This window comes from Triticum aestivum, chromosome 1B (assembly GCF_018294505.1).
Source record: "Triticum aestivum cultivar Chinese Spring chromosome 1B, IWGSC CS RefSeq v2.1, whole genome shotgun sequence".
NCBI classification, from domain to species: Eukaryota; Viridiplantae; Streptophyta; class Magnoliopsida; order Poales; family Poaceae; genus Triticum; species Triticum aestivum.
In genome coordinates, this window is record NC_057795.1 from 138,333,932 (window position 1) to 138,406,020 (window position 72,089).

Here is a 72,089-nt window from a genome sequence, read left to right on the forward strand (position 1 = left end):
TGAAGGTTTCGACTTGGAAAGGAAGGCGGAAACATGGGAAATGTGGCTTTTGGTAAGGGGGAGGGGCGGGGAGGTAGATATTTCCGCGGAAGCGAAAAATTTGGAATCGGTTCAGCAAAAAAAACTGGCTCGCAAAGTGTCATCAGACATGGTCCCTTATTTAGAACTGTGTATGATATGTGAACATCACAAATGATTCAGATAGCTTAACCCGTGTGTGATGAGTTTGAACGTCAAAAATTTTGGTTCGAATTTTCTTGGTTATAGTGGTCATCCACGTCATTGCATAATTTGGGTACACAAAGGAGACTACAGCAGGCCCACACTTCTTAATCGAGCAAGTTCAGCAATTAAACAGAGCTAGCTGACCTAAACATTACTCTAACAAATTAAAGACCGGCGCTCTTAATTAAACAAAACAAACAGTACTAATACTGTTGGTGCTTGTCGATCTCTGTCACCGCCTCCATGTCGAGCTCGCGCCCGACGATCTCCTGGGGAAGGGGCTCCATGGCATCCATTGCACCATACTCGGCAAGAATCTCGCCATCCGCATCCGCCATATCTTTGGAATAGGCTGCCACGAGCTGGGCGTGGGCGTCCGTGATCTAGGCTTTGGCGGGCTCCGTCGTGGCAAGGTATGCCGCACAGGAACGGATGACTGCTTGAACGCTCTCGGCGATTGCCAGCTCTTCGGCTGTGGGTTGCCGACCGTTGTCGGAGAAGCTTCTTTCGATTTGTGCGGTTACCACCATGAGCTGGGCGTGGGCGGCCTCGACATGGTCGTGGGCGGCCTCCATCACGGCTAAGGCCGCCGCTGCGGAACGGACAACTGTTGTGCCGCTCTTGCCAGTTGCTATCCCCGAGGCAGATATTTTGTCGCCGCCTGAGAAGCAACAATGGCCATTTGGGCTTCCTTGGCCGCTCGGTCGCAGATTGCGGTCGCCCTCACGAAGCTTGTTAGCACGCGCCTGGCGGCTGCGGCCGCGCTCTTGCCGGAGTGGGCCGCCGAAGTTTCCCTCATGACGCGAGTCCACTTCCCCATCTTTCACTGGCAATGACTGAACAGTGAAATGATGTTTGGGGAGTGAGCTAGTGTACTTGACATGCTGGCTATGGACTGTAGCCGTCGCACCTTCTCGCATAAGCCGTATGCGTACTATACTCTGACGGTGCTCCAAGATATTTTGTGCTGCATCTCACTTGGTTGGTGATAATAAATTGTGTTTGATCTACTTGATTTTTCATCTTGATTTGAATTACATAATGGGGTCACAGCTGCAATGGACGGTGTTTGAATTGCTAGAACTTTTATCTGCAGTGAACATGCAACTATAGGTGTGGCGTCAACAAAATTGGAATTATTCAGGGTTCGTTTGGATGTTTTTATACATTAACTTGGTTTTGTAGGCATTTCAGGTGCAAAATTCAAATTTAAACTACATGCACATGCTCCGGTGCATCAACATGGGTTGTAAAATTATATATATGTCCATGGATTTATGCTAATGTCCCATGCAAGAAATAGGGATGAATTTCGAACACCACGACACCGTGGCTCTTCGACAAACATTGAGGTACCTGCTTTTGTAATTCTAGTAAATTCAAAACTCGTCTGAGATTCATGAAACTTGGCATGCTATCATGGAGCGGCATCAACATGCGATGGTAAAATTTTTGTCCCATTTGGGGCAGGTCTGGGTATAGGCTTCTCACAAACCAGAGATTCTCACAACAAGCCTGATGGTTTCGGTATGGAACGTGCCACCTTTGGGGATGAAATGATATCCGTTGCCTCTTATTGCTTTCAAAAAATTTCTAGTGTCAATGTAGAACAACGGGAGTGTTGTGTTAAATTTTGGAATTTTTCGGGGTTCGTTTGGACATTTTTATACATTAACTGGGTTTTCTAGGCATTTTATGTGCATAATTCAAGTTTGAACTACATGCACATGCTCCAGTGCATATAAATTGGTTGAAAAATCAAATATGTGTCCTTGGATGCATGCTTAGGTCCGATGCAAGAAATGGGAATGAATTTCAAACACTAGGGCACTGTTGATTGCTAGCAAAATGTTGAGATACTTTGTTTTTAAATTCTAGTAAATTAAAACTCGTCTAAAATTCACGTGTTGGTTATCCTTGACGAAAGCAATTCTATGACGCGCGATTTATCATCATGAAAGTGGACACTTCCGTGATGATAATTTTGGCAATGTCATGGAACACTTCTGCGACATCACAGGTATGACTATCTTGATTCTGTCATAAAATCGTCATGGATGTACATGCATGACAGTAAACACGAGCTACTGTGACAAACACATATCATCACGGAAGTGTATTTTTTTGTAGTGTTGGCTACTCCCTCAAGAACCATTCGAGCAGCTCCGAGGTACGAGTCTACCAAGCTAAGAGCATTAAACTCCTAATCGGAGAACGCAGAGTGCCACAATGATGCTTTTCATCGTTGATGATTCATCATGCTTTCCACCTTGGAATTGGTAACCGAGATGTCCTCTGAATCCCCTAGATGTTGGTCCTCGGCAGGGACCTCTATAGTACCGCTGACCATAACCGGAGACCCCAGTCTGGGGTCACTCCTCGGATGCTCTCTGATGTCCTCGGGCGCTGGTATTTCTACACACCGCCTGTAGGCTGCAATAGAGAAGATTATTGACATCCGAAGTTGTTGTCGAAGATAAGGATACCAAGGGTACGATGAATACATCACCTATTTAGAGGAGGTGCGGTGGACGCAATTTTCGCTGCTGTCGCGCGTTTTGACGCCCGGCGGCCACTCGGCATTGGAGCCGTTGTTGATGCTCTTGCTGATGTCCGACGAGTTGTGCGATGACCCTTGGGAGTAGGAGTCAGCGTGCTCGGAGCAACATGAGTTGAGCGTCTTTTTCGAGAAGAAGCCTTTTGTCACTTACAGCGGAAGAGGGAAGTGTCCCGAGGTGATCAGCCAAAAGGGCCACCCTGGAGCCACCGGGACTCTTCTGATAGAAAACTCCCTCCTCGAAGTCAAGACGTTTCAGGATCGTCGTGGAACCCGGGGTCGTCGGCCAGGAATAACTCTTCGATTGAGGAGTAGGGTAACACACCGTCTTGATCCAGCGCCTCCAGCTCTGTCCAGATAAATCAAATAACTGATTAGGATAAACTGGCGCACTGTCCGATCTATAAAGTATGGTCGGATTCACCGTTTTGATGGGTTTATAGCTCGAGAAACCATCCTTGAAATCTAATTGAGAAAAATCTTGCTCTTCCCCCTTGTCGGGATCGGCCAGCACGGCTGCCATTGCCGCCTTGTCGGCAGGTCCTTTCTGGGTGTACCGGGTCAAGTCATTCGCCTCATTATAACATCATAGGGGGTGTACCCTTTGTTGCAGGGGTTGAACGCACCGAGCAATGGCTGTGGCCATCATGCCAATAATGGTCAACCCATTATGGGTTAAACACCTCACTTGAGCGGCTAAGCGCGCTACTTCGGCACTCTTCTTTTGGGAAGGGCTTTTCGACCGCCAGTTGATCCGTTTCTTTGGAGTAGTGAGTGAGAACTCGGGCAGACCCCTCTGAGTTGGATCGAACAGGGGGCGTCTTTGATATAGAACCACTCCGAGGTCCACTCCTCGGCATCCTTCTTGGGAGTCCCCACCGGATACACTGTTCCGGCAATGCGCCTGATGACCCACAAGTGTAGGGGATCTATCGTAATCCTTCCGATAAGTAAGAGTGTCGAACCCAACAAGGAGCAGAAGGAAATGACAAGCGGTTTTCAGTAAGGTATTCTCTGCAAGCACTGAAATTATCGGTAACAGATAGTTTTGTGATAGGATAATTTGTAACGGGTAACAAGCAATGAAAGTAAATAAGGTGCGGCAAGGTGGCCCAATCCTTTTTGTAGCAAAGGACAAGCCTGGATAAATTCTTATATAGAGAAAAGCGCTCCCGAGGACACATGGGAATTATCGTCAAGCTAGTTTTCATCAGCTCATATGATCCGCGTTCGTTACATTGATAATTTGATATGTGGGTGGACCGGTGCTTGGGTACTGCCCTTTCTTGGACAAGCATCCCACTTATGATTAAACCCTATTGCAAGCATCCGCAACTACAAAAGAAGTATTAAGGTAAACCTAACCATAGCATGAAACATGTGGATCCAAATCAGCCCCTTACAAAGCAAAGCATAAACTAGGGTTTAAGCTTCTGTCACTCTAGCAACCCATCATCTACTTATTACTTCCCAATGCCTTCCTCTAGGCCCAAACAATGGTGAAGTGTCATGTAGTCGACGTTCACGTAACACCATTAGAGGAGAGACAACATACATCTCATCAAAATATCGAATGAATACCAAATTCACATGACTACTTATAGCAAGACTTCTCCCATGTCCTCATGAACAAACTTAACTACTCAGAAATCATATTCATGTTCATAATCAGAGGGGTATTAATATGCATAAAGGATCTGAACATATGATCTTTCACCAAATAAACCAACTAGCATCAACTACAAGGAGTAATCAACACTACTAGCAACCCACAGGTACCAATCTGAGGTTTTGGTACAAAGATTGGATACAAGAGATGAACCAGGGTTTGAGAGGAGATGGTGCTGGTGAAGATGTTGATGGAGATTGACCCCCTCCCGATGAGAGGGTCGATAGTGATGACGATGGTGATGATTTCCCCCTCCCAGAGGGAAGTTTCCCCAGCAGAACAGCTCCGCCGGAGCCCTAGATTGGTTCCGCCAAGGTTCCGCCTCGTGGCGGTGTTGTTTCTTCCCGAAAGCTTGCTTATGATTTTTTTTCATGGTAAAAGACTTCATATAGCAGAAGATGGTCACCGGAAGGCTTCCATGGGCCCCACGAGGCAGGGGGTGTGCCTAGGGGGGTAGGGCGCGCCCCCACCCTCGTGGACGGCGGGTGGCCCCCATTTGGTATTTCTTCCGCTCAATATTTTTTATTAATTCCAAAAATGACTTTTGTGCAGTTTTAGGACTTTTAGAGTTGTGCAGAATAGGTCTCTAATATTTGCTCCTTTTCCAGCCCGGAATTCCAGCTGTCGGCATTCTCCCTCTTCATGTAAACCTTGTAAAATAAGAGAGAATAGGCAAAAGTATTGTGACATAACGTGTAATAACAGCCCGTAATGCAATAAATATTGAAATAAAAGCATGATGCAAAATGGATGTATCAACTCCCCCAAGCTTAGACCTCGCTTGTCCTCAAGCGGAAGCCGAAATCGAAAAATATGTCCACATGTTTAGAGATAGAGGTGTCGATAAAATAAAATGCGGACATGAGGGCATCATGATCATTCTTATCACAGCATCATACATATATTTTGTCATATGATTTCTTATTCTCAAGTAACAATCTATTCACAATGTCAAGTATGAATTAGAAACTTCATTGAAAACCAACAAGCTATAATCTCGGTCATTGAAGCAATTGCAATTTATCATAACATCGGAAAGAGTCAATATAAGAGCTTTTCAGCAAGTCCACATACTCAACTATCATTTAGTCTTTCACAATTGCTAACACTCACACAATACTTATGGGTATGGATTTTTAATCGGACACAGAAAAAGATAGGGCCTTATAGTGTTGCCTCCAAACCTTTTACCTCAAGGGTAATGTCAACAATAATAGTTCATGCTAACTTACATCCAATTGGATATATATGTCAGGATCTTTCCAACACAAGGTGCTTGCCAAAGGATAAAATGTAAAAAGGAAAGGTGAAGATCACCATGACTCTTGGTGTAAGACAAGAAGTAAAAGATAGGCCCTTCGCAGAGGGAAGCAGAGGTTGTCATGTGCTTTTATGGTTGGATGCACGAAATCTTAATGCAAAAGAACGTTACTTTATATTGCCACTTGTGATACAGACCTTTATTATGCAGTCCATCACTTTTATTGCTTCCATATCACAAGATCGTATAAATCTTATTTTCTCCACACTAATAAGTCATACATATTTAGAGAGCAATTTTTATTGCATGCAACATGACAACTTACTTGAAGGATCTTACTCAATCCATAGGTAGATATGGTGGACTCTCATGGCAAAACTGGGTTTAAGGATATTTGGAAGCACAAGTAGTATCTCTACTTGGTGCAAGGAATTTGTCTAGCATGAGGGGGAAAGGAAAGCTCAACATGTTGGATGATCCATGACAATATACTTTATTTCGGATATAAGAAAACATAACCCATTATGTTGTCTTCCTTGTCCAACATCAACTCTTTAGCATGTCATATTTTAATGAGTGCTCACAATCATAAAATATGTCCAAGATAGTATATTTATATGTGAAAACCTCTCTTTATTTATTACCTCCTATTAATTGCAACGATGACCAAAACTATGTTTGTCAACTCTCAACAACTTTTATTCATCATACTCTTTATATGTGAAGTCATTACTCTCCATAAGATCAATATGATCTCTTTTATTTCTTTTTATACTTTCTTTTATTTTTATTCCCTCAAGATCATAGCAAGATAGCAAAGCTCTTGACTCAACACTAATCTTTATTATATATATAGCTCACGGACTCGATTACAAGAGGGATCATAAAGCAAAACTTCAAAACTAAATCTTACCAAAACTTTATTCTACTAGATCAAGATATTACTAAAAGGATTGGACTAAGAAAAACGGTAAATATAGGAGTGTGATGGTGACATGATACCGGGGCACCTCCCCCAAGCTTGGCAGTTGCCAAGGGGAGTGCCCATACCCATGTGTTTATGTCTCCTTCTTCGGAGGTGGTGATGATGGAGTTGTTGATGATGTAGGCTTGTCGTCCATCTTCCAAGGCATAGGCTCACCATCATAGAAGGATGATCAAGTCTCCGTGATCCTCAAATCTGCAGCCAAACTCATCCTCTTGAATTTATATTCATACTCATAGTTTTGGTTTTGCAGATCATAGGTCTGGGCTTGGAGGTGCTCGATTTTCTCATGAAGCTTGAAGATGGTCTCCCCAATGTTCTTGGCATCTAGCTTGTGGTTGTTGGTGAACTCTGCGATCATCATCTGGTTGGCGTTGAGTCCGCGTTCCACCATCCGTTGGCACTTGAAACTTGTTGTTCCATTGCTTCGAGTCTTGTCTCCACACTTCCGGTCCTCCTTGGTCCCTCAACATCGTGGATGTGCAGCACCCCCTTACGCACCTCGATGGTTTGAGGGTGATGCAGCACCTCCGCGGGGTAGGGGTTGATGACCTTCTCGAAAAACTTGTCCTTGGGGGCACTTGAAGACGTCATGGTGATCTAGATCTGTCAGAAAAACAACTCGAAACAAAGACAGAGGATATTTGCGTGATACGGTGGTCAAGACCTTCGGGAGATTATATAATGAATTTTTACCGACCAAAAGAAGTATCGTGCAAGAAAACGGAGTCCGGAGAACACACGAGGTGCCCACGAGGCAGGGGGCGCGCCCTCCACCCTCGTGGACGCCTCGTGTCCTTCCCGGACTACTTCTTATTTTCCTATTTTCTTAAATATTCCAAAATGGAGAAAAATTGCTATTAGAACTGCTTTGGAGTCGGTTTACTTACCGTACCACATACCTATTCCTTTTCGGAGTCTGAAACATTCTGGAAAGTGTCCCTTATGTATTCCTCTGGGGTTACGGTTTCAATAACATTAGTTTCAACATTTATGGGATTACTTGAGATATAATGTTTGATTCTTTGACTGTTCACCATCTTCGGATTCGTGCCTTCGAAGTTGTTAATTTTTATGGCACCAGAACGATAGACCTCCTTGGTAATGTAAGGGCCTTCCCATTTAGAGAGAAGTTTCCCTGCAAAAAATCTTAAAGGAGAGTTCAAAAGCAACACATAATCACCTACATTAAACTCACGCTTTTGTATCCTTTTGTCATGTCATCTTTTAACTTTTTCTTTAAAGAGTTTGGCATTCTCATAGGCTTGGGTTCTCCATTCATCAAGTGAGCTAATGTCAAATAACCTGTTCTCACCGGCAAGTTTGAAATCATAATTGAGCTCTTTAATGGTGCAATATGCCTTATGTTCTAGTTCGAGAGGTAAGTAACATGCTTTTCCATAAACCATTTTATATGGAGACATACCCATAGGATTTTTATGCAGTTCTATAAGCCCATAATGCATCATCAAGTTTCTTGGACCAATTTTTTCTAGATCTATTAATAGTCTTTTTCAAAATCAATTTAAGCTCTCTATTACTCAATTCTACTTGACCACTAGACTGCGGGTGATATGGAGATGCAATTCTATGATTAACATCATACTTAGCAAGCATTTTACGAAAAGCACGATGAATAAAATGTGAACCACCATCAGTCATTAAGTATCTAGGGACTCCAAACCTCAGAAAAATAACTTCTTTAAGCATCTTAATAGAAGTGTTATGATCAGCACTACTAGTTGGAATAGCTTCTACCCACTTAGTAATGTAATCAACAGCAACTAAAATATGAGTATATCTGTTAGAGGAAGGAAACGGTCCCATATAATCAAAGCCCCAAACATCAAATGGTTCAATAACAAGAGAATAATTCATAGGCATTTCTTGACTTCTACTAATATTACCAATTCTTTGACATTCATCACAAGACAAGACAAATTTACGTGCATCCTTGAAGAGAGTAGGCCAATAAAAACCGGATTGCAATACCTTATGTGCAGTTCTATCTCCAGCGTGGTGTCCTCCATATGCCCTCAGAGTGACACTTGCATAGGATATGTTCCTGTTCATGCTCAGGTACACAACGTCTAATAACACCATCTACCCCTTCTTTATAAAGGTGTGGGTCATCCTAGAAGTAATGTCTTAAATCATAGAAGAACTTTTCTTTTGCTGGTATTGAAACTAGGTGGTATGAATTTAGCAACAATGTAATTAGCATAATCAGCATACCATGGAGAAGTACGAGAAGTATTTATGACAGCTAATTGTTCATCAGGAAAGCTATCATCAATAGGTAGTGGGTCATCAAGAACATTCTCTAACCTAGACAAGTTGTCTGCAACGGGGTTCTCAGCTCCCTTTCTATCAATAATATGCAAATCAAATTCTTGTAGTAGGAGAACCCATCTAATATGTCTAGGTTTAGCATATTTCTTTTCCGTAAGATATTTAATAGCAGCATGATCAGTGTGAACAGTTACTTTAGAATCAACAATATAAGGTCTGAACTTATCACAAGCAAATACAACTGCTAAAAATTCTTTTTCAGTAGTAGCATAATTTCTCTGGGCACTGTCTATAGTTTTACTAGCATATCGAATAACATTTAGTTTCTTATCAACTCTTTGTCCTAGAACAGCACCTACAGCATAATCACTAGCATCACACATAATTTCTAAGGGTAAATTCCAATCGGGTGGCTGAACAATAGGTGCAGAAATCAAAGCTTTCTTAAGTATTTCAAATGCTTCTACACAATCATCATCAAAGACAAAAGGAATATCTTTTTGAAAGAGATTAGTCAGAGGCCTAGAAATTTTAGAGAAGTCCTTATTGAACCTCCTATAAAAACCGGCATGACCAAGGAAACTTCTTATACCTTTAATGTCCTTGGGACATGGCATCTTTTCAATAGCATCAACTTTAGCTTTATCAACTTCAATACCTCTTTCAGAAATTTTATGCCCCAAGACAATGCCTTCATTAACCATAAAGTGGCACTTCTCCAAATTCAAGACAAGGCTAGTATCTTCACATCTCTGCAAAACTCGATAAAGGTTGCTCAAGCAATCATCAATAGAAGATCCATAAATGGAGAAATCATCCATGAAAACCTCAACAATCTTTTCACAAAAGTCAGAGAATATAGCCATCATGCATCTTTGAAAGGTAGCAGGTGCATTACATAAACCAAAAGGCATACGTCTATAAGCAAAAGTACCAAAAGGCCAAGTAAAAGTGGTCTTTTCTTGATCCTCTGCTGACACAGGTATTTGAGAGAAACCAGAGTAACCATCTAGAAAGCAAAAATGTGTATGTTTGGACAATCTTTCTAGCATTTGAGCAATAAAAGGCAAAGGGTAATGATCCTTTTTAGTAGCTTTATTTAATTTGCATAAATCAATTACCATCCTATAACCTGTAACAATTCTTTGCGGGATCAATTAATCTTTATCATTAGGAATGACAGTAATACCTCCCTTCTTAGGGACACAATGGACAGGACTTGCCCACTAACTATCAGCAACGGGATAAATTATACCTGCCTCTAGGAGCTTTAGTATTTGTTTTCTTACCACTTCTTTCATCTTAGGATTTAACTGTCGTTGGTGATCAATAACTGGTTTGGCGTCTTCTTCCAATTTTATTTTGTGTTGGCATAGAGTGGGACTAATGCCCTTAAGATCATCAAGAATATATCCGATAGCAGCACGGTGCTTCTTCAGAGTTTCCAATAATCTCTCTTCTTCCTGCTTTGAAAGGTTAGCACTAATAATAACAGGATATATCTTCTTTTCATCAAGATAAGCATATTTAAGAGTATCAGGTAATGGTTTAAGCTCAAACACGAGATCACCCTTGGGTGGTGGAGGATCCCCTAGGATTTCAACAGGCAAGTTATGTTTCAAAATAGGTCCCTGTTTAAAGAATACTTCATCTATCTCCCTTCTTTCATTCATAAACATATCATTTTCATAGTCTAGAAAAAATTGTTCTAAAGGATCATTAGGAGGCACAGCAATAGAAGCAAGACCAATAATTTCATCCTTACAAGGCAATTCTTTATCATGGGGTTGTCTACGAAATTTAGCAGAATTAAACTCATGAGACATATCCCCCAAACCAATAGTAACAACATCCTTTTTGCGGTCTATCTTAGCATTAACAGTATTCAAGAAGGGTCTACCAAATATGATGGGACAAAAGTCATCTTGTGGGGAACCAAGAACAAGAAAATCAACAGGATATTTAACTTTCCCACACAAGACTTCAACATCTCTAACAATCCCAACTGGTGAAACAGTATCTCTATTGGCAAGCTTAATTGTAACATCAATTTCTACTATCTCAGCAGGTGCAATATCATGCATAATTTCTTTGTATAAGGAATGAGGTATTGCACTAGCACTAGCACCCATATCACATAAGCCATGATAACAATGATCTCCTATTTTTAATAGAAATAATAGGCATGCCTACAATAGGTCTATGTTTATTCTTGGTATCAGGTCTAGCAATTCTAGCAGCTTCATCACAGAACTAAATAACATGCCCATCAATATTATTAGCCAAGAGATCTTTAACCATAGCAATACTAGGTTCAACTTTAATTTGCTCAGGTGGTGTAGGTGTTTTAGTATTACTCTTACAAACCATAGTTGAAGCTTTAGCATGATCCTTTATCCTAATAGGGAAAGGTGGTTTCTCAATATAGGTAGTGGGAACAATAGGATCATTATATGTGATAGTCTTTTCTTCAACTTTAATAGGTGGAACTATTTTTACTTCAGTGGGAGGATTATACTTAAACCACTTCTCCATAGGGAGGTCAACATGAGTAGCAAATGATTCACAGAAAGAAGCTACTATCTCAGAGTCAAGTCCATATTTAGTGCTAAATTCACGAAAAGCATCAGTATCCATAAAAGATTTAACACAATCAAACTTAGGTGTCATACCTAACTCCTTACCTTCGTCGAGATCCCAATCTTCAGAGTTGCATTTAATTCTTTCCAATAAATCCCATCTGAATTCAATAGTCTTCATCATAAAAGAGCCAGTACAAGAAGTATCAAGCATGGAGCGATTGTTGAGAGAAAGCCGAGCATAAAAAAATGGATAATCATTTCTCTTGAGAGCTCATGATTGGGGCATGAATATAACATTGACTAAAGCCTCCCCCAAGCTTGAGCGATGCTTTCTCCTTCACGAGGCCAAAAATTATATATATAATTACGATCACGATGAACAAGATGCATAGGATAAAACTTCTGATGAAATTCCAATTTCAATCGTTTGTATTTCCATGATCCCATATCATCACATAGCCTAAACCATGTCAATGCCTCTCCCTTCAAAGATAAAGGGAAGACCTTCTTCTTGACGACAACATCGGACATACCTGCAAGCTTAAATAATCCACAAACTTCATCCACATAGATTATGCGTAAATTGGGATGCGATGTTCCATCTCCTGTAAAAGGATTACCTAGCAGTTTCTCTATCATACCCGAAGGAATTTCAAAGTAAACATTTTCAGTAGGTTCAGTAGGTTGAGGAGCGACTCTTTGCTCTACTGGTCAGGGTGAAGATACCCCGAACAAGTGTTGGGGAACGTAGTAATTTCAAAAAAATTCCTACGTACACACAAGATCATGGTGATGCATAGCAACGAGAGGGGGAGTGTATCTTCATACCCTTGAAGATCGCTAAGCGGAAGCGTTTATCAATGCGGCTGATGTAGTCGTACGTCTTCACGATCCGACCGATCCAAGTACCAAACGCACGGCACCTCCGAGTTCTGCACACGTTCAGCTCGATGACGTCCTCGCCTTCTCGATCCAGCAAGACGGGCGAAGTAGTAGATGAGTTCCGGCAGCACGACGGCGTGGTGACGGTGTTGGTGAAGAACAATCTCCGCAGGGCTTCGCCTAAGCACTACGGAAACTATGACGGAGGATAAACTAGAGGGGACGGGGTTGCCGGGCACATGGCTTGGTGTTTCTTGATGTGTCTTTGGTGCTAGCCCTGCCCCTCTATTTATATGTTGAGCCTTGGGGTCGAAACTTGGAGTAAAAGCCTCCACAAAGTCGGTTTCACCCGAAAGGCAAGAGTCCTTCTCGGACTCCAGGGCCAGACGCCAGGGTTCCCGGCGTCTGGACCCAGACGCCAGGGACCCTGGCGTCTGGCCCCTGGACTCCGCAAAACTTCCTTTTGCGCTTTCCAAAAACCTTGTGGGCTTTCCCCTTTGGCCCAAATAAAGTGTTCTCGTACCCAAACATTTCGGGAAACATCCGGAACCCCTTCCGGTGAATTCCGGAACCCTTCCGGAGATCAAACACTATTATCCCATATATCAAACTTTATCTCCGGACCATTTCGGAGTTCCTCGTCATGTCCATGATCTCATCCGGGACTCCGAACAACATTCGGTAACCAACATACATAACTCATATAATACTGTATCGTCAATGAAACGTTAAGCGTGCGGACCCTACGGGTTCGAGAACTATGTAGACATGACCTAGAACTGTTTCCGGTCAATAACCAATAGCGGGACCTGGATGCCCATATTGGCTCCCACATATTCTACGAAGATCTTTATCGGTCAAACCGCATAACAACATACGTTGTTCCCTTTGTCATCGGTATGTTACTTGCCCGAGATTTGATCGTCGGTATCTCAATACCTAGTTCAATCTCGTTACCGGCAAGTCTCTTTACTCGTTCCGTAATACATCATCTCACAACTAACTCATTAGTTGTAATGCTTGCAAGGCTTATAGTGATGTGCATTACCGAGAGGGCCCAGAGATACCTCTCCGACAATCGGAGTGACAAAACCTAATCTCGAAATACGCCAACCCAACATGTACCTTTGGAGACACCTGTAGTACTCCTTTATAATCACCCAGTTACGTTGTGACGTTTGGTAGCACCCAAAGTGTTCCTCCGGTAAACGGGAGTTGCATAATCTCATAGTTACAGGAACATGTATAAGTCATGAAGAAAGCAATAGCAACATACTAAATGATCGAGTGCTAAGCTAACGGAATGGGTCATGTCAATCACATCATTCTCCTAATGATGTGATCCCATTAATCAAATGACAACTCATGTCTATGGTTAGGAAACATAACCATCTTCGATTAACGAGCTAGTCAAGTAGAGGCATACTAGTGACACTATGTTTGTCTATGTATTCACACATGTATTATGTTTCCGGTTAATACAATTCTAGCATGAATAATAAACATTTATCATGAAATAAGGAAATAAATAATAACTTTATTATTGCCTCTAGGGCATATTTCCTTCAGTCTCCCACTTGCACTAGAGTCAATAATCTAGTTCACATCGCCATGTGATTTAACACCAATATTCACATCACCATGTGATTAACACCCATAGTTCACATCGTCATGTGATCAACACCCAAAGGGTTTACTAGAGTCAATAATCTAGTTCACATCGCTATGTGATTAACACCCAAAGAGTACTAAGGTGTGATCATGTTTTGCTTGTGAGATAATTTTAGTCAACGGGTCTGTCACATTCAGATGCATAAGTATTTTGCAAATTTCTATGTCTACAATGCTCTCCACGGAGCTACTCTAGCTAATTGCTCCCACTCTCAATATGTATCTAGACTGAGACTTAAAGTCATCTAGATTAGTGTCAAAACTTGCATTGACGTAACCCTTTACGACGAACCTTTTTGTCACCTCCATAATCGAGAAACATATCCTTATTCCCTTAAGGATAATTTTGACCGCTGTCGAGTGATCTACTCCTAGATCACTATTGTACTCCCTAAAATCAGTGCAGGGTATACAATAGATCTGGTACATAGCATGGCATACTTTATAGAACCTATGGCTGAGGCATAGGGAATGACTTTCATTCTCTTTCTATCTTCTGCCGTGGTCGGGCTTTGAGTCTTACTCAATTTCACACCTTTGTAATACAGGTAAGAACTCTTTCTTTAACTGTTCCATTTTGAACTACTTCAAAATCTTGTCAAGGTATGTACTCATTGAAAAAACTTATCAAGCGTTTTGATCTATCTCTATAGATCTTGATGCTCAATATGTAAGTAGCTTCATCGAGGTCTTTCTTTGAAAAACTCCTTTCAAACACTCCTTTATGCTTTGCAGAATAATTCTACATTATTTCCGATCAACAATATGTCATTCACATATACTTATCAGAAATGATGTAGTGCTCCCACTCACTTTCTTGTAAATACAGGCTTCACCGCAAGTCTGTATAAAACTATATGCTTTGATCAACTTATCAAAGCGTATATTCCAACTCTGATATGCTTGCACCAGTCCATAGATGGATCGCTGGAGCTTGCACATTTTGTTAGCACCTTTAGAATTGACAAAACCTTCTGATTGCATCATATACAACTCTTCTTTAAGAAAACCATTAAGGAATGCAGTTTTGACATCCATTTGCCAGATTTCATAAAATATGGCAATTGCTAACATGATTCGGACAGACTTAAGCATCGCTACAGTTGAGAAAATCTCATTGTAGTCAACACCTTGAACTTTGTCGAAAACCTTTTTGCGACAAGTCGAGCTTTGTAGATAGTAACACTACTATCAGCATCTATCTTCCTCTTGAAGATCCATTTATACAATATGTATTGCCGATCATCGGGCAACTCCACCAAAGTCCACACTTTGTTCTCATACATGGATCCCATCTCAGATTTCATGGCCTCAAGCCATTTTGCGGAATCTGGGCTCATCATCGCTTCCTCATAGTTCGTAGGTTCATCATGGTCTAGTAACATGACTTCCAGAACAGGATTACCATACCACTCTGGTGCGGACTGTACTTTGGAAAACCTACGAGGTTTTTGTAGTAACTTGATCTGAAGTTTCATCATCATCATCATTAGCTTCCTCACTAATTGGTGTAGGAATCACTGGAACTGATTTCTGTGATGAACTACTTTCCAATTCGGGAGAAGGTACAAATTACCTTATCAAGCTCTTACTTTCCTCCCACTCACTTCTTTTGAGAGAAACTCCTTCTCTAGAAAGGATCCATTCTTAGCAAAGAATGTTTTGCCTTCGGATCTGTGATAGAAGGAGTACCCAACAGTTTCCTTTGGGTATTCTATGAAGACGCACTTCTCCGATTTGGGTTCGAGCTTATCAGGTTGAAAACTTTTTCATATAAGCATCGCAACTCCAAACTTTAAGAAACGACAGCTTAGGTTTACTGTTAAACCATAGTTCATACGGTGTCGTCTCAATGGATTTAGATGGTGCCCTATTAAACATGAATGCAGCTGTCTCTAATGCATAACCCCAAAACGATAGTGGTAAACTGATAAGAGATATCATAGATCGCACCATATCTAGTAAAGTACGATTACGACGTTCGGACACACCATTACATTGTGGTGTTCCAGGTGGCGTGAGCTGTGAAACTATTCCACGTTGTTTTATATGAAGGCCAAACTCGTAACTCAAATATTCCCCTCCACGATCAGATCGTAGAAACTTTATTTTTCTTGTTATGATGATTCTCCACTTCACTCTGAAATTCTTTGAACTTTTCAACTATTTCAGACTTATGTTTCATCAAGTAGATATATCCATATCTGCTCAAATCATATGTGAAGGTCAGAAAATAATGATACATGCCACGAGCATCAACACTCATTGGATCACATACATCGGTATGTATTATTTCCAATAAGTCAGTAGCTTGTTCCATTGTTCTGGAGAACAGAGTTTTAGTCATCTTGCCCAAAAGGCACGGTTCGCAAGCATCAAATGATTCATAACCAAGTGATTCCGAAAATCCATCTTTATGGTGTTTCTTCATGCGCTTTACACCAATATGACTCAAACGGCAGTGCCACATATAAGTTTGCACTATCATTATTAACTTTGCATCTTTTGGCATCAATATTATGAATATGTGTATCACTACAATCGAGATCCAACAAACTATTTTCATTGGGTGTATGACCATCGAAGGTTTTATTCATGTAAACAGAACAACAATTATTCTCTGACTTTAAATGAATAACCATATTGCAATAAACATGATCAAATCATATTCATGCTCAACGCTAACGCCAAATAACATTTATTTAGGATTAACACTAATCCCGAAAGTATAGGGAGTGTGCGATGATGATCATATCAATCTTGGAACTACTTCCAACACTCATCGTCACTTCCCTTCAACTAGTCTCTGTTTATTCTGTAACTCCTATTTCGAGTTACTAATTTTTAGCAACTGAACAAGTATCAAATACTCAGGGGCTACTATAAACACTAGTAAGGTACACATCAATAACCTATATATCAAATATACCCTTGTTCACTTTGCCATCCTTCTTATCCACCAAATATTCAGGGTATTTCCGTTTCTAGTGACTATTTCCTTTGCAGTGTAAGCACTCAGTTTCAGGCTTTGGTTCAGCTTTGGGCTTCTTCGTGGGAGTGACAACTTGCTTGTCATTCTACTTGAAGTTCCCCTTTCTTTCCCTTTGCCCTTTTCTTGAAACTAGTGATCTTGTCAACCATCAACACTTGATGCTCTTTCTTGATTTCTACCTTCGTTGATTTCAACATCACGAAGAGCTCGGGAATCGTTTTCGTCATCCCTTGCATACTATAGTTCATCATAAAGTTCTACTAACTTGGTGATGGTGACTAGAGAACTCTGTCAATCACTATCTTATCTGGAAGATTAACTCCCACTTGATTCAAGCAATTGTAGCACCCAGACAATCTGAGCACATGCTCACTAGTTGAGCGATTCTCCTCCATCTTTTAGCTATAGAACTTGTTGGAGACTTCATATCTCTCAACTCGGGTATTTGCTTGAAATATTAACTTCAAATCCTGGAACATCTCATATGGTCCATGACGTTCAAAACGTCTTTGAAGTCCCGATTCTAAGCTGTTAAGTATGGTGCACTAAACTATCAAGTAGCCATCATATTGAGCTAGCCAAACGTTCAAAACATCTGCATTTGCTCCTGCAATAGGTCTATCACCTAGCGGTGCATTAAGGACATAATTCTTCTGTGCAGTAATGAGGATAAACCTCAGATCACGGATCCAATCCGCATCATTGCTACTAACATTTTTCAACACAATTTTCTCTAGGAACATATCAAAATAAACATATGAAAGCAACAATGCAAGCTATTGATCTACAACATAATTTGCAAAATACTACCAGGACTAAGTTCATGATAAATTTAAGTTCAATTAATCATATTACTTAAGAACTCCCACTTATATAGACATCCCTCTAATCCTCTAAGTGATTACGTGATCCATATCAACTACACCATGTCCGATCGTCACGTGAGATGGAGTAGCTTTCAATGGTGAACATCATTATGTTGATCATATCTACTATATGATTCATGCTCGACCTTTCGGTCTCCGTGTTCCGAGGCCATATCTGCATATGCTAGGCTCGTCAAGTTTAACCTGAGTATTCCGCGTGTGCAAAACTAGCTTGCACCCGTTGTAGATGGACGTAGAGCTTATCACACCCGATCATCACGTGGTGTCTGGGCACGACGAACTTTGGCAACGGTGCATACTCAGGGAGAACACTTCTTGATAATTAGTGAGAGATCATCTTAAAATGCTACCGTCAATCAAAGCAAGATAAGATGCATAAAAGATAAACATCACATGCAATCAATATAAGTGATATGATATGGCCATCATCATCTTGTGCTTGTGATCTCCATCTCCGAAGCACCATCATGATCACCATCGTCACCAGCGCGACACCTCGATCTCCATCGTAGCATCGTTGTCGTCTCGCCAACTATTGCTTCTACGACTATCGCTACCGCTTAGTGATAAAGTAAAGCAATTACAGGGCGATTGCATTGCATACAATAAAGCGACAACCATATGGCTCCTGCCAGTTGCCGATAACTCGGTTACAAAACATGATCATCTCATACAATAAAATATAGCATCACGTCTTGACCATATCACATCACAACATGCCCTGCAAAAACAAGTTAGACGTCCTCTACTTTGTTGTTGCAAATTTTATGTGGCTGCTACGGGCTGAGCAAGAACTGTTCTTACCTACGCATCAAAACCACAACGATAGTTCGTCAAGTTAGTGCTGTTTTAACCTTCGCAAGGACCGGGCGTAGCCACTCGGTTCAACTAAAGTTGGAGAAACAGACACCCGCCAGCCACCTGTGTGCAAAGCACGTCGGTAGAACCAGTCTCGCGTAAGCGTACGCGTAATGTCGGTCCGGGCCGCTTCATCCAACAATACCGCCGAACCAAAGTATGACATGCTGGTAAGCAGTATGACTTGTATCGCCCACAACTCATTTGTGTTCTACTCGTGCATATAACATCTACGCATAAAACCTAGGCTCGGATGCCACTATTGGGGAACGTAGTAATTTCAAAAAAATTCCTACGCACACACAAGATCATGGTGATGCATAGCAACGAGAGGGGGAGTGTATCTTCATACCCTTGAAGATCGCTAAGCGGAAGCGTTTATCAACGCGGTTGATGTAGTCGTACGTCTTCACGATCCGACCGATCCAAGTACCGAACGCACGGCACCTCCGAGTTCTGCACACGTTCAGCTCGATGACGTCCTCGCCTTCTCGATCCAGCAAGACGGGCGAAGTAGTAGATGAGTTCCGGCAGCACGACGGCGTGGTGACGGTGTTGGTGAAGAACAATCTCCGCAGGGCTTCGCCTAAGCACTACGGAAACTATGACGGAGGATAAACTAGAGGGGACGGGGTTGCCGGCACACGGCTTGGTGTTTCTTGATGTGTCTTTGGTGCTAGCCCTGCCCCTCTATTTATATGTTGAGCCTTGGGGTCGAAACTTGGAGTAAAAGCCTCCACAAAGTCGGTTTCACCCGAAAGGCAAGAGTCCTTCTCGGACTCCAGGGCCAGACGCCAGGGTTCCCGGCGTCTGGACCCAGACGCCAGGGACCCTGGCATCTGGCCCCTGGACTCCGCAAAACTTCCTTTTGCGCTTTCCAAAAACCCTGTGGGCTTTCCCCTTTGGCCCAAATAACGTGTTCTCGTACCCAAACATTTCGGGAAACATCCAGAACCCCTTCCGGTGAATTCCGGAACCCTTCCGGAGATCAAACACTATTATCCCATATATCAAACTTTATCTCCGGACCATTCCGGAGTTCCTCGTCATGTCCATGATCTCATCCGGGACTCCGAACAACATTCGGTTACCAACATACATAACTCATATAATACTGTATCGTCAACGAAACGTTAAGCGTGCGGACCCTACGGGTTCGAGAACTATGTAGACATGACCTAGAACTGTTTCTGGTCAATAACCAATAGCGGGACCTGGATGCCCATATTGGCTCCCACATATTCTACGAAGATCTTTATCGGTCAAACCGCATAACAACATACGTTGTGCCCTTTGTCATCGGTATGTTACTTACCCGAGATTCGATCGTCGGTATCTCAATACCTAGTTCAATCTCATTACCGGCAAGTCTCTTTACTCGTTCCGTAATACATCATCTCACAACTAACTCATTAGTTGTAATGCTTGCAAGGCTTATAGTGATGTGCATTACCGAGAGGGCCCAGAGATACCTCTCCGACAATCGAAGTGACAAAACCTAATCTCGAAATACGCCAACCCAACATGTACCTTTGGAGACACCTGTAGTACTCCTTTATAATCACCCAGTTAAGTTGTGACGTTTGGTAGCACCCAAAGTGTTCCTCCGGTAAACGGGAGTTGCATAATCTCATAGTTACAGGAACATGTATAAGTCATGAAGAAAACAATAGCAACATACTAAACGATCGAGTGCTAAGCTAACGGAATGGGTCATGTCAATCACATCATTCTCCTAATAATGTGATCCCATTAATCAAATGACAACTCATGTCTATGGTTAGGAAACATAACCATCTTCGATTAACGAGCTAGTCAAGTAGAGGCATACTAGTGACACTGTGTTTGTCTATGTATTCACACATGTATTATGTTTCCGGTTAATACAATTCTAGCATGAGTAATAAACATTTATCATGAAATAAGGAAATAAATAATAACTTTATTATTGCCTCTAGGGCATATTTCCTTCAACAAGCCCCTCAAAGGATTATGTTCCATAGTAATAAGTGACAGTAAATTTCAGCACACTATATAAATTTTTCCTTACCAAGTTCCACTTACCAAAGGTGCTTCACTCCCTGGCAACGGCGCCAGAAAAGAGTCTTGATGACCCACAAGTGTAGGGGATCTATCGTAGTCCTTTCGATAAGTAAGAGTATCAAACCCAACAAGGACCAGAAGGAAATGACAAGCGGTTTTTAGTAAGGTATTCTGTGCAAGCACTGAAATTATCGGTAACAAATAGTTTTGTGATAAGATAATTTGTAACGGGTAACAAGAAAAGAAAGTAAATAAGGTGCAGCAAGGTGGCCCGATCCTTTTTGTAGCAAAGGACAATCCTGGACAAATTCTTATATAAAGAAAAGCGCTCCCGAGGACACATGAGAATTATCATCAAGCTAGTTTTCATCACGCTCATATGATTCGCATTTGTTACTTTGATAATTTGATATGTGGGTGGACCGGTGCTTGGGTACTGCCCTTTCTTGAACAAACATCCCACTTATGATTAACCCCTATTGCAAGCATCCGCAACTATAAAAGAAGTATTAAGGTAAACCTAACCATAGCATGAAACATGTGGATCAAAAATCAACCCCTTACGAAGCAACGTATAAACTAGGGTTTAAGCTTCTGTCACTCTAGCAACCCATCATCTACTTATTACTTCCCAATGCCTTCCTCTAGGCCCAAACAATGGTGAAGTGTCATGTAGTCGACGTTCACATAACACCACTAGAGGAGAGACAACATACATCTCATCAAAATATCGAACGAATACCAAATTCACATGACTACTTATAGCAAGACTTCTCCCATGTCCTCAGGAACAAACGTAACTACTCACAAATCATATTCATGTTCATAATCAGAGGGGTATTAATATGCATAAAGGATCTGAACATATGATCTTTCACCAAATAAACCAACTAGCATCAACTACAAGGAGTAATCAACACTACTAGCAACCCACAGGTACCAATCTGAGGTTTTGGTACAAAGATTGGATACAAGAGATGAACTAGGGTTTGAGAGGAGATGGTGCTGGTGAAGATGTTGATGGAGATTGACCCCCTCCCGATGAGAGGATCGATGGTGATGATTTCCCCCTCCCGGAGGGAAGTTTCCCCGGCAGAACAGCTCCGCCGGAGCCCTAGATTGGTTCCGCTAAGGTTCCGCCTCGTGGCGGCGGTGTTTCGTCTCGAAAGCTTGCTTATGATTTTTTCTAGGGTAAAAGACTTCATATAGCAGAAGATGGTCACCGGAAGGCTGCCAGGGGGCCCATGAGGCAGGGGGGCGCCCAAGGGGGTAGGGCGCGCCCCCACCCTGGTGGCCCCCCTCTGGTATTTCTTCCGCTCAGTATTTTTTATTAATTCCAAAAATGACTTTCGTGGAGTTTCAGGACTTTTGGAGTTGTGCAGAATACGTATTTAATATTTGCTCCTTTTCCAGCCCAGAATTCCAGCTGTCGACATTATCCCTCTTCATGTAAACCTTGTAAAATAAGAGAGAATATGCATAAGTATTGTAAAATAATGTGTAATAATAGCCCATAATGCAATAAATATCGATATAAAACCATGATGCAAAATGGACATATCGGCGCCACACTTCGGCTCTACTGACCTCATGAATTGACCCCTCCCGGGTGCGAGGGACAAGGCAGAAGTATTTCCTCCACAACTTTAAATGGGCCTCACGGTCCAAGAACATCTCGCAAAGGGCGACTAAGCCTGAGATATGCAGAATCGATCCCAAAGTGAGATGGTGGAGTTGGATCCCATAGAATTCTAGTAGACCCCTCAGGAATGGGTGAATGGGAAAGCCCAAACCTCGCAAAATGAAGGGCACGAAGCATACCCTTTCTCCCCCGTGTGGAACGGGGAAGTTCTCGCGAAAGCCTCGCCGTTCGCAGAAGTCAATTTGGGGCGGGTGGGTGCGAGATCTGATACGGGTAAGTACCTAGTGCCTCAAGGATGCTCAATCTCACTCGGGAAATTGAGCAGCTCGCCCAGTCACCTAGAAGGGGGCCATGAGGGCGCGAGAAGGAGCCTGGAGCACTCGCCATCATTCGAGGCTTGTTGACTCTACATTTTCAATGGTTTGGGAGTGGGGTGTGACAGTTTTCATGCCCCTAGCCTGTTAAATAGGTATCTCCCCTCGCCCGTACTGGACATTTTTGTAAAAGATTGTTGAGCCGATTGCCACCCTCTAACGCATAGAATCAAGGGGCGTCATTAATACTGAAGAAAACAATGTGACACGGCCCACAATGCCTCGCTGACCGAAGTGTCATGGGTGACCGAGCTATCATCAGCCAAATATAGATGACAAAGGAACTCGCCCCTCAAGCCGAAGCCTCTGGAAGCATGGAGCTGATGAAGATTATCGACCTCAGCATTGGAGGCTAGTTCCGAGGCTACTGAGGGTGTCCTGGAATAAGGGGTCCTCGGGCTGCCGGCCTATCTCTCATGGGCCAGACTGGTGGGCTGCTCTTGATTCATCGAAGGAAGGCCAAACTGCAGGCGACCCCATGCTCCAGAAGGAAACCGCCGAAGACTTGGCGTGTCCTCCAAGCCTTGGTAGTGTAGCCGACATGTTTACCCCCTGATGGTAACCGACCATATGTAACCCTAGGTATCCCTGATGTCTATATAAATCAGAGGGTTAGTCCATGAAGAGGGAGAGACCATCATCGTCATCCCACCTAGGGTTTAGTCCATCCAATCTCGTGGTAGATCAATCTGCAATTTTCATGCTTACACATCAACACAATCAAGCAAAACGTAGGGTTTTACCTCTTTGAGAGGGCCCAAACCTGGGTAAATGTTGTCTCTATGTTCCTTGTTACCCATTGATCCAAGGTCCATAGCTTGGAACCCCCTACCCGAGATCTGCCGGTTTTGACACCGACACTCATGCCTCTCCCCCATATAAAATTTGCAACAATGATTACCGGTCTAGTTATCGATTGCCTAGGGACAAATCATTCTCTTGTGTTACAAAAATCTTTCTACTAAACAACTAACTTTTATTATCTTACAAATTACTCGTAGTTTTATTCTCACTAAATACATCTAGGGACACTAGACAAGCAGACCACACATCTGCAAGCTTACGCTCAAGCAAGGCACCTCCGCGTCTAACCATGCCAAGCAAACTTGGCATCTAGGCAACATCCGACTTTCGACTCCATTGCCTGGGCCATTACTAGTCTAATCCGTCGAGCAAAGGTCTACTCCCATGCTAGTCAGTATTGTGCCTTGCACAACAAGGACATGATGCAAGCGACACGCGATATTCCTATCCACGACAACATATACAAACTGTGCGCACAGTACACACCCAAGTCATGCAGCAGGCTTGCAAAAAGCCCTGAATGATTAACGATACATATAGCAAAGGAGATCACATACAACCACAAAGTTTCTTAAAGGAAAAACATCACATACCATTAAAAGTATTGAGAGCATCTAATGTATTGAGCGCCACTAGAGGGCCCCACAGTACGCCGCCGCATGATTGCTACTTATGGTAGGTGTTGGGATTTCCCCGAAGAGGAAGGATGATGTACTATAATAGCATATAGTATTTCCCGTAGTAGAGAACTAAGGTTAATCGAACCAGTAGGAGATTCACACAAAAAATGTCAACGGTACCTGCACAGACACAAACATATACATGCACCCAATGCAGGCAAGACGGTTGGCAATCCCCTTGTACTCGTTAATTGAAAGGTTTAATTCTGATGGTGATAGATATATAAATTGCAAAACTAAATAAAAGTAAATAAATTATAGCAATGTATTTATGGTTTTAGTAATATAAGATGAACGGACCCGGGGCCGATAGCTTTCACTAGAGGCATCTCACTCAAGAACATAGCACGGTGGGTACACAAATTACTTTTGGGCAATTGATACAAAAACGCATAGTTATGATGTTATTCATGGCATGATCAATACATAGGCATTACGTCCACGATAAGACCATTAAACTTACTGACGCCAACTACTATTACTCCACTACGAGGGCGCTTCAATGCTTGCCTCCCTACGCATTAAGTGCATGACAAACAGGGTACTACTTTAAGTATGTTGGTATATTGTAGACAAAATAAGATCAATCAATATGATCAAACCCCATCGTTTAATCCTTAGTGATAGCAATATAAATACGTGTCTTGTTACCCCTTCTGTCATGAGGTAAGGACACCGCAAGATTGAACCTAGTAATATGCACTTTCCACTGAAGATCTAATCATCAATTTGGCGAAACAAAACTCATATATCGGAAGCATTACATAGCTATAACAATCACACATAATAAAGTTAAGAAAAAACTTAATTACTTTCAATGAATAGTCTGATCATAAATCCAAAATTCATCGGATCCCAACAAAATGCACCGCAAAAAGATTATATCGAATCGATCTGGGGTTTTGGAATAATTGTTTCGGGTCTCTTTCTGGGATATTTGGAATATTTGGGAATTTATAGCGCCGGAATTAGGTCAGACGGAGCCACCCGAGGCCCATAAGGGGCACGACGCGCCTACCCCCCAGGGGGCGCCGTGCCGCCTTTCCGTCTCCTCGCTGATCTTCGGACTCCCCCCCCCCCAGAAACTTCCTAGATCTCTTTTGGTCGATAAAAAATCATCAAAAAGTTTTGTCGTGTTTGGACTCCATTTGGTATGTATTTTCTGTAAAACCAGAAACATGCGGTAGTTCTAAAAAATGATATAAAATGGTGTATAAAGCATATAAGATTGATAAGATAATAACATGAAAAATACAAAAATTATAGATACGCTGGAGACATATTAGTGATGCACAACTCGAAGGCTCTCTCCGTCCAGGGCAATGTGAGAAAGGGGCGCGCGCCCATCGCTGCCCAATGACAGTGGCACCGGGCGTGCCCTGTGGTCCACCCTTCATGGACCTCCTAGCTAGGTCGCTTGGGTTTGAGCTGTGTGGGGAGATCGAACAACTCGGAGCTGCCCTGAGAAGTCCTCACGCGACGAATGGCTTGGAAGCTCTCTTCACTCGCGAGGTACCCGCGGAGGCGGGTACTCTAGCATCCTTTATATAGGAGAAATGGTGTAACCATTATCTCACTTCCTAATGAAGGGAGAGGAAAGTTATTTAAAAATGCATAGATATAAATAGTAGTTGAGATAAAAGGAAGGTTTGTTTCTCCAATTTTTCGTAATATCAGTTTTTTTTCCGTACGTCGTCCCCTTTCTCGAAATTCCATATTTGAGGAATTCTGCATCAAACAAGCGAGGCATCCCTTCGCAAAAAAAAACAAACAAGCGAGGCATCACACACGAGGATCGCATCAGTGAGCGCAATGGGCCGGCCCATTCAGAGGCGTTTTCTTTCGGTTTTTGTAACCTTCCAGAAGGTTCCAAGCCATTTTTTCACTGTTTTGGGAAGCTTCTAGAAGACCTAGATGTTTTTTTTTTGTTTTTACTGTTTTTTCCAATTTTCTTTTATTCATTTTTATTTTTATTTTTCGTTTTCATTTTATCATTTTCTTCATAAATTTTAAAATTGCTCAGAATTTCATTTTTTATTTTTATTTAAAATTTGTTATTTAAAATTTGTTCACATTTTTTGGAATTACAATTGCTCGGAATTTGTTATTTAAAATTGCTCGGAATTTCATTTTTTATTTTTTATTTTTCATTTTCTTCGTTATTTAAAATTTGTTCACATTTTTGGAATTACAATTTTTTTCATTTTTTATTTTCTCTTTAAAATTTTGAAACATGTTTACAATTTTCATTAATAGTTTAGAAAATTCAAAAAAAGATCAGAATTTCAGTTTTTATGTTTGTATTCCCAAAAATTTGCAAGTTTTCAATATTTTATTAACCTTTTCAAAATTTATTCAAAATTTTGAATTATGTTCAAAATTTGTTCACCTTTTTTTTTCTTTTTTCTTTCTGTTTTTCCTTTTTGAATATAATTTGGGATTACAAAAAAGTAGTGAATTGTGACAAAAAGTTTGTCAATTCAAAAAATGTTCATGATTCGGACAAATGTTTGGAAAATGATAAATGCTCACGGATTCAAAAAATTATTCATGATTTAAAAAAAATTAGGTTACTCAAAAAATGTTCTCAATTTCTTTAAGAAATATTCATGAATTTTAGAAATATGTTCATTTATTTCTCTAAAATGTTTAAAATATTCAAAAGATGTACAATTTCCAAAATGTCGTGAAATTCTATAAAATGTACGAGATTTTAAAAAGTGTTCACGAATTTGCAAAAACAAACTATGATTTTCAAAACATTTTACTGAATTTGGGAAAATGTTCATCATTTGAAAACTGTTCACGGTTTCAAAAGTGTTCACGAATTAACAGAATTTGCACGATTTTAAAACATGTTCGTGAATTCATAACAGGTTTACAATTTATAAAAATATTCTCCATTTTAAAATTTGTTCATTTTTTAGAAAATCTGAACATTCTTTGAATTTAGTGAACAAATTCTGAATTAAAAAAATGTTCACCCCGATTTGAAAAAACAATGTTCGAATTTCAAAAAATATTCACCAATTTGGAAAAATGGTGCCGGATTTCAGAAAATTTTCTCGATGTTTGGAAAAAAAAGAAAACTAAAAGTTAAACGGAAAAAGAAAACGAAAAGGAGTAAAACCGGAACGAAATAAAACAATGAGAAAACAAGTTTTTTTAAGGGTGGGAATACAGGTTTGGAATGGTTCAACCTTCCCAAAACCTGCCACGCGCTGTATAGGAAACCCCCCTCTTCTGACCGTTGGTGCGTGGCCTTCACTTACCAAAGTTGTTCTTCGACAAGAAAGAGAAAAGAAAACCCAGCCCAGTAGCCCACGCAGCAGAAAAACCAATCCGCCGCCGCTGTCTTTTCCCTCTCTCACATCCCGTCGCTTCCGCCGCCGGCCGATTCCCGTTTCTTCGTCGGTCGCACGCACGCACGCACGCGCACACCTCCTCTCATCCCCGTCTCACGATGAGCATGAGATCAATGGATGTAAGGTTCGGCTTCCAATCCATCCAGGACGCCGGCCAGTCCACCGAGGGGAGAGTCCAAATTGTGCACGCGAAAGCCCTAGGCGCCGCGCATACCATCTTCGCCGCCTCGCCCAGCGTTTGCTCGCCTTAGCTCGCGGAGATGGAGCAGGACGCGCCACCCGTCCCGCACCAGGCCCAGGACGACGGCGCCGTGGATGGCTGGGCGCGCGACGACACAGAGCCCTCCCCTACGGCGTCCCGGCGGAGTGCCCCGAGGCGTAGGTCCTCCTCCTTGCCGCCGCCTCCGTGCAGCCGCTCGTCCGCGACCCTCAACCATGACTGTGCGTGCCCTTCAACCCTTTGTCTCGAATCCATGGATTGTATTGTCATTTGTTTCTGATTTGAGCGTCCATGGGTGGTGGCAGCGGTGGGAGGAGCCCTGCGACGACCTCGACGCCTGTTCCCGCGAGCACGACCACTGCGTTTGCCCCGCAAGAAAGGTACTAACCCCCCCCCCCCCCCCCTCCTCAGGAATCAGAAACAACCATACATGCTGCCATGAACAGCCCATACATTACATTGCCTTCTTAGGACCAGCGAATTCACATGGTAGGAGCGGTTAATAAGATGAGCAGCCGTGGATGCAGGGAAGTGGCTACAGAATTTCAGAATCCAGACTGTTTGCTGCTAGCTCTACTTTGCTCCACCATTTGGTAACTGATGGCAATGCAGCAGCTGTGTGGTTCCCACTTTATGCGGCAGCTGTTCTTCTACCGATCTGTTGCTCGGTGATCAATTGTGTGTGGTTGGTTAATTTACTAGGTAAACTGCACAGCTCAGTAGCATGCAATGCGTTGGGATGACCGGACAAGTCACATGTTCAGTCAGCCCCTGCCTGCCTATGGCTATGTGTTCCAGCGATTTCCTTCTAAATTCCACTTGTTATGTGCAGCCGCATGGATTGGGGATATGTACTTCGGTTTGGGTTCATCAAAAGGGGCAATTGTTGAGCATTTGTATCAACTATCGAGGATCTCAAGTTCACATGGATCACACTATGATCAAGTGCATTCTGGTGCTGTGATGATTGTGACGGAAAATGTTAGCAGCAGAAGCAATCGCTACGTAAGTGATAGCCTGTATGACGTCTCTTTTGATCCTACTTTGTTTATTTTTCAAATCATTAATATTTCCATTGCTTTTCATCTTGCATAATTGCTCTAATCTCCAGCAATTTTCCATTGTTGATAAAAATTGGTAGTATATGCAGCTGTGATCATGAAATTGTATTGGGCAGAATAGGGAAAAGGTCATTTGATTAATGGAATAGATGATGCTTTAACTCTGTTCAAGATAGGTCTCAGCTGTGATCATGAAATTGTATTGGGCAGAATAGGGAAAAGGTCATTTGATTAATGGAATAGATGAAGCCTAACTCTGTTCAAGATAAGTCTCAGCTGTGATAATGAAATTGTACTGAGCAAAACAAGGAAAATGTTATTTGTTTAATGGAATAGATTATGTCCTCGTGACAGGTCTCAACTCCAATATTAAAAATCAGTGCACCTGAATTGCGACACAATTTTTCTCATTTGGAACTGCGGTTATAAGGTGTTTAATCTGAAAGCTATGCGTTCATTAAATGTATGGAAATGCTTGACCATTTCTATAAATTACATAGTATAACATTATCAGTTTGTTTTTTGCATTATTTCCCAGTTCTCTTGCGATACTATTCAACAACCTATCTTCCTGCCTACGAGATGAAAGTGTGTTTTTGCTTACTTAACATGGTTGCCTTATTAACAAATTCATGGGTTCTGTCAGTTATTTTTTATACACTTCCTAAGGAACAACTCATCTTCCTACCTACCAGATATACTACTGCTTGATTGCGTAGCTCCCTGCTTAAGAAGCTCCACCGTTCTTCTATATGTAAAAAATTGAGTTCTAATTTTGTGGAAAGACACGCACAGTGCTGATGTTCTGAGGGCCGGTGTTCATTGCTAGTGGCAAATAATCTCAGATTTCTATGTTCGATAATCCCTCTCGATATAGCTCCCTTCATTTGCACAACACAATCTAGCATACAACAGTTCTGATTTGGATTATGGGTGTTTCTCCAAAAGCTAAGATTATATGCCTGAGAACAAACAAATAACAATATAAACTTACCTCAAAGCTTATGGGATGACTGAAGCTTGATAAATAGTTTCATATGCACTATGGTCTTGTAACAGTAGAAATAACCTTTGAGGGAAAGAGAACCATAAGTATAGGTCACTGCATAGTAGAAGGCCTGTAATCGTGTTGTTCGTATGCACTATAGTCTCTTTATAGAAGTCGACAAAAACAGAGACATCCTAAATTTGGTTTTCTGTTCTTTCTCGTCAGTTAAGAAAAGAAACATTAACTCTTGGATTATCAGTAAGGGAATATGCCTTATTAGAATACTCTTATGGTGGTTATTATTGCTCAACGTTGTGAGGAAAAAGAAGAATATCACGTTTTTGTCTTAGAAAAGGGTTGTGGCAAACTTTTCATAAGCGCACCCTGTTATAAGAAATGGAAGTATAGACAATTAGATCAGCTGCATATTTCCTTTGTTATATATGTAATCCAGAAGTGCAGGTTCGTGAACTGAAAAAATGGTGGCTCCATGCAGGATTTTGACCTCCATACGAAATCTGCAAGGGTAACAACAACAAAGGAAACTGGTGTAAGATTGAGTAGTAAGACTCAAAGATGAGCTACCATCAAGATTATGTCTCGACAATCAAGTATAGTGTGAGCACTTATTTTTCTTTTATACATCAATTAAAATTATCAATTAACTACAAAGTGATCAACATATTTGTCTTAGATATTAAGAAAACTTAGTAATGCCATGTGCCGTATGGACTTAACTTTGTCTCATCTAGTTAATCAGAGCACAAAGAGTGAATATCAAATTGGCTAACTTGAATTATCTGGAACTTTCACCATACCATCTGTACAGTATCCATTAAAATCTGAAATTGGCTCAGTAGTGGCCTTCCCTACTGATTTTCACTTAATTTTTTTTCTCAAACTTAAGACTGCAATGCAATATGGGTGCATGTCATTTTTATGATGCCCGAGTAACTAAGAGAAAATAAGTTCATATATAGTTCTGTTGTGAGTAAACTAAGAAGGGTAAAGTTGCGAAGAAGAAACACAACGATCAATAGTAGTTATATTTTATTTTTGAATTATGAACTGAAGTTGCCATGGTAGCAATATTTAGGAAAATCTGATTTTGTAGCAGGACGCTAAGTTTGACTTAACCTGCAAAAAGTTAAATAAGATTATAGCATATTCTGATGGCAAGCAGATATGGATGTTTCTAGAATAAGTATATTTGATAAACTTACACACTTTACTGGCTTGATTGATCTAAACAAATATTGTTATGCACCCACATTATATTTCTAAAGTTGGTACTATATATAAATAAGAGAAGTGATATAAACAAAGCAGTACGTAAACATGCAAAAAATGTCAGAAGAAAATAAGGTATCATATTAGTTTTATAATCACAGTTATGCAAGAGAATACAGAAATAAAGTGGACTATTGCTTGAATCTCGAAATAACGCATGATCCATATTAAGTTAATTACCAATACGGTGTCACTTACATAAAAGTTCTTATACTCCCTCCGTCCCAAAATAAGTGTCTCAACTTTGTACTAGAGCTAGTACAAAGTTGTACTAAGCTTGAGACACTTTTTTGGGACAGAGGGAGTATTAGTTTACAGAGGGAGTACTTAAGATAATATTCCTCCAAACCCGATGAAAGTTCTTTTACAGTTAAGATCTTTGTTAAAAGGAAATACAAATTCAGTATTTTTGCAATATAACTGGTGTTGGCTGTTATGCAGGATTATTTTTACCGAACTCATAGAAGTAGATTGTGTATCCCATCCAACGTTCAACCTAATGGACATTGAGGGAACCACTTTGAGTAGGCAATTGTTTGTGTGGAGGAAAATGCATGGTACTAAAGCTAACCTTCCTCTGGTCCAGATGAAATCAAGGCAACTGGGTCTTCTATCTTCAAACATCGATTTGTTAGTTCTTCCTGGCTTCAGTGCATCCCCTCATATTACTGTGTTTAAACTACAATGCAGTGTGCTAATTATTTTCTAAAAAAATTACAGTGTACTCCCTCCGTTCCTATATATAAGTCTTTCTAGAGATTTCACTATGGACTACATACATATGGATGTATATAGACATAGTATAGAGTGTAGATTCACTCATTTTGCTCCGTATGTAGTCTTATTTGAATCTCTAAAAAGACTTATATTTAGGAACGGAGGGAGTATTAATTAAGTAAAACTTATTTGAAGTAGATGTAGCACAGCCTTTAGGATTTTGCACATGGACCACACCAATTTCGAGTAGTTGTACTTCTACATATCTGCTCACCAAATAGCTGCATGATTATTATGAACATGGTAAACTCTAAAGCTATTTTCTTTAGTAGTCCTAAAAGAAACTGAACTATTTGTGTGGGGCCAGAGAAGCGTACTTTCAATACAAATTGCAATTGCTTGGGCAAGAGAAATCAACTCAATACTATAATTTTCCATATGTAGTAAGAGGAGGCGTACCATTGTAAACCGATGTAGGCTGAAGGCTAGCTGCATCTTTGGCGTGTGGTCAAACCCGACAAGCTGCAACTATGTGGAGCATCCACACTACTGCCACCACATGCTTGCTAAAACGCTTAATCTGACCATCCCCGTACATCGGCCAAATCTTCGGCGAGCATGTTTGATGGCAAGCTCGGGCGATTATTGTTGTATTGAGTATCCTGATGATAACCGTCATGAAAGTCACTACATGGATCGATGTGCCCATCGTGTCTGGTAGTAGCCCACCTTGGAGAAGAATACACCAACCATTTTGGTAGTGGGCATCTCAACACTTCTATTTGGGCCCCATTCCCCTAATACGCTAGTAATTGTCTCCTTTTCCATATTTCTCTTAGTCTCACTCCCATACACTTCATGATACGAGAGAGGGAATGCTAGCAGCCACGGTGGCAGTGTCCCCTTCGGCCGTTCATGCAACTTGAGAGGATGAAGTCTCTAGCGATGTCGCGTGAAAGGCATCGACGCTAGTGAGTTTGCTACCATCCTAGCCACAACGACAATGCGGCAGAGCATATAGTGGAGGGCAGAGCAAGACGGTCGAGGGAGATGGCTCATCAGAAGAATCCACAACATGCAGACGACCAGTGTAGTAGAGAAGAGGATGAGGCGGAATCACTGGGGAAGCCTCAGGGGACGAGCCAAGTGAGGTAATATCAGGTAATGAACGAGGCGGGAACTATGTTTTTAAGGCGACGCCTTACCGCCTTAGGGAGGGGGGGCGCTTTGGCGCCTAGGCGACGCCTAGGCGGGCGCTTTGGACGCCTAGGCGCCCAAAGCGGTCGATTTTCCAAAGCGGAGGGGGAGCGCTTCGACGCCTAGGCGTCGCCTTAGGGACGCCTTTAAAACATAGGGGCGGGAAAGCCGCATGTGATGATGAGCTTGATAAGAAGCCATTAGAGGTAGAAAAAACCTCGATCCCTAGGAAGTAGCAAAGAGGACCAAGATCAGACATAAGAAACCCACTATGATAAGCCTTCACAAAGGCAATGTACTTAGTCATCGCAGTGATGATCGACATATAGAAGAAGAGTTTGACCACAAGTTGAAAGGTGGACAAGAAGTGTAGGATCATGAGCACTCGCCGAAAACTAGCCGCAATCACCATTGAGACAAAATGATCCAACTAGTCACGAGGGGTTTGCTTAAGGCCGTAAAAGAGGGATGAAGTCGACAAACCATGCCATCAGGAAGAGAATACCCCGGTGGTAGCTATATGTAGACCTCATGCAACAGGGAGGAAGGGAAATGATATCCCACATGCCTATGTGTGCAAGAGCAACAATCTCCTCTACAATCGCATGCTGTAATTCATGATCCAACTATATCTGCTCACCAAATAGCTGCATGATTATTATGAACATGGTAAACTCTAAAGCTATTTTCTTTAGTAGTCCTAAAAGAAACTGAACTATTTGTGTGGGGCCAGAGAAGCGTACTTTCAATACAAATTGCAATTGCTTGGGCAAGAGAAATCAACTCAATACTATAATTTTCCATATGTAGTAAGAGGAGGCGTACCATTGTAAACCGATGTAGGCTGAAGGCTAGCTGCATCTTTGGCGTGTGGTCAAACCCGACAAGCTGCAACTATGTGGAGCATCCACACTACTGCCACCACATGCTTGCTAAAACGCTTAATCTGACCATCCCCGTACATCGGCCAAATCTTCGGCGAGCATGTTTGATGGCAAGCTCGGGCGATTATTGTTGTATTGAGTATCCTGATGATAACCGTCATGAAAGTCACTACATGGATCGATGTGCCCATCGTGTCTGGTAGTAGCCCACCTTGGAGAAGAATACACCAACCATTTTGGTAGTGGGCATCTCAACACTTCTATTTGGGCCCCATTCCCCTAATACGCTAGTAATTGTCTCCTTTTCCGTATTTCTCTTAGTCTCACTCCCATACACTTCATGATACGAGAGAGGGAATGCTAGCAGCCACGGTGGCAGTGTCCCCTTCGGCCGTTCATGCAACTTGAGAGGATGAAGTCTCTAGCGATGTCGCGTGAAAGGCATCGACGCTAGTGAGTTTGCTACCATCCTAGCCACAACGACAATGCGGCAGAGCATATAGTGGAGGGCAGAGCAAGACGGTCGAGGGAGATGGCTCATCAGAAGAATCCACAACATGCAGACGACCAGTGTAGTAGAGAAGAGGATGAGGCGGAATCACTGGGGAAGCCTCAGGGGACGAGCCAAGTGAGGTAATATCAGGTAATGAACGAGGCGGGAACTATGTTTTTAAGGCGACGCCTTACCGCCTTAGGGAGGGGGGGCGCTTTGGCGCCTAGGCGACGCCTAGGCGGGCGCTTTGGACGCCTAGGCGCCCAAAGCGGTCGATTTTCCAAAGCGGAGGGGGAGCGCTTCGACGCCTAGGCGTCGCCTTAGGGACGCCTTTAAAACATAGGGCGGGAAAGCCGCATGTGATGATGAGCTTGATAAGAAGCCATTAGAGGTAGAAAAAACCTCGATCCCTAGGAAGTAGCAAAGAGGACCAAGATCAGACATAAGAAACCCACTATGATAAGCCTTCACAAAGGCAATGTACTTAGTCATCGCAGTGATGATCGACATATAGAAGAAGAGTTTGACCACAAGTTGAAAGGTGGACAAGAAGTGTAGGATCATGAGCACTCGCCGAAAACTAGCCGCAATCACCATTGAGACAAAATGATCCAACTAGTCACGAGGGGTTTGCTTAAGGCCGTAAAAGAGGGATGAAGTCGACAAACCATGCCATCAGGAAGAGAATACCCCGGTGGTAGCTATATGTAGACCTCATGCAACAGGGAGGAAGGGAAATGATATCCCACATGCCTATGTGTGCAAGAGCAACAATCTCCTCTACAATCGCATGCTGTAATTCATGATGAACTAATTCGTCATAATAAGAAGTCGTCTCGAGAAAAGCGATGCCAGAATAACCAATAACCATATCGGTCAATAGGCAGAAGCGAGCGAGCTCGGAAGCCATAAGTAGGTTGAGCTTTGGGCGGTGCGTTGCCACCAGGAAAGGCCATAGTAGTCGAGGGAGATGGCTCATTAGAAGGATCCACAACACGTGGACCACAAGTGTAGTGAAGAAGATGATAAAGGGGGAATCATTGTGGAAACCTCATGGATGAGCGAGGTGAGGTAGCCTTAGGTAATGTACGAGGTGGGGAAGCCGCATGTGGCGACGTGTGGGGTCTATAACAGTAGTACGGGAGAATAAGCTGGGATAGGTGGGCGAGGGCAATAAATGAGTGATAAGTGTATCAAGAAAATTGAGAGAAGAAATATCATCAATGGGGGAGGCTGAAGGAGAGTATGGACGTGGATAGAAAGGACGAGACTCAATCGAAAGTCACATCTCAAGAAATGCACATCCGACGACTAACAAGATCCCAACACCGATAGCCCTTGTGCTCATCACTATAACCTAAGAAGACACATTCAACAAATAGGTCAAATAGTTTGGTGCATGAAGAACATAGCTAATACAGAATGAAGTTGACGCTCAACCAAACAGTTAGGAGAATGCTTAGAAAGACGCTTGAGAGGAATGTCACCCTGTAGAGTTGAGGAGGGATGAATGTTGATGAGATAGGTGGCTACGCTCATCAACTCGCTAGCCACCTCATGAAGGTGACGATGCTTGCGCTCAACAACCCCGTTCTAAGCATGAGCACCAGGACAAGAGAACCGAGCAAGTGTGCTTTGCTCAACAAGGAATCTGCGCAGCAAATGAGAGAGATACACACAAGCTGTATCTGCACGAAAGACACGGATAGTAGTGGAAAACTGGGTATGAACCAATGCGGCAAACTTCTTATAGATAGATAAGACCTCACTACAAGGCATAAAATATATCGACTTGTGACGAGAAAAATAATAGTAAAGATAACAGTGGCGATGGCCTCCTTTCAAGGCAAAGGGAGCTGGGTCCCAAACACCAGAGTGCATAGGATTGAAAGGACGCCGAGACACAGAATTGCTATGAGGATATGGTAACTGAACGTGTTTACCGAGGCAACAAACTTGACTGTCTAAAGTTACATTGCGAGAGACGGATCCTAGAAGACCACATCGTTCTAAGGATGAGAGACGAGAGCCACACATGTGACTGAGATGATGATGCCACAAAGAGTCGGTAGACAAGGTAAGAGAGTTGAAGAGACTGGTGGATGTGGTAGCGGAGGGAAGGTGAAGCATGCCAAGCTTCAGAGGCCGTGTGAGTCACAGCGTCGAGGGTCAACACAAAGTAGAGCACTCGTGTGCCGATCCTAAGTCAGAGAGTTAGAGTCAAGAATATTGGAGTAATAGAAATATTGTTTGTGTTAGGTTCAATGATATATTTGCTTGGATTCTAGGTCGGAGTTACACTTGAGAATGGGCACTTGGATTTGTGATATTTTGACATGAGCTTGAAACTGGAGAACTTTAGGGTGTAGCATGATGAACCTGAGATGTATTTGTTTTATGTAGGTATAGTATGAGTAGCATGAATGTGGTATTGATGGTCTATTGGATCATCTTGGATATTACTAATTGGATTCTAGGTTGGAGATAACTTGAGCATTTGGATTTGTGATATTTTGACCAAAGGTTAGTAGCTTGTATGTGCCCCATATGGATATGAGCATGGAGATGATACAAACGGACCATACTTGGTAGACTTTGATGATTTTGCTAGCCCTCCCCAAGAATGTTACGAGTACATGATCATGGGAGGATGTTTTGATTTAATTAGAATAGATGACAATTTCAGTGGTATGAGCCTTGTTGGAGCAACTGATCTTGATTTTATTATGTGTTTCTGCTCCTTTAGATGCAGTAATAGGGAGAGGTAGTACTTATGAAGTGATATTACGTTCGTGGATAAATAGATCTTTAATAACCTTGGAACATCTCGGATGTGTAACATGATCAGCTTGGTTGTGAAAATTGATGGACTATTACATCATCTTGGATTGAATTAGTATGAAGAAAACAAAGATATTGGTGTACTAGAAATGTTGTTTGTGTTAGGTTCAATGATACATCTGCTGGGATTCTAGTTCAGAGTTAAACTTGAGATTGGGCACTTGGATTCGTGATATTTTCACATGAGCTTGAAACTGGAAAACTTCAGGGTGTAGCATGATCAACCTGAGATGTATTGAATTTATATAGGTATAGTATGATTAGGATGAATGTGGTATTGGTGGATTATTGGATCATCTTGGATATTACTAGTTGGTTTCTAGTTAAGATAACTTAAGCACTTGGATTTGTGATATTTTAACCTAAGCTTAGTAGCTTGTATGTGTCCCATATGGATATGAGCATGGAGACGATACAAATGGATCGTAGTTGATAGATTTTGCAAGCCCTCCCCCAAGAATGTTACGAGTACAAGATCATCATGGGAGGATGATTTGGATTAATTAGTATGGATGACAATTTCAAACGTTATGAGCCTTGTTGGAGCAGCTGATGTTGCTTTTATTATGTGTTTGTGCTCCTTTAATTTAGATGCAGTAGTAGGAGGGCAGGAGTTATGAAGTGATATTATATTTGTGGATAAATAGATCTTTAATAACCTTGGAACAGTTTGGATGTACTTAGATGATTGTGATCTTCAAAAATATATCTGGTGGACAAATAAATTCTAATTTTTGGATCTATAGTCATCCAGTGGAAGCTTGCTTCATACTGAACTTAGATAACCATGATCGTGGGTTTGGTTAGATCATAGTTATGATTTGTACTAGATGCATTGGATTGAAACTAGAGAACTTTAGGGTATATGATGATCAATTAGAGATATATTGGATTTGTATGAACATAATATGATCAGCGTGATTGTGAAAATTGCTGGAAGAAAACAAAGATATTGGAGTAATAGCAATGTTGTTTGTGTTAGGTTCGATGATACATCTGCTTGGATTCTAGGTCGGAGTTAAACTTGAGATTGGGCACTTGGATTTGTGATATTTTCACTTGGGCTTTAGGGTGTAGCATGATCAACCTGAGATGTATTGGATTTATATGGGTATACTATGATTAGCATGAATGCGGTATTGGTGGATTATTGGATGATCTTGGATATTAGTAGTTGGATTCTAGGTTGGAGATAACTTGAGCACGTGGATTTGTGATATTTTGACCTAAGCATAATAGCTTGTATGTTCCCCATATGGATATGAGCATGGAGATGATACAAACGAATTGTAATTGGTAGACTTTGATGATTTTACTAGCCCTCCCCAAGAATGTTACGAGTATGAGATCAGGAGGATAATTTGGATTAATTAGAACAGATGGAAATTTTTGTGGTATGTGTGCCATGTTGGAGCAGCTGATATTGCTTTTATTATGTGTTTGTGCTCCTTTAGATGTAGTAGTAGGAGGGTAGTAGTTATGACGTGATAGATATACATCTTTAATAACCTTGGAACAATTTGGATTTATTTGTTGATTGTGATCTTGAAAACAAATCTGGTAGATAAATAACTTCTAATTTTTAGATCTATAGTAATCCAATGGAGGCTGAGGTAGTTGCAGAGGAGCGATGTGAAAGTACATCAGAAGCTTTACTTGATTGCCTGAAGATTGACATTGCAGCAATGGCTTGGCACAAAGCCCGATGCGGCTGACAGGGTTTTCACCCTCTCCCACACCTCCCGTGCATTGTTCATTTCTTGCCAATTCGACTTGATGTCCTTCCCTTGTTACGGGTTCCGTGCCACTGACTTGATCCGTCATCACACGTTCTACCACCGTGCGTCCTTGGCCTTGGCGGTAGGTAACGTCGTGCTCTCGGGCTGTGTCTCGTGGGTTAGCCATTGTGGTGTTGACTGCCTGTGTGGCTATGGCGGCGCCCAGCAGGGAAACACGAGATGTTGTCGGATTGAGTCATCGCACATCGCACCCCGAAGCCAGGCAAAGGATGCCGGTCGGACTGGCAAGGAGCGTATTGCACATGAGGTATGGCAGAAGGGATGAAAACGTTATTGGGAGCGGATTGCCATTGCCGTCATTCGTTGTAGTTTGAGCCAAGCGTCAGGGGATGACGTTTGGGAAGGTGGGAAGATGGTTGGATCATGATTACTACTAGATTCACACGTTTAGAGATTGAAACTGGAGAACTTTTGGGTGTAGTATGATCAGTCGAAGAGATATTGGATTTATATGTGTAATATGCTCAGGATGATTTTGAAAATTGATTGACTATTACATCATCTTGGAATGAAATAGTAGGAAGAAAACAAAGATATTGGCGTAAAAGAAATGTTGTATGTGTTAGGTTCACTTACATATCTGCTTGGATTCTAGGTCGGAGTTAAACTTGAGAATGGGCACTTGGATTTGTGATATTTTGACATGAGCGTGAAACTTGAGAACTTTAGGGTGTAGCATGATGAACCTGAGATGTATTTGATTTATATAGGTATGGTATATGATTAGCATGAATGCGGTATTGGTGGACTATTTGATGGTCTTGGATATTACTAGTTGGATTCTAGGTTGGAGATAACTTGAGCACTTGGATTTGTGATCTTTTGACCAAAGCTTAGTAGCTTGTAAGTGCCCCATATGGATATGAGCATGAAGATGATACAAACGGATAGTTGGTAGACTTTGATGATTTTGCTAGCCTTCCCAAAAAATGTTACGAGTAAAAGGTCGTGGGAGAATGATTTGGATTACTTGGAATGGATGACAATTTCAGTGGTATGAGCCTTGTTGGAGCAGCTGATCTTGCTTTTATTATGTGTTTGTGCTCCTCCAGATGCAGTAGTAGTAGGAGGGTAGTACTTATGAAGTGATATTATATTGGTCGATAAATAGATCTTTAATAACCTTGGAACAGTTTGGATTTAATTAAGTGCTTGTGATCTTGAAAAAAAATCTGGTGGATAAATGACTCGTAATTTTTGGATCTATAGCCATCCAGTGGAAGCTTGCTTTATACTGGACTTAGATAACTATGATAGTGAGCTTGTTTGGATCATAGTTGTGATTTGTACTAGATGCACACCTTTAGAGATTGAAACTGGAGAACTTTAGGGTCTAGTATGATCAGTCAGGGATATATTGGATTTAAATGTGTAACATGATCATCTTGATTGTGAAAATTGATGGACTATTACATCATCTTGTTGGATTGAATTAGTAGGAATAAAACAAAGATATTGGTGTAATAGAAATGTTGTTTGTGTTAGGTTCAATGATACATCTGCTTGGATTCTAGTTCGGGGTTAAACTTGAGATTGGGCACTTGGATTTGTGATATTTAAACATGAGCTTGAAACTAGAAAAACTTTAGGGTGTAGCATGATCAACCTGGGATATATTGAATTTATATAGGCATAGTATATGATTAGTATGAATGCGGTATTGGTGGACTATTGGATCATCTTGGATAACTAGTTCGATTCTAGGTTGGAGATAACTCAAGCACTTGAATTTGTGATATTTTGACCTAAGCTTAGTAGCTTGTATGTGCCCCATATGGATATGAGCGTGGAGATGATGCAAACAGATTGTAGTTGGTAGACTTTGTTGATTTTGCTAGCCCTCCCCAAGAATGTTACGAGTACGAGATCATCAAGGGAGGATGATTTGGATTAATTAGAATAGATGGAAATTTCTGTGGTATGTGTGGCTTGTTGGAGCAGCTGATATTGCTTTTATTATGTGTTTGTGCTCCTTTAGATGTAGTAGTAGGCCGAGGGTAGTAGTTATGACGTGATATTGTATTGGTGGATAAATACATCTTTAATAACCTTGGAACAATTTGGATTTACTTAGATGATAGTGATCTTGAAAACAATTCTGGTGAATAAATAACTTCTATTTTTTGGATCTATGTAATCCAGTGGAGGCTGAGGTAGTTGCAGAGGAGCGATGAGAAAGCACATGAGAAGCTTTACTCGATCTCTTGAAGATTGACATTGCCACAACGGCTTGGCGCAAAGCTCGATGCGGCCGACAGGGTTTTCACCCTCTCCCACACCTCCCGTGCATTGTTCATTTCCTGCCAATTCGGCTTGGTGTCCTTCCCTTGTTTGTGGGTTCCGTGCCACTTACTTGATCCGGCATCACACGGTCTCTCGCCGTGCGTCCTTAGCCTTGGTGGTAGGTAACGTTGTGCTCTCGGGCTGTGTCTCGTGGGTTAGCCATTGCGGTGCCGACTGCCTATGTGGCTATGGCGGCGCCCAACAGGGAAACACGAGATGTTATCGGATTGAGGCATCGCACATCGCTCCCCGAAGCGAGGCAAATGATGCCGGTCGGACTAGCAAGGAGCGGATTGCACAAGAGGTATGGCAGAAGGGATGATAACGTTATTGGGAGCGGATTGTCATTGCCGTCATTCATTGTAGTTGGAGCCAAGCGTCGAGGGGATGACGATTGGGGAAGGTGGGAAGTTGGTTGGATCATACTCCCTCCGTCCCATAATGTAAGATATTTTTCGACACTACATTAGTGTTAAAAAACGTCTTACATTATGGGACGGAGGGAGTAGTTATGATTACTACTAGATGCACACCTTTAGAGATTGACTGGAGAACTTTAGGGTGTAGTATGATCAATCGAAGAGATATTGGATTTATATGTGTAATATGATTAGGGTGATTTTGAAAATTGATTGACTATTACATCATCTTGGAATGAAATAGTAGGAAGAAAACAAAGATATTGGAGTAATAGAAATGTTGTATGTGTTCAGTTCAGTTACATATCTGCTTGGATTCTAGGTTGGAGTTAAACTTGAGAATGGGCACTTGGATTTGTGATACTTTGACATGAGCTTGAAACTGGAGAACTTTAGGGTGTAGCATGATCATCCTAAGATGTATTTGATTTATATAGGTATAGTATGATTAGCATGAATGCGGTATTGGTAGACTATTGGATGGTCTTGGATATTACTTTTTGGATTCTAGGTTGGAGATAACTTGAGCACTTGGATTTCTGATCTTTTGGCGAAAGCTTAGTAGCTTGTAAGTGCCCCATATGGAACATGAAGATAATACAAATGGATCATAGTTGGTAGACTTTGATGATTTTGCTAGCCCTCCCCAGGAATGTGACGAGTACAAGATCATCATGGGAGGATGATTTGGATTAATTAGAATAGATGACAATTTCAGTGGTATGTGCCATGTTGGAGCAGCTGATCTTGCTTCTATTATGTGTTTGTGCTCCTTTAGATGCAGTAGTAGGAGGGGGTAGTACTTATGAATTGATATTATATTGGTGGATAAATGGATCTTTAATAACCTCGAAATAGATTGGATTTAATTAAGTGCTTGTGATCTTGAAAAAAAATCTGTTGGATAAATAACTTCTAATTTTTTGATCTATAGCCATCCAGTGTAAGCTTGCTTTATACTGGACTTAGATAACCATGACAGTGGGCTTGATTGGATCATAGTTGTGATTTGTACTAGATGCACACCTTTAGAGATTGAAACTCGAGAACTTTAGGGTCTAGTATGATCAATTGGAGATATATTGGATTTATATGTGTAATATGATCAACATGATTTTGAGTATTGATGGACTGTTACATCATCTTGGATTGAATTAGTAGGAAGAAAACAAAGATTTTGGAGTAATAGAAATGTTGTTTGTGTTAAGTTCAATTACATATGTGCTTGGGTTCTATGTTGGAGTTAAACTTGAGACTGTGCACTTGGATTTGTGTTATTTTGGCATGAGCTTTAAACTGAAAAACTTTAGGGTGTAGCATGATCAACCCGAGATATATTGAATTTATATAAGTATAGTATGATTAACATGAATGCGGTATTGGTGGACTATTGGATCATCTTGGATATTACTACTTGGATTCAAGGTTAGAGATAACTTGAGCACTTGGATTTGTGATACTTTGACCTAAGCATTGTAGCTTGTATGTGCCCTATATGGATATGAGCATGGGGATGATACAAATGGATCATAGTTGGTAGACTTTAATGAATTTGCTAGTTCTCCCCAAGAATGTTACGAGTACAGGATCATCATGGGAGTATGATTTGGATTAATTAGAATAGATGACAATTTTAGTGGTATGAGCCTTGTTGGTGGAGCTGATCTTGCTTTTATTATGTGTTTGTGCTCCTTCATACGCACTAGGAGGAAGATGGTAGTATGAAGTGATGTTATATCGGTGGATAAAAAGATCTTTAATAACCTTGGAACAACTTGGATTTACTTAGGTGATTGTGATCTTGAAAAAAAATTTGGTGGATAAATAACTTCTAATTTTTTGGATGTATAGTCATCCGATGTGGTGCCTCAGACGGACACCTTCCGATATTTGGGGTCGATGCTGCAGAAGGATGGGGTATTGATGAAGATGTGAACCATTGAATTAAAGCCGGATGGATGAAGTGGCACCAAGCTTCTGGCATTCTCTGTGATAAGAGTGCCACAAAAGCTAAAAGGCAAGTTCGACAGGACGGCAGTTCGAACCGCAATGTTGTATGGCGCTGAGTGTTGGTGGACTAAAAGGCGACATGTTCAACCGTTAGGTGTGGCGGTGATGCGTATATTGAGATGGATGCGTGGCCACACGAGGAAGGATCGAGTCCGAATGATGATACGAGATAGAGTTGGGGTAGCACCAATTGAAGAGAAGCTTGTTCAACATCGTCTGAGATGGTTTGGGCATCTTCAGTGCAGGTCTCCAGAAGCTCCAGTGCATAGTGGACGGCTAAAGCATGCGAAAAATGTCAAGAGAGGTCGGGGTAGACCGAATTTAACATGGTAGGAGTCCGTAAAGAGAGATCTAAAGGATTGGAGTACCAACAAAGAACTAGCTATGGACAGGGGTGCATGGAAGCTTGCTATCCGTGTGCTCGAACCATGAGTTGGTCGCGAGATCTTATGGGGCTCACCTCTAGCCTACCCCAACTTGTTTGGGACTAAATACTTTGTTGTTGTTGTTGTTGTTGTTGTACATCAGGCGGAAGCTTGCTTTATACTGGAATTAGATAACCATGATAGTGGGCTTGGTTGGATCATAGTTATGATTTGTACTAGACACACACCTTTAGAGATTGAAACTGGATAACTTCAGGGTGTAGTATGGTCAATCAGAGATATATTGGATTTATATGAGTATAATATGATCAGCAAGATTGTGAAATTCATGGACTATTACATCATCTAGGATTGATATAGTAAAAAGAAACAAAGATACTGGAGTAATAGAAATGTTGTTTGTGTTAGGTCCAATGATATATCTGCTTTGATTCTAGGTCAGAGTTAAACTTGAGATTTGGCACTTGAATTTGTGATATTTTTGCATGAGCTATAAGCTGGAGAACTTTAGGGTGTAGCATGATCAGCTGAGATATATTGGATCTATATAGGTATAGTATGACTAGCATGAATGTGGTATTGGTGGACTATTGGATCATCTTGGATATTACTAGTTGGATTATATGTTGGAGATAACTTGAGCACTTGGATTTGTGATATTTTGACCTAAGCTCAGTGGCTTATATGTGCCCCATATGGACATAAGCATGGAGATGACACAAACATATCGTAGTTGGTAAACTTTGATGATTTTGCTAGCCCTCCCCAAGAATGTTACGAGTACAAAATCATCATGAGAGGATGATTTGGATTAATTAGTATAAATGACAATTTCAGTGGTATGAGCCTTGTTGGAGCAGCTGATGTTGCTTTTATCATGTGTTTGTGCTCCTTTAGATAAAGTAGTTGGAGGGTATCACTTTGAAGTGATATTATATGGGTGAATAAGTAGATTTGTTATAGCCTTGGTACAATTTGGATTTACTTATGTGATTGTGATCTTGAAAAAAATCTAGTGGATCAATAACTTCTATTTTTTGGATCTATATTAATCCCGTGGAGACTGAGGTAGTTGCAGAGGAGCGATGAGATAGCACATGGAAAGCTTTATTCGATTGCCTGAAGATCGACATTGCCGCAACGGCTTGGCGCAAAGCCCCTTGTGGATGACAGGGTTTTCACCATCTCCCACACCTCCCGTGCATTTTTCATTTCCCGCCAATTCGGCTTGGTGTCCTTCCCTTGTTTGCGGGTTCTGTGCCACTGACTTGATCCGGCATCACACATTCTCCTGCCGTGCGTCCTTGGCCTTGGCGGTAGGTAACGTCGTGCTCTTGGGCTGTGTCTCGTGGGTTAGCCATTGCGGTGCCAACTGCCTGTGTGGCTATGGCAGCGCTCAACAGGGGAACACGAGATGTTGTGGGATTGAGGCATCACACATAGCAATCCGAAGCTAGGCAAAGGATGCTGGTCGGACTGGCAGGGAGCTGATTGGACATGAGGTATGGCAGAAGGTGAAAACGTTGTTGGGAGCAGAGTGTCATTGTCGTCATTCATTGTACTTGGAGCCAAGCGTTGAGGGGATGGTGGGAAAATTGTTGGATCATAGTTATGATTACTACTAGATTCACACCTTTAGAGATTGAAACTAGAGAACTTTATAGGGTGTAGTATGATCAATCGGAGATAATTTATATGAGTGTAATATATGATCAGCATGATTGTGAAAATTGATTAACTATTACCGAAAAAGGCTTTCGCCCCGCTTTATATATAAAGCAAACCACCGAGCACAAGGTTCAACAAGGTACCGACAAGCGGATACACACATATACAGCCACCGCACGCAGAGTCGCACAATACAACAAACACACGCTTGGATTGAAATAGTTGGTAGAAAACAAACATAATCGAGTTATAGAAATTTTGTTTGTGTTAGGTTCAATGATATATCTGCTTGGATTCTAGGTCGGAGTTAAACTTGAGAATGGGCACTTGGATGTGGTATTTTGAGATGAGCTTGGAACTGAAGAACTTTAGGGTGTAGCATGATGAACCTGAGATGTATTGGATTTATATAGCTATAGTATGATTAGTATGAATGCGGTATTGATGGACAATTGGATGGTCTTGGATATTACTAGTTGGACTCTAGGTTGGAGATAACTTGAGCACTTGGATTTGTGATATTTTGACCTAAGCTTAGTAACTTGTATGTCCCCCGTATGGATATGAGCATGGAGATGATACGAATGGATCGTAGTTGGTAGACTTTGATGATTTTGCTTGCCCTCCCCAGAAATGTTACGAGTACAAGATCATCATGGGAGGATGATTTGGATTAATTAGAATAGATGACAATTTCAGTGGTATGAGCCTTGTTGGAGCAGCTGATGTTGCTTCTATTATGTGTTTGTGCTCCTTTATAGGCAGTAGTAGGAGGGGGTAGTACTTATGAATTGATATTATATTGGTGGATAAATGGATCTTTAATAACCTTGGAACAATTTGGATTTACTTAGGTGTTTGTGATCTTGAAAAAATTTGATGGATAAATAACTCCTATTTTTTGGACCTATAGTCATCTAGTGGAAGCTTGCTTTATACTGGACTTAGATAACCATGATAGTGGGCTTGGTTTGATCATAGTTATGATTTGTACTGGATTCACACCTTTAGAGATTTAAACTGGAGAACTTTTGTGTGTAGTATGACAATTGAAGATATATTGGATTTATACGGGTGTAATATGATCAACATGATTGTGAAAATCGATGGACTATTACATCATCTTGGATTGAATTAGTAGGAAGAAAAAAAGCTATTGGAGTAATAGAAATGTTGTTTATGTTAGGTTCAATGATATATCTGCTTAAATTCTAGGTCGGAGTTAAACTTGAGATTGAGCACTTGGATTTGTGATATTTTGACATGAGCTTGAAACTGGAGAACTTTAGGGTGTAGCATGATCAACCTGAGATATATTGGATTTATATAGGTATAGTTTGATTAGCATGAATGCCGTATTGGTGGACTATTGGATCATCTTGGATATTACTAGTTGGATTCTAGGTTGGAGATAACTTGAGCACTTGGATTTGTGATATTTTGACCTAAGCTTAGTAGCTTGTATGTGCCCCATATGGATTTGAGCATGGAGATGATACAAATGGATCGTAGTTGGTATATTTTGATGATTTTGCTAGCCCTCCCCAGGAATGTTACGAGTACAAGATCATCATGGGAGGATGATTTGGATTAATTAGAACAGATGGAAATTTCTGTGGTATGTGTGCCTTGTTGGAGCAGCTGATCACGTTTTTATTATGTGTTTGTGCTCATTTAGATGCAGTAGCAGTAGTAGGATAGTACTTATGCAAAGATGAATCCAAGGGCGAAGGTTTGGTCTTGCTAATTTCAATCGTTACAGTTCATTAGTTTTTTTCTCAAATCTTATTGGATGATGTTTTGTTGTTGAACTGTAGTTTTTTGATCCCTCTGAATCTTCGGATGATCGCAAATTCTTGACCCATCTTGATTTAACTTCTTCGCTTGATCAGTACAATAATTTAGTGTCCAAAGATTCTGATTTGGATTATTATTATTATTGGTTGTTTCTCTAAAACATGGGATTATATGGTTAGGGGCAGGGGTGACTTATCTTCTTGATGATCTGTGTTTGGATGATCATTATTTTCTCTATTTTAATTTCTTCCCCTCCACAGCTCATCTTTAATCTCACAATTCTAATTTGTATTTATTGGTGGTTTTCTAGAAATGGGGGGTTATATGACTTAGCGGGGGCACTTATCGTCTCGGTGATCTATGTTTGGAGATCATCACTCTTTCCATTTAATTTCCTCATCTCGACTGTTTAATTTTAAAGTCCTCGACAATTCTGATTCGGATTCGTTGGTGGTTCTCCAGAAGTTGGAATTATAGGCCTAGCGGCTGGTCCTATTTTGCCTCTACGGTTCTTTTTCAGTTGCTTGACTTTTTTGACCTTTCTTATTTAATAATTAAACTCCCCAGACATTAGGTTTTCTCTATCCTTGGCTGGTAATTCTCAACTGTTGCAGAAGGTTTTCCCTATCCTTGGTCGGTAATTCTCATCTGTTGCAGAAGGTTTTCCCTATCCTTGGTCGGTAATTCTCAACTACTGCAGAAACCGGCTTGGATAATTGCATTTAGGAACCAGTGTTGTAACCCGTCATCCCTACCCCGACCGAGATAGGCTTATTTACCCTTTACCTCCTCTTTGTTTGACACATGCTTTAGCTGAGCTTCACTGACTTATTGAAAGGTATCTTGCTCGTTGCAGGTCGTAGTTGACTAATTCAAGTACAACCTGCTGCTGAGTTGCAGCTTTTCTAAATCGTAACTTTGTCATCCTTTAAAATTATCTTACTGGGCAACATTTTGAATCCAGATTTATCTGCAAAGGTGCAACAATGGAGATTCAATCTAATGTCACATCCTACAACCAAAAAAGACTATGCTCCAGTTTTAACTCTTACCACTTATTTTTATTTCATGTAGCTACTTGTTCATGTCTTTAATTTAGGTTATTTGCTTCTGCCCTCCCTGTGATTGCAGGTTTAATTTAAGCCCAGACCATGCTGGCAGTGAGTCAGAATCAGTTATGTTCTCAAGTGTTTCTCTTGCCCACAGATACATTTATTCATTTTCGCTGACCTGCTATGTTCTATTGTAATTCAAGTTCGAATGTTTATTTTGTAGCCCTGCTTTGTGCTGTCCTAATTCAAGTTGCGCCGCCACAAAATGCTTCTAATTTAACTGCTGTAAGCGCAGCAATAGGAGCAGCGCAGGTGGCCACTGCAGCTAAGCTCCACATGGAACGTATGCCCTGTTGCACCCTCGCAGGTACCCACAGTCGTCTCTCTCTTTCCTTTGATTTGATCCCCACAAATTCTCAGCTTTATTTCTGTGGATTCTGTTTTGTCTATGCTTGCTATGTGTTTGACAAAAATCCAAGCACGGCCGAGGTGAAGATTTTGTGCTTAGGTTTTTACTCAAGTATTTCATCTTTTTCTGAAATTTAGCTCCAATGAACTGAAATTTTTTGGCATCCCTTTTTCTCCTGCAGGTCATTATCATCTCATCTCACCACACTCATGCCACATAACCTGGTGAGTTCACTCCTTACTCATTCTATGTACCAGTTCTGTAGCTTTATTCACTCAACTGAGAGATGATATTTGCGTTCAGTTAGATGCTGCTTGCTCGATTTTGACTATGCTGGCTGCGATATGTATTTTAGATTTAGGTCTTCAGAAAGATTATGGGATGTCTGAGGCAAGCTTTTTATCCATGCATTTTTTCCTATTGCAATATTTAGTTGATTTCAGAATAGAAGATCTGGAAATATTCCTTACAGATTTAGGCCTGCAATTCACGTGTTTGTTAAGGTGCTCCTTCAGTTAGTATGCTTGAATATGTGAGGTAGTTCTGCACTCTGACATGTTCTCCTTCATCTCTCTTTATGTTCTACAGATAATTGATGAAAAAACTTTGATAAAGAAATACCGGCGCCGTCTCATCGTCTTCATCGACATGAGCATCTCTGTCGGTCCACGCGTCCATGCCTCCCGATCTACCACACTGGAGTGGCCGCCTCCTGGTTGAGGTATCGCGCCGCCACCGCTGCCCGGGTCCATCCTCCCCTCCTGCCGAGGTCGCATGTTCGTCGAGGCATCAAGACACCTCGGTTTTCTTTTCTTTTTCACTATTTCTGTTCTTCCACTTGTTTCTTCTTCCTGGACCTCCCTGTCCGCTGAAATTGCAGGCTGAGGTGATCACCATGAGGATGAGGAGGTCAGTGGCTGATATAGAGAGCTCCTCGAACGAGGAAGTAGCAGTTCTGGAGCAACTCGAAGATGTCATTTTTCAGGTATGTTCACCAGAAGAGGGATTACTATTTTGGCATGTCCAGTTAGTTCATGTAACCTTTACATCTAACTCTTGCTAGCTTGTCCAGATTGCATACATGGTATTGCTGTGTTGGTAAAGTCCTTTTAGATGAAAAGAAAGTGCCTTTTTCTTTCTATATAGTTGACCTGTGAATATTTATTTATATTAATGAATGTAAGAGTTTTCTGAATTTTATCTTCTCATTTGTAGTTTTGATGGGAATCACTACAAATTGTTATGTTCATGAATGTAAGAGTTTTCTGAATTTTACCTTTCATTTGCAGTTTTGATGGGAATCGCTACAACAACAATTAGAAGAGACTGCATTGCACGTTCAGAACCAATTTCTTGGGGTATGTAAGCTGTTTTTATTCCATCTTGGTTTTAAATTGGTTAATTAGCATAACATATTGATTCTTGAGCTTTATTTCATCTACATTTGGTTCTGAACATATGTGCTTTTAAGAAACTTTATATTCGTACCTATTTTGAAGAGCCCACAAAGAGACTAAAAAAAATGGTGATAGGCATGTCCAGAATGCCGAAAGCTTCATTTTGGTCCGTTAGATAGTTTATAGCTTTGTCACTGGAGGGTAGGTTGTCACATAGGGGTTGCTGCTTGTGAAAATTATATACAGCCATGAGTCCCTGACAAAATAATCACAGCTTGTGAAAATTATATACAGCCATGAGTGCTCCATAGTTCTACATGCAACACAGCTAATTACTGAATCTGCAATGCATGCTTATTTCTGGCAGAAGCTTAGTGGATGAATTAGCATTGTGTAAAGTCTGTCTAAGCTACTGTCTCTTTTCTTTCTATAAACTGGAAGGCCTGGATAGATTTCTTAATACCATTTTAGGATTGTTTGAGCACTGAACAATGTTAACAGGTTTCCCATTTCTCATTTCTTAATACCATTTTGGGATTGTTTGAGCACTATACCAATGTTTTGCTTTCTGCTAAAGTCAAAGATATTGTATCCAATGTTTTTCAGTTGCCAACACATGCCAAATTCTGCATATTCGTTCCATGGAGAGTGCGGAAGTAATGTAATAATGTGGCACTGAGATTGGCGAGTGACGCCTACTTCCAGTATACAGAGTTTATCAAAATGCACATGAGTTGTCCTGTCAAATGTTCAGAAAACTGTTATGTGTTAAAACTGCTGCCAGATTAGTTCACATGTCTCTCTTTACATAATTTCTTGCTTCTTACTGAACTTTATGCTGCATTTCTCTGAACTTCCTTGCTTGCTTGACTGCGTCGCCTCAACTTTGGCTTGCGTTCTTCCCTCTCCCATATGGTAGCCGTCTAGGCTCTCTTCCAGCACTTGCTCGGATCATCTGACAAGGCTCTCTGCCAGATGCCTAATTCTTATTTTCTGATGTTTTGTGTGCAGGATTATGGCAAGGAGCAGTGGTCGTTTGGGTTCTTGGGGAACGACATTTACAGGTTAACTCGGAAATTCAGAATTTCAGTCTTCGTATTGACATCCGAGAGGAAGAGAAGTGCTGCAGAGACGTGTTTTATTTCAAAGTGACGATACTTACAAAGTAAACCATGCTTTGTCAACCGAATATGTGTATGTATGTATAGGCAATAAAGGCAAAGAACAGAGTCTTTACTTCTTCTCTTCCAACGGATCTCCTAGCGAAATGAAGATATGGATAGGTGCCCCGAGCGAGGCGACCGGGGCGGTTCCCCACCCCTCCCCCTCCCCGCGAGTCCCCGCCCCCCTTCCCCCTCGCCGCTGCCGCCGGCGGGCGCGGCCGGGCGTTGCCCGTGCGGCGCCCCGCAGTCCGGCGGTGGCGGCCCTCCTTCCCCCGTCGCTAGACCCCGGCTCGGGCGAGCGGTCCTGGCGGCGGAGCCCTTTGGCTGGCGGCGTTCCGGCGCGGATCTGGACGGCGGTGGTGCGGAGGCGTTGCCCCTTGGCGGCGGTGACGGCCCATGGCTTGCGGCGGCCGGCGGCGCCCGGCTGGCCCAGATCTAGGCCCTACGGGCCCAATCTGGGTTGGGGCGGGCCTGCTGGGTGGCCGCAGTGGGCTGTTCTCCGGTGGTTTCCGGCGAGCTCCTCGCGACAGGGACGGCGGCGGAGCTTCACGGGCCCACGCTGGGCCTGGCCGGACAGGGGGTCTGGTGTGCCTCTGCTGCTATGCCCGGTCTGCTACCGCCTTAGCCGGTGGAGGTTGTTCCCTCCCTCGTGGCTGCGGTGCTGCCGGTCCTTGTCTTCGGGTGTCTCGTTTGGATCCGGCCGGCCTCGCTTCTTTGGCCGTGGTGAGACAACGGCGGTGTCCTCGTGACTGTTGGCGCATGTTGGTGGGCGGCGGGTGTGGTGGAGCCGAAGGTTGGTCCTGGGTGGTGAGCGCGAGAGGTCGGGAGAAATCCATGTCGGGTCTTGCCGGCACCAACGCGGTGACGCCTGCGGGCGCCGCCATCCTTCTTGAAGGGCGTCGGGTGACCCTCTCCCCCCTCTACCCTCCGTGTACCGGGAGAAATCCTAGGATTCGTCCGGGCAGCAGGGTCGTCATCGTCGCATTCCTTCTTGAAGGTGGTGTTTGGTACACGGCAACTCGTTGGCTTTGGAGCGTGGTGGTTATCTTCGGTGGGCGCAGCGATCGCGGTGTGCCGTAGCTTTCGTTGATCCGGCGTTGTTGGCATTTCCTCTCTTATTTTCTCTTGTTATTTCTTTTGGGCGTGCTTGTGCTTTTTGCCCCAGCGTGGATCGGATTGTTGTGTCGGGTGGTTGCTATATCAATATAGCGGGGCGTAAGCCTATTTCGGTATGGATAGGTGCTACTGAAGTACTCCCTCTGTTCTTAAATATAGGTTTTCGTAGAGATTTCAACAAGTGACTACATACGGAGCAAAATGAGTGAATCTACACTCTAAAATATGTCTATATACATCCGTATCTGGTAGTCCATTTGAAATCTCTAAAAAGACTTATGTTTAGGAACTGAGGAGTAGCCAACATATACTTATTATGGAGGAGAGCGTGTGGGTGTACATAATAGGGAAGCAGGTGAGATCCCAAGAAAATACGCATACAAGTATATCGCGAAGGGAATGCTATATTATTCTTAAATGAAAATTACAGTAGGTTGACTTTTAATATAGTTGGAGCATCCTTTTTTGAACAGTCTAATTACTCCATGTAATTACTGCATCCATTTTGGTATGTGATACTGCAAGCGTAAATTCAAGAAAAAAAACTATGTTGTTTAGTGTGAACTGCAAATTTAGTTTCTGTTGGTGGATTCCTCAACCATATTTTCGTTGCATAGAGTGGACTTGGTAGGAGTCTATTATTCAGCTCCGTTCTATGTTTGGAGAGCACTCTCTCTTTTTCCCTTTTGTGGGAAAATATTTTATAGAGAACTCTGCACTAACCCATGATTAGTAGCTGTGATATATGATGATTATCCAATGACAAAACTGTTACAGAAACCATACATATATATTGCATTTCATCTTCTATTTCAACTAAATTCTTGCCAACATGCTATTTACCACATATACGTACTTTAGCCTGCACAATTGACGGACCTGCTACAGTTCAGTAGGAAATTTCAAGCATGGACCAAGGAAACAAGATGCTGATGGAGTGTCATGTATTGCTGCTACCTGATTTTCTGTGAGCTTTCAAATTAGTTCTGCGCTGTCCTTCAACAATTGCTTTGTATAATCTAGAAGAATTGGTATCTGCATAGGCAATTGGTACCACGGTGCGCTTGCTTAGGCCATCTAACATATGGGTAGAGATAGAGTTTAGGAACCCGGATAAGGGGATATAGAGATTGTAGGCCATGTATATGAAATAACTCAAGTGTCAATATCAAATGTTCTTCTCTTTACATAGACAAAAGGGATAATGTGTTTTACTTAGTATATATAAATTGACATGCCATAGATATTTATGGTACGATGCCTTCCCCACACATTCAATGGACAATCCACTTCCATGTTTATTTCTTCTTACATCCAGAATATTTCTCTCTTGCAAGTATTGACTGAAAGACTAGCAATAAGATTATCAGAAGAGTTTATTCTTGCGTACATCGAAGCACTATAATGTCTACCATTCAGTTACAGTTTGAAGTTCATATATAGTAATAGTATTATATGTTGTTTTTATATTTTTATCAATTGAAGCTTTCTTATTAGATTTTTTTCGAGCTGGCTTCCTTCTCAACATCCTATACTAATATAGGTTATTGGACAAAGTTCTGTACTGATAGTCCAAAACTTTGTGGTCGCGCAGGCTATTCAGCCTTTAATCATATTTAACATCATCAGGTAAGTAAAGATGTCATGATCAGAAGTCATTGGCTATGTGGTATATATAGGCGCATAGTTGTTAAACTACATTGCACATTTGATTGTTTTCAGGAACAGTAGATTTTCTTAAAAAAATTTAACTCAATGTGAAAATGAACATTGATGTTTTTTGTCCCTCGAAGGAGACGATGTTTAATATTTGCTTACATGACCAGGAACATTAGGAGATGTTCAAATGAGTAGTTAAAGATGAAGAGTTATTTGCAAAGATGATAACTTTCTTTTCTGTACAAAGATGATGGCTATACCCACAATATTGCTCTTATTACCTTCTTTTGATGTAGACCTTAGCTCATTTTCTTAGCAACAAAAATTCTGAACTTATTGTGCGCACATGCTTATTTGGCCAATCAGGATAATAATAATTTTGCGGTTTTTCTACAAGTTTTATCAGTTTATTTTTTTCAGAATTAGAATCTTGCTGATTAACCTATCTGCATTTTTAGTTCAGTAGCTACCTACACGAGGTAGGTCTATAAACTCTTTTGTAGAACCAGATTGTTGATATTTCCTCGGAAGTAAAAATGTTACCTTTTCCTTTACTTGCTTACTTGAAACCAGACTATTAGGTACTCACCTTCCAAGATATATAAACAACCAAAAATATCACGTGAGGCTATTCTTTGGTTCTTGATCAAACAACCAACACTCTGGTGTATAGGGTCTCTGGACAAACAAGCTCGAGGAGGCCATTGTTTGGTCCGGCCCACGACAACAACCACACCATTGACCACTGAAGCAAGGTCCTTATATGGTCACTGAAGAAATCATATTTTCTTCCGACAGAAGGGCACTTTTCTTGAATCTTTGTCAGTGTCTGTTGTAATTTACTATCATCCCTAAGACAAAGTTGATTCTGTGTTGCCGTTCTTTATCTCTATTGTTTAATCCAAATTACTCCCTCCGTAAAGAAATATAAGAGCGTTTAGATCTAAACGCTCTTATATTTCTTTACGTACGGAGTACTACTGTGACATGATAACATATACTCCCTCCGTCCCAAAATAAGTGACTCGACTTTGTATTAACTTTGTACTAAAGCTAGTACAAAGTTGAGTCACTTATTTTGGGACGGAGGGAGTATGATGCAATGAACAATATTCCTAAGAAGTGCACGGACACAGTGCTTTATCATGTCTTGAGCACATCTTGTTACATTCTTACATTATTAAGCAAATATTTGCATTTAGCTCTTGGTTTGAATTGGACTTTGCACCATTTGGTGCAACGGGATACAGAATATTGCTATATTGGAAATCATGTTCTCTCAAATAACCAAGGGTCTGACATGGTATATTGCGCCATTTGGCGCAAAACAACATTTGTTTTCTGGATTCAGTTTTGGTTCTTTAAAAAAAATAGTCCGATAGTGATCTTAATCAAACATTGCATTTTTCAATTCAAGTTGCTTGTACAATTGGCAAATAAATTTGTATCACTATCTATTTTATTTTCTGGATTCAGTTTTGGTTCTTTAAAAAAAAATAGTCGGATAGTGATCTTAATGAAACATTGCATTTTTCAATTCAAGTTGCTGGTACAATTGGCAAATAAATTTGTATCACTATCTATTTTATCAGGTAAATATACCGGCACGTTGTTTGTGGTGTATGTAGGGTTGTAGTGAAGATGTGCGTAGGATGATGCATTGCTGACCATGGAGCACTACAAGGCTTCAGGATATGTACCGCGACTTAGAGACTGGACACAGTGCACTTGCTCCTATCACCATGCTTTACTGTTGAACTATTGATCAGTCCCTTTTTTTCTTTAATCTATGTGATGATGTCCCTTATCATAAATACTTGTTATGTGGATTCAGTAGAAATGATGTTTTACTCATGTTTGGTAGTTATGAAACAAATATCATAGACTATAACTATTGCTATTATGGAGACGTTTTGAAAACTATTGTTCATCTGCTATTTATTCTTTGACGCTCCTTCGTTATTTTCATACACAAGGGCTAAATCTCAATCATACATGTTTGTTTAAGCCTAAAGCTCCTAAGTAATGAAAATATTTTGAAAGCACTCATGATTTTAAAGGTACATATATTTTTAAAGAAGAGCCCATGTATTTTTTTGCTCAAACACAAAGTCGCTGAAAAACGCAAATGTTTTCAATGTTTAACATGATTTCAAATGGGTCTATGCGAGAATGGTAGCAAGTATTCTGTGCTATCAAATTAAAATGTGTATATACGTCTCATTGTAGACAACAATTCATCATGACTCATATTAAAGGGTATTAAGCCGTGGATATTTTTGTCATCGCGAACATGGATTTAGCGTGCCTCTGTGCCATTTGGCTCAATGGGTCCACTAGTTCTTTGAAATAAAGCTCAAGTAAGCCACCATTGAGCCTACCTCGCAGACCATCTTGGTGTTTCAGCAACAACAGCTGCACATGTTTGTTTTATCTCTTTCAACTTCTCTTCAACAATCGGTGGCACAGGTTGAACCTGATGCTTTATAATGTGTTTCTTTTGTATGGTTTATCATACATGCATGCATTTGATGTTATTTTGACTCTTGTGCGGCCGTTTTATTCTGAAAGTTACCAATCGTCGCCTTTAGCCCCCACGTAGATGCTACAAGGGGTGTTTCGTCCTCCGCACTATGACCCTTAGCCGACGTCTCGGTGCCCGAAGGCGGTAGTGCAGAAGGGTAACGAGGCAATCAGACTATGCGGTTTTATTACTTTCACTTAGCCATACTAGCTTGACTACAGGCCTGGTGACTAGCCCCCAGTTTGCCATGATATTCGAGGTATATACTATAGGGGAACGCAGTAATTTCAAAAAAATTCCTACGATCACGCAAGATCTATCTAGGTGATGCATAGCAATGAGAGGGGAGAGTGTTGTCTATGTACCCTCGTAGACCGAAAGCGGAAGCGTTATGACAACGCGGTTGATGTAGTCATACGTCTTCATGATCCGACCGATCCTAGCACCGATGGTGCGGCACCTCCGTGATCTGCACATGTTTAGCTCGGTGATGTCCCACGAACTCTAGATCCAGCTGAGGTCGAGGGAGAGCTTCGTCAGCACGAGCCATGGCGACGGTGATGATGAAGTTACCAGCGCAAGGCTTCGCCTAAGCACTACGACGATATGACCGAGGTGGAAATCTGTGGAGTGGGGCACCGCACACGGCTAAAAGATCAACTTGATTAACTTGTGTGTCTATGGGGTGCCCCCTCCCCCGTATATAAAGGAGGAGAGGGGAGGCCGGACGGCCCTCCTTGGCGCGCCCCCAATAGGGGAATCCTACTAGGACTCCAAGTCCTAGTAGGTTTCCACCTATAGGGAGAGGGGGGAAGGAAGGAGAGGGGGAAGGAAGGGGGGAGGGGGCGCCGCCCCCCTTCCTTGTCCTATTCGGACTCAAGGGGGAGAGGGCGCGTGGCCTGCCTTGGCCTCCCATCTCTCTCTCCACTAAGGCCCATCGAGGCCCATTAGTTCCCCGGGGGGTTCCGATAACCCTCCAACACTCCGGTTTTATCCGAAACTTCTCCGGAACACTTCTGGTGTCCGAATATAGTCGTCCAATATATCAATCTTTATGTATCGACCATTTTGAGACTCCTCGTCATGTCCGTAATCATATCCGGGACTCCGAACAACCTTCGGTACATCATATCACATAAACTCAATACCAATCGTCATCGAACGTTAAGCGTGCGGACCCTACGGGTTCAAGAACTATGTAGACATGACCGAGACACGTCCCCGGTTAATAACCAATAGCGGAACTTGGATGCTCATATTGGTTCCTATATATTCTACGAAGATCTTTATCGGTCAAACTGCATAACAACATACGTTGTTTCCTTTGTCATTGGTATGTTACTTGCCCGAGATTCGATCGTCGGTATCATCATACCTAGTTCAATCTCGTTACCGGCAAGTCTCTTTACTCGTTCCATAATACTTCATCCGGCAACTAACTCATTAGTCACAATGCTTGCAAGGCTTATAGTGATGAGTATTACCGAGAGGGCCCAGAGATACCTCTCCGAAACACGGAGTGACAAATCCTAATCTCGATCTATGCCAACCCAACAAACACCTTCGGAGACACCTGTAGAGCACCTTTATAACCACCCATTTATGTTGTGATGTTTGGTAGCACAACAACCGTTCCTCCGGTATTCGAGAGTTGCATAATCTCATAGCCTGAGGAACTTGTATAAGTCATGAAGAAAGCAGTAGCAAAGAAACTGTCACGATCATAATGCTAAGCTAATGGATGGGTCATGTCCATCACATCATTCTCCTAATGATGTGATCCCATTCATCAAATGACAACTCATGTCTATGGTTAGGAAACATAACCATCTTTGATTAACGAGCTAGTCAAGTAGAGGCATACTAGGGACTATATGTTTTGTCTATGTATTCACACATGTACCAAGTTTCCGGTTAATACAATTCTAGCATGAATAATAAACATTTATCATGAATTAAGGAAATAAATAATAACTTTATTATTGCCTCTAGGGCATATTTCCTTCATATATCTATATCACTTGGTTTGCTCAAAGACAAACCCTTTGTATTACACGGTATAATCTCCATCGATTTTAATACTTGTCATCGGATCACCGACCAGTTCTTGCTTATTATGACAGCCCGTTTTTGGCTTTCTCCACTGAGGTACTTGACCAGGCTCGGGCTCATTTTCTTGCCTCTCACGTGTTGACTGCGGTCTAGTACTTCGGCCCTTCGGCACCTGTTTGATCTTCGGCTGCCAGAGCCACGGTATGTTCCTCCGTATGGAGTGAGAGCTCCATATTGCCATTGACTATGATGACACCCCTTGGTCCAGGAATCTTTAACTTTAGGTAGGCGTAATGGGGGACATCGTTGAATCGAGCGAATGTTGTCTGGCCTAGGAGGGCGTGATAGCCGCTGCGAAACGGGACAATGTCGAATATCAAGTCTTTGCTACGGAAGTTTTCCGGAGAGCCAAACACTACTTCTAGGGTAAGGGTGCCCGAGCAGGGGGCTTCAACACCTGAGATTACTCCTTTGAATGTGGTATTATTGGGTTTGATCCTTGACGGGTCAATACCCATTTCCTTACTGTATCTGCATAAATCAGATTGAGGCTGCTGCCTCTGTCCATGAGGAATCTGGTGAGGTGGTACCCATTGATATTGGATCTAGGACCAGGGCCGCTGATCCTCAATGACGGATACTGGTTGGGTGGTCCCTATGGTCAAAGGTGATTAGACATGTCGACCATGGGTTAAATTTCAGGGCTACATGCTCTATGGCGTAGACGTCCCGAAGTGCGTGTTTCCTCTCCTTCTTGGGTATATGTGTCACGTAGATCATATTCACCATTTTGACCTTGGGGGGGGGATTGTTTCTGGCCTCCTTTGTTTGGCCTGCGAGGTTCCTCATTGTCCTTGCTGCGGGGATTTTGCCCGTTTCCTTGGGTGTGAGCTAGCCGACCTGTTTGATTACCCAACATTTACGGTTAGTGTGGTTGACGGGCTTGTCGGAGGTGCCGTGGATCTGGCAAGTCCTATCCAGGATTACGTCCAACTTGGTGGGTCCGTCCTGGTTCCCTTTAGAGGGTTTCTTTCGAGGGCCCGATTTGGATTTGCGGAATCCATCATTCACTGTAGTGTCATCGATATCGGTGCCATTGTGTCGACGCTTATTTTTATTGCGCCGTGGCTTCCCGTTGCTGTCCCGGACTTCTGAAGTGCTGGGGTCCTCGGGGTTGGTGCTTCTACGAGCCAACCAACAAAAGCGGGTCATAGGGGAGGTAAGTGCTGCCATTGTCCTCGGCTTATCTTGGCCGAGCTGGCATGCGAGCCATTCGTCCTAGATACTGTGCTCGAATGCGGAAATGGATTCGGCATCCGGACAGTTGACAATCTAGTTCTTTTTTGTCAAAAACTGATTCCAAAGTTGTTGGGCTGATCTCCGGGCTGTTGGACCACATGGCTCAGGTCATCGGCATCAGGAGGTCGGACATAGGTGCCTTGAAAGTTTGCCCGGAAAGCATCCTCGAGCTCTTCCCAGCTGCCTGGAGACTTCAGGGAGGCCGTTCAACCAATGCCCGGTTGGTCCTTTGAGCTTTAATGGCAGATATTTGATGGCGTGGAGGTCATCTCCTGGAGCCATATGAATCTGGAGGAGAAAGTCTTCTATCCACATGGTCGGGTCTGTAGTCCCATCGTATGGCTCGATGGTTACGGGTTTAAACCCTTCCGGGAATTGGTGTTGCATCACCTCATCAGTGAAGCACATTGGGTGAGTGGCGCCCCTTATTCGGGCTACGTCACGTCGGAGCTCGGCTTCCATCCGGGCTCGGAGTTGCTCCCGAGCTCTATCGTTTCGGTCGAGCCATGCTTGATATTAGTCCCGTCTATCGGGAGGGTATCCCCTGGATCCATAGATGGATCTTGTATTACCCGTTCCGGCGTCCAAGTCGCGTCGTATGTCATATGGGTCTTCGGGCTCTACTGGCTCCTTTCCCCTTCTAAGGGCAGGCTCCGATGGGTCCTCTGACCTTCCAGTCGGCCTGTCCCTTCCTCGAGGGGGATGATAATTTCACTGTAATTTAATTGCTGCTATTTCAAATTGTACCGAATTTGAATTTGAATGTATGCTATAGCTTTATTCATATCCATCAGGTTCAAACAACCAATGCATTATTCGATTCGTAGGTACATATGTTCAAGAATTACATAAGAACCAAATAAAGAATGATGAACCACAATTGTATACTTGTACTATTGAATACGGTAAAGAAAGAGGCGAAATACATTCTGGTTGCTAAACAAGGTGAAGCGGAATGCCCATATTGTGCCCTCCTCCATGCAGAAGGCACACACGACTCTAGTCCAACCCCTTGTGATGGCCGACCGCCCATCCTCCATGGTCTTCATGAAAACATCTAGATAATCATCGTGTTTTGGTAGAAATACTTTAACCTTTGCATGCCCACCAATCATGTAGTTTGAGAGGTAATCTTGAGTAAACTGCTTTGGGAACCACTACAAAGGAAAAAGATTCAGACATTGTCATCTAACACAACTCATTATGGGCAATAAAAAGAAGGCTGCAAAGTTCTTACTTACCATCCTGTAGTTCGCTATTGTCTTGGATAAAGTGTAAACAAATAGTTTAATTGTCATCTTTTGACCCATTTTACTAACAATCTTTATCAGCTTCCTCATTGATAATGGTTCATTGGTATCTCATTGCCCCATACGCAGAAATGGTTGAAGCGCGGATCTTTACCAATGACATATGTACCTAAAAGCACCAAGTTAATATTAGAAGCCAAACAGCCATTGCACAATGATGTAGTACAACACTCTTTTATAATATCTTATAACATCCAATATACTGACATATTAGATGAATTAACATCTTATATTATTGGTCGGAAGGAGTTTACTACATTCTTACAAATTATCAGTTGATTAACTGCTATTGTATCCATGGGTTAGAGTTAATTGGAGCTAGTTTAGGCTCAAATAGCCCTAAAGTATATCCAAACATGAGGGCTAGTTTGATCTAGTTGCATCTAACCCACCCCAAAAAACTATTCAAACCCAAGAGGTGCTAATTGGAGCTAGTTCTCCTAGTGCATTTATTGTCAATCTAACCCTGTCATCCAAACACCTCTTTCGATGGAGTTAGTTCAGGGTTAGTCATGAGCTAGAAATTAACCCTAACCTCTAGCTAAGTTGAGTATCCAAATAGGGTTGTGTTGTTGTTATTGTTGTTGTTGTTGTTGTTATTGTTGTTGTTGTCGCTGCTGCTCTTCTACGTATATCTAGACATCATCAGAACATTAAGGTAGCACTCTTCCTTGTTGCTATGTAGCCTAGGATTGCATATTTAGACATTAAGTATAGTGCATGTTGCTATGTAGCCTCAAATATATTACATATGGCCCTAGTTAACCTAAAGATAAATGGGTTACAGATATATTCGGTTAAAAGTCTGATTCACCGATTAGTCCCTTATCCCCCGACCTATATGGTACCAACTACCGATATCCTGAACAGTGAGTATATATAAGCCATGGGATGAAACTAACCTCGATGGAAAACATCAGTCATTCCCAAAATTGTCATGTGTAGGTACATCAAGAGGCATGTTAAGCACAACAGGCTAAACATCAACCAAATATATCCATGGCAGACAAAATAATCTCCAAAAGATAGCTTCAGTATGCAGGTTTAAGCATGCTAGTCAAGCAAAAAAAGTGGAAAGGTGTGTTAACTGCAATAGGCCTAACATTTAACAACAAGCAAACATAGTCATTCAAACTGGTATTGTGCCGGTCTAAGTACACTGGTTATTGTTAAATAAAAATGAAAGGCGTGTTAACTACAAGATGTAGCAACCAAATGTAGTCATTCATAGTGGTTTGTTGAAACTGGTATTGATGAAATTGAACTACACAATTCATACTTGCACATATAGAACATCACATTGTGAATAACTGGAATAAACAAGGCATACTACGAACAACCAAAGATAGCATTTGAAACTGGACATAAGCTAACTACACACAATAGAACAATCAAAAAACTTTAAAAGAGGCATATGCTAGCTATAACAGGCTTAACAACAAGCAAATATATGCATTCCTGTTGGTATGTTTAAAACTGGATTGATGAAATGTACATGGTACATAATTGCACATATAGAGCATCATTTTGTGAACAACTGAAATAAACAAGGCATACTGCAAACAACCAAATATAGCAATTAAAACTGGACATATTCTCACTACACTACAAAAGGGACTTGACAAAACAAATCATGGGTTCCCCCCTGTGAAGAGGCACGACAAAACAAATCATTGGTTTCTTCACTTGTCATAGATGGGCTCGTTCCCGTGGGAAGAGCATGGACCCTGGATGTGCTCCATGTTGTCACAGATGGGCTCCTTCCCCTTGGAAGAGCATGACTGTAGGGTGCCCTCCCTGATGTCGTAGACGGGCTCTTTCCCCTTGGAAGAGCAGATGGGCTCTTTCCCCTTCGAAGAGCCAGAGAGGGTGCCCTCCTCGTGGTCGCCGTCGATGAGGTCTGACTTGGAAGCTGTGGATGCCAAGCCAGCGTCACAGAATGTGTCCTTCAAAAATGACAAAAGGGGCTCGATGGCGATGTAGGATGGCAAATTCTTGACAACAACCGAGAGGAGATCAGTGGCGGGGCCATGGATGAGATTGACGGGAGTTGAACCCGAGGGGTTGGGGGTGGGCCACTTAACCTGTGACATAGCCCGCCTTAGGCCGTCGCTGTCGACGACCTTGATGTTGTAGCCGGCGTCCATGAAATACCTGCATACTATAGCCCGTTGATTGAGTGCCTACATCCAGTAATGGTCGTCAGCCTCCTCGGCGACGTCAGGCGAACAGACCACGATACACCTCTTTTTGCCAACTCGCTCCTTGAGCTCCACGGGAAGTGTAACCGGGCTTAGGCTGCGACACTCTGGAGTGGGGGATGGGAATGGGGATCTGTGGGAAAGGAAGCGTTTGGTAGGCATCATCTAATAAACTCAGGGCGGCCTGGGTTTGGAGATCGGTGGGTAAGCTACATGAGAAAACCGACATATGTTGACAATTGAGGCCTTGCAGCGGCGACGGCGACCTTGCTAGGGTTTCGAGCGAGGGAGGGTGTGTGTGTGTGGAGGGGGTGTGAAAGTGCTAGTTATCGACTAGAGGGGGGGTGAATAGGCGATTTTTATCAAAGTCTTCAAAACGTGGAAGTTTTGAAGATAAACAATAGAAATAACCTAATTGATATGCAGCGGAAGATAAACTACAACAAGCAAGCCATAGTCAAGTATGCAATAGCGTTAACGTATGAAGACTAATAGCAGCTAGGTAGTAGGATCAGGATGGAAGATAGTATGAAGCCAATCAACAATAGTAGTGAAGCAATGAAGTCAATCAGATAAGACAGATAAGCAATGACTTCACGAAGACAAACTCAAAGTAAAGGAGGGAAGAGATAGAACCAGTTGCTTGTTGAAGACACAGGATTTGTTGGACCAGTTCCAGTTGCTGTGACAACTGCATGTCTGGTTAGGGAGGCTGAGATTCAACTCAGAAGACCATGTCTTCACCTTATTCCCCTTGAGCTAAGGACACTTAGTCCTCGCCCAATCACTCTGGTAAGTCTTCAAGGTAGACTTCCGAACCTTCACAGACTTCGTTCACCCGGCAATCCACAATGACTCTTGGATGCTCAGAACGCGACGCCTAACCGGCTGGAGGATTCATAGTCCTCAAGTGTAATAAGTCTTCAGGTCACACAGACAGAAAGACTTCAGTGATGCCTAACACTCTTTGGCTCTGGGTGTTTGGACTTTGTCCTCGCAAGGATTTTTCTCTCTCTCAAATGCTTCGAGGTGGGTTGCTCTCAAACGACAAAAGCCGTGTACAAACTCTGAGCAGCCACCAATTTATGGTGTAGGGGGTGGGCTATTTATAGCCACTAGGCAACCCGACCTGATTTGTCCAAAATGACCCTGGGTCACTAAGGAACTGACACGTGTTCCAACGGTCAGATTTCAAACACACGCGGCAACTTTACTTGGGCTACAAGCAAAGCTGACTCATCTAGCTCTGGATAAGGTTTGCTCTCATTGTCTTCGCTCGAAGACATAGGATTTGAGTTGAGCATCACTTCAGTCACTCTGACTTAGTTCACTTGGACCCCACTTAACAGTACGATGGTTCCTATGACTCAACAAAGAAGAAAAGGAAGTAACGAGTCCACACAGTCTTCGCGCTCCATAGTCTTCACGCAATGTCTTCTCATGTCATAGTCTTCAATATGAATATCTTCTCATACCACCATTGTCTTCAATGTCTTCATACATTTTTAGGGGTCATCTCTGGTAGGTAAACCGAATCAATGAGGGACACTACCTGCGTTATCCTGCAATTCTCACAAACGCATTAGTCCCTCAACCAACTTTGTTGTCAATACTCCAAAACCAACTAGGGGTGGCACTAGATGCACTTACAATCTCCCCCTTTTTGGTGATTGATGACAAACTGGTTGAAGTTTTCAACGGGGATAAATATGTGAAATTGTAAGGATAGGAAATAGTCCTCATAAGTTGCAAGGGCTCCCCCTGAGGATGTGCATGTAAGTAATTTGCTTTTGGAATGCAAATGCACATGGCAGGTTGTACTTGTGGAGATTCACTTCAACTTATGAAGATAATTCATCATGCATGAACTGATATAGTAAGTAGAATGACATGCATAATGAAAAATGGACGTCTGTAGAATGATCTAAGTGCGGAAGTTATCATAGCACATGCGGAATTTATCATCGCATCACAGTAAAGCAAATAAGTAGCAGACGACCATCAAGTTTAGGTGTTACAACTCAGAGAACCAAATGTTTCAAAAGGCAAGAGTTGTAAGCACGCAGCAGAATATAATGCAACCGCCCATATGAACCCGCTTGAAGACTATCAACTCATACGCTTCTCCCCCTTTTGTCAGTAAGGACCAAAAAGGTTTGAAGACATAGAGCATCTACTCGTCATCATGAGTAGGTGAAGCAGCAGGGTTGTCGTCGTTGGTTGGTGGTGCAGATGAACTTGGTGCAGTGTCGATGCGCGCAGTAGTAGGAGGTGGTGAAGTAGCATCATCGACATCATCGATCACTCTGGCATTTACCGTTGCCGCGGAGGAAGAATATTCAGAGTCTTCAAGAGATGGAGTACGACGTAGGACAGCAGTCTATGGAGGAGTGGAGTGAAACTGGAATCTCTCATTGAAGCCATCGTCTTGAAGATCAGCTTCAGCACTGAGCAGGGTCAAACTCTTCCATGATCGCTGGCAAGTTTCATGAGCAACAAAGGCATTCTTGGTGGCAAGGTTGCGAATGCGATTGACATCCACCAAGAGGCTTTGCATCTGTCTCTTGAGCCAGAAATGATGCTTATCCTGTTTCTGATGAAGGGCCACAAGAAGTTCTCGGTCATTGAGAACGCGAGAATGCTTCCGAGGCCTTTGTGCAATGGTGCTTTCAGTGGCTTCAGTGGGTGCTCGATGAGGCAGACGAGTGTTTCCAGCCAATGGATAGATTCGTCTCGCTGCTTGAACACCTTCAATAGGCTGAGTGAAGCTTTGGCACTCGGCATTCTGAAGACAAAGAGGCCTCTTGGCAGGGTCAGAGTATATAGCTTCAACTAACATATCGACCTCTGGCAAAAAGATCATATGATTGCGAGTAGAGGGCTGATAGTTGACAGATGAGTGTCTCTTGATGAGGCGCATGACCCACGGAGCATAAAAATTTAGACCAAATAGGCCAGAGCCGGAAGCAGCAAGTTGCCTGATGAAGAACTCTTGAGTGTTGAAGCTGATGCCATTGAGAATATAGAAGACCAAAGTCTTCATAGCTCCTTCAAGCTTGGCCGCTGATGAATGTCCTTTGACAGGCCATAGAGTTCGCCTGATGATATGATATATGGTGCGAGGCAGATACTCAAGGTCTTCAACAAAGAAATCTGTTGGATATTCAGCGTCAGATGGCAAGGGCTTCATCATGCTCAACATCTGGCTCATATTGGGTTCTGGCTTATGGAAGATACTCTCTACTGCATTGCGGTGTAGCTGACAGTCAGGTTCATATAGTTCTCCAGGAGTGGCTAGCCCTGTAAGCTCGATGATATCCATAGCTTTGGCTTCATGATGAACATTTCCAGTCATTCACTCGAGAACCCATGTCTTGATGTCTCTGTTGTAGCCGCGAATGTGTAGAGTAGCATAGAATTGAAGTAATAGCTCTTCATTCCAATGTTCTTTGTCTGTCACAAAGTGGAGCAGACCAGCATCATGAAAGCAATCAAGTGCTTCTTCTAAGCACGGCAGTCCAGCAATGGCTTCTGTATCAAGGCGCATATGAGGGAAAATGCGCCCTTGATCATATAGTACGCATGAGTAATAGCTTCTCTGCTGATAGCTCCAGAACCGATCTGATGATATCCTTGGCTTGGAGTAGGGGTTCTTGGCGCTGTCAAAGAAGGTATTGTGGCTTTTGAAGCCATTGGCATTGAAGGACCCTGGTGAGTTTGCAGTACCTGGAAACCTTGGCAACCTAGGCTTTGGCTTCTGGACCTGAGGCCTATGCTCAATATGATAGTCAAATTGAGATCCTGAGGCAGTAGGCGGAGGCTCCAGAATGGGCCATCGGACAGTAGTAAGCTGACCATGACTGTATGCTTGCTCAATTGTGTGAGGCCTTGGTGGCGGAACAGGAGCAGGGGCAACAGTTGAGGCGTCAGGCTGCACAGCAGGTGCTTCGGAAGCGATTGTCTCATTGGCTTCAGGTGCAGCAGCCTCAGTTGTTTCAGGTTCAGTGGCCACACTTGCTTCAGGCACACTAGTTGGTGCAGGCTCCACATTAGCGTCAGCCATGACTACGTCATTGGCTTCATTGGCGTTGGCGGTGGCAGCCTCAACATTGTCAACCTCCTCTTGACGAACAGGAGGGTCGGGCACTGGCACGTTCACTTCAGGAACAACTTCTTCTATAACTGGGGGAGTAGGGACACGCACATATTCTTCTCTTCGGCTAATGCAGCCGGAATGTCTTCAGCAGCTTGAGCTTCAGACATGGAGACATTCACAGTTGGAGTGGGTTCAGAAAATACTTGACGTGCAACAGGTTGGCGTTGCACTTCTCCTTCTGGAACGCTCGACAGAGGGACTTGAGGCCTTTGTCCTTTGCGAAGCCTGCGAAATGCAGGCAACGCCTTGTGAGATGGAGTTGGCTGGGCCTGAAAGTCTTCATCCTCTTCTTGCATGGGGGGTGTAGCTTGTTGTTATTGTTGGGGAGTACTGGGGGAGTCTTGTTCTTGCGGGCGATCAGTCCATGATGCATCTTGAGCAATTGGCGTCAGAGGACGACCAATGCTGATGATTTCGCTGTTCGTATGAACAGGCGATGATACCACGTCGAACCAGTAAGATGGGTTCAACAACCAGAGGCTCTGTGGGAGCAGCCCGAGTTTTCTTGGTCTTGCGCTTCTTCTTGGAGGGAGCAGCATCAGAGGCTTCAGTATTTTTCCTCTTTCTGGCTTCAGCCTCGGCAGCCCTCGTCTTCTTCTGTTCAGAAGCAGTTGTGGTGACCTATGGCTTCGAGCCAGTCATGATGCTCGGGAAGATAATGCGAGGGGCTTCTTGGCTTGAGGGTGCAGGCTGGTCAGCAGGAAGCTTCTTCTTTTTCTTCGCAGCCATCCTTGGGTCAATGCCAGGACGGCCAAGTGACTTGCGCTTCTCAGCCTCATTGTAGGCAAGCACACACCTATCATCCAAATTCTTCATACGCTCTCGAGAGCCTTGAGCTTCTTGGCGCTTCTTGAGAAAGGCTTCTTTGAGCTCATGCAGCATGACCTTGAAGTTTTTGACATCTTGCACACTGAGCTTCGCAACGTGCTTCTTGAACTGAGCCTTTTCATAATCAATTTTGTTCTTCAGCTCAACAATGCGCTGAGCAAGAGCTAGCTCAGAAGCAATGGCGCCATTAAAGGCGACGCTGAGGCCAATGGGAAGCTGCAGATCGTCAAAGCTGAGGTTGGGGGTGTCAAACCACTCATCAATGAAGTTATGAATGATTGCCACATCAAAGAGAGGCAAGTTGTTGAAGATTTCTGCTTCTTCCTTGCTCTTGATTAATTGCTCAAGGGCATCATCTGCAAGATCTTCATCACTGGACAAATCAATGGGATCTTCACGCAGTATAGCGACAGGAGTCAAGGCTTGATCAGTATGCCTGACAAGTTGCTTTTTCTTTTCCGTTTTCTTGGAGATATGGGATTGATCTTCAGACTGCACACTGGCTTCAGGAGATGCAGTGGCCAGAGGCTTCGCGCGTAAAGCTTTTGGAGGTGCTGATTTAGAAGCCTTTATCTTCTTTTGCTTCTGTGACTTCGAAGGAGGAGCTGGGGCTTCATCAGAATCAGCCTCATTGTTAGAATGATCCACTTTGGCACCTTGTACCAAGATGTAGGAGATGAGGCCATCAAGGTTTGCAAAGGGGCCAATTCTATTTTCTTCAGCTTCACGTGTGCCATCCTCACGGGGAGCAGAGGGGCCAGGATTGAAGTCTAATCCCCATGACTTCTTGTTTTCCTTTGCTGAAGCCTTAGCAAACTGGAGGTTGCGCTTGAAGAGATTATCGTCACGACACTAGAGCAATGATGTTGGGTCGGCTTCTTCAGGCTGTGGTCCACGGACCATGCAAGGATAGAATTCTTGCGCAATGGCTTCAGCTTTGTTCTTGGGGGGAAGGCCTCGATAGAGAATATCACCCCAAGGGCTTTTGTTAGCATTTTTCTCTGCGTACTCCTGGGTGACGAACTTGTACTTGTACCACTGTTCAGCCCAATAGCGTCGAATCCATTGGATTCGAGTCTTGCGCTGATTGTAATCTTCTTCAGGATCTGTTTTATACATTTCTGCCAGATCCTCAGGCAGATCCTTTGAAGTTCCCCCATGACGCTGTCTGCCACCCTTCCTGACAGATTTCTTCGTAGCCATGAACTTAAAACTGAACGGTTTCAATATGTTCAAAGGCTTCAACGGCTTTCGCTTGCTGGTCAGACAGGAACTGGCTTCAGGAGAATTGATATGATGCTGTAAGTATTCTGCAAATGAATGCAGACTATGAGAACCAAGGGATTCTCCCACGGACATGTACCTATGACAGCATTAGAGATGCGAGGGAAGGGGAAGAGATCATATGCATTCTCAGAAGATTTTGAAGATAAATCAGTTTGAAGACATTGACCTCAAGATGCGAAGACATTCACTTATATGTGGTGAGTTGGTTCCAGATTTGTACCAATCCGTGAATAAGTACAAGTGAGGAATCAAACTAGATAGGAAATCTAAGTGAATAGACTAGGCATTATGAGATGCAGACAGAATAGATCTAACATTGAGTAGGTAGAAACCACTTTCGGTAAGTAGGATGAATCTATGAAGATAAAAAAGGTGGTAAAAATAGAGTTATAATTACCGCACGACGAACTGCTAGATGGGAAGAATAGGAGACCGAGCAGTTCAGCCCACCGTGCCCTAACTTGGCGACGGAGGACACCTACGGCGACGGCGGAGAGGACGATGTCCGCGGCCGGCGTGAGGACGGCGTTGGAGAAGTCGCGGCAGCTAAGCGCTTCGTCATCGGCGTCGTCGAGAGCTAGCGGTGGCGCTAGGGTTTTGACGAGGCGAAGAGGTGGAAGAAGGTATTCTTGACCGCAGGGGACACGTATTTATAAGTAGGTGTGTGGCACAGCGCAATTACGCAGGTGCCCCTGTCTGTTCACATCCGTGGGACACATGTCAAGCATGCAACATACATAGAGTTGTCCCATGTTCCCACGCCCTCCAGGCATGTCAGAGAGTTGTTCCGGCTTCTCCGGATTTCAACAATAATGATAAGTCATTTAAAACAGATTTAATGTTTGTCTCTTTGCCTTCTGCTGACTAGGATGCAGAGAAGACATTCGACAGTTTCAATAGAATGCATATGATTTGGACAAATAGAGTTTGAGATAGAAAGCATGGAGGGGTTAGGGTCCGATCACATTCACTTAGTTCAAAAGATTCAACTTGAAGACATAGCTATAAGTGAATGCTGTAGAGGACAGAACGCTAGTATTTATATATATGCAATCAACTCATCATAGCGCAGAAAATCATGAAGATAAATAGAAACTGAAGACAAACCAAATGCGAAGTCTTTGCAAAAGTAACGCCATGAGTGAAACACTTCAAAGAGAGAAATTTGGTGGTGGCGTTACCCACCGTATAGGAAGTATTAGACTCAAACACGACGCACAATTATCGTGGCGCTCCGAAGTCAAATTCCATGTTAATGTATTCACACTCAGAGTGTAAATCTTCATTGATTGAAGATATACCTTACTTCGTGTGTTGCACATCTAAGTCATCAACATGCATAAGTGTTAGGATGTGTGCCTGATCACAGGACATTAGAGGATTCCAAGATATTTAGCTCACACCGTAACTTGCAAAACCTTTTCTCGTCCAAGGGCTTTGTGAAGATATCTGCCAGTTGCTCTTCAGTGTTGACGTGCATGATATCTATATCTTTCTTCATAACATGATCTCTGAGAAAGTGATGACGTATTTCAATGTGCTTTGTCTTCGAGTGCTGGACTGGATTGTTGGCTATCTTGATGGCACTTTCGTTGTCGCAGAAGAGAGGTACTTGTTTCAGGTTAATGCCATAATCCTTGAGAGTTTGCTTCATCCATAGAAGCTGAGCGCAACAGGATCCAGCAGCAATGTATTCAGATTCAGCAGTTGAGAGTGATACACAGTTCTGCTTCTTTGAAGACTAACAGACAAGTGATCGACCAAGAAAATGACATGTGCCTGATGTAGACTTGCGATCCACCTTGTCACCAGCA

The 72,089-nt window shown here is 42.3% G+C and overlaps 1 long non-coding RNA gene across 35 annotated transcripts; it reads left to right on the forward strand.

Moving 5' to 3' along the window:
- The first annotated feature begins 27,730 nt into the window (after window positions 1-27,730).
- Window positions 27,731-56,514, forward strand: LOC123112077 (uncharacterized). Of its 35 annotated transcripts, none has more exons than XR_006455169.1 (14): window positions 27,731-28,210; window positions 28,295-28,369; window positions 28,517-28,691; window positions 28,822-28,994; window positions 30,535-30,656; window positions 31,770-49,241; window positions 49,465-49,507; window positions 49,872-50,052; window positions 50,164-50,268; window positions 50,573-50,641; window positions 51,692-51,744; window positions 53,848-53,926; window positions 54,457-54,588; window positions 55,292-55,544. It is a non-coding gene; the product is annotated as an uncharacterized lncRNA (long non-coding RNA). The 35 variants fall into 35 exon arrangements; XR_006455128.1 differs by having other exon boundaries at window positions 54,503-54,588; XR_006455170.1 differs by having other exon boundaries at window positions 54,554-54,588.
- Window positions 56,515-72,089: the final 15,575 nt, after the last annotated feature.